Source organism: Neoarius graeffei, chromosome 28, assembly GCF_027579695.1.
Source record: "Neoarius graeffei isolate fNeoGra1 chromosome 28, fNeoGra1.pri, whole genome shotgun sequence".
NCBI lineage: Eukaryota > Metazoa > Chordata > Actinopteri > Siluriformes > Ariidae > Neoarius > Neoarius graeffei.
The window spans coordinates 20891548-20963636 of record NC_083596.1 but is presented as its reverse complement, the minus strand read 5'-3'; the positions used below and the strand labels follow the sequence as shown (position 1 = coordinate 20963636).

Genomic DNA, 72089 nt, shown 5'->3' with positions numbered 1-72089 from the left:
TCAGGTGCTCTTTAGGGCAGCATCAGGATCTGGTTTAGATAGTGTTGAAGCCAAACCTAAGTGCATTGCTATTGATGCGTAACACTATAACACATTTGATGCTACGGCCTCTTTGGTGCGGTCAATAGTGTTTTCCTTTTTACTGCCTCTTGCTCTTCTTTTCCTTTCACCATGAGATGGAATGTGTGGTCAGACCCTATAAGTCGTCATCATCATTATTATTATTAGTCTGAACACTATGATAAAAGGTCATTCACAGAGGTTTGTAGCACATTTTCTGATCTTTTTTTTTTTTTAAAGATTATTTTTCATGCCTTTTGTTTTCACATCATGCTTGCAGCCCTTTCTGTTCTGTTTTCCTGGAGCACCCTGGTGCGTATAAGGTTCTTATGAATCACCACTATAGTCATACTTTCACAAAATACTTACGGAGTTATGACCACTGCATTCCTTCATGTACACATAGGCATGTTTATCTCTCAACGACACAGAGATGTATTTTGAATGAATGAATGAATGAATGAATGAATTTATTATTTTTTATTTCGAACATGTATAAAAAAATGTATGTGACTATTTGTACATACAAAAGAAAGAAAACGAGAAAGTGACAAAAAAATTAATAAAATACATAAAGAGCTAAGACATTACAATACACCGCACATTGTTCGAAAAAGGAGTGGGAAGAAGTACAATACTTTTTTAATTTCCCACCCCTTTTTAACTACCCCGAAATCCAAACTTCATTAATGCACCTATAAAAATATATACCATATATACACTTCATGAATATCTATATAAATATATAATTACAAAAATAAATATATACTACATACCATATATATATATACACACTTCATAAATATCTATATAAATATTTAATTACAAAAATAAATATATACTACATTCCATATATACACTTCACAAATATCTATATAAATATATAATTACAAAAAAATGTATATACTATATACCATATATACACTTCATAAATATCTATATAAATATATAATTACAAAAATAAATATCTACTACATACCTATCCCTGTAAATATTAATATATAAACTATCCCCATAAATAAATATATACCATATACTAAGTTAGTCCTAATATAACAATCAACTCTATTCTATTTATCCCTCATCATCCTCCGTTGACATACTTCCTCTTCTATATACTTGTTTAAAAATATTTTTTGTACCTTTTTTTAAACAGATTTATATTTACACTTTGTTTTCACCTGTCCTATGAAATTACAACAGACTATCATTCTAAGCAGTGGTAGAAAGAGTATTGAATAAAAGTGAATGGAAAGAGTAAAAAAAAGATAAAAAAATACTCATGTAAAAGGAAATATGTGGTGAAAAACTATTTATCCGAAATTGTTCTGTAGCTAAGGATGCATTTTTGAACGTTCAACTAATCAAGTGTGCTATGCTGAAGTGGACACCACCTCAGTTATCAACAGTGTATAAAGATGGATAACATTAACTGACGAGCTAACGTTACCAAATGCTGTTGGGGTTTCAGTCACTTCCTGGGGTTTTTAATTTGTACTTGTTTCTAGCTATACAGTTAGCTAAATCGCAAGATTGTAGTCGTCACTAAACCTCAAGTCCGAGTCTAGTCTTGAGTCCTCAGTGTTCAAGTCTGAGTCGAGTCCGAGTCAAGTCCGAGAACAAGACTCCAACCGCACCATTTTGACGGTGGCTGTTGCTGCCTTCATGTGAAGGCATCTCTGCTACTGTGTTGGACTAACGTTACCGCCCCACTGACTGTCCCATTTTAGTTAATAGGCTACAGATTAAAAGCTTGTTCATCGCTCAGCAAGCCCCACCCACTATCAACAGGGCAAATAACATGAGAGAGGGTTAACACTAGCTAGTTCATCGCTCAGCAAGCCCCGCTATCAACAGGGCAATGAACATAGTGTGTCACTTCCTTCTCTGGGTGTCGTCTTGCCAAATGACGATTGAAGTTCGAGGTCGTCCCCGTCGTCTCCTCGATAGTTCTTCTACATATGGAACACACAGCAGTGCATTTTTTCCAACTGCACGAGAAGTCTGTATAAGCGAAGCGGACAATCCTAGGGGCTTCTCTCCAGGCATTTTAGTGCCATTAACGTTAGTTTGTTCCTGAACGTGACATATGAACAGGTGAATGTGCATTCTCTTGCACGAAATTAGTATAAAATTCATGTAGATATAAATATCTTATGCCAAATTATTATGCCGTGTTACAAAAAAAAAACAACAAAGAAAAAATCCAAGTCCTCGTCTACAATTTACGAGTCTGAATGCAGTTAATGCACGAGTCTGAGTCAAAGTTATCAGTGCTCAAGTCCAAGTCAAGTCATGAGTCCTTAAAATTAGGGCACGAGTCGGACTTGAGTACTACAAGCCTGCTATCTAGTGGATGCCGCTTACACATATCCTTTGCATTACACATACTGACTAAATATTTGCCACCTGAAGTGTAGACTTTAGGCAAAAAACTGCTTTATTTTGTTTGGGTCTCGAATTGAAATAAAAAAAGATATTTTTTTTTATATTATCTCCTGATTGGCTTACAGTTTTCCAGGATTAAATGCAAATTTTTTTTTTACTCTCTAATGATCAAAAATACATCTAGTGAAACTGAATATTGTATATTTAAAAAACAAGTAAAAATAGAAGTAGTACGATTTAATTGTACTCAAGAAGTACCTTTATAGGGAGCCATGTACTCAAATACGATAATGTAAGTAGTTTGTTACTTTTTCCTTATTCTAAGGCTGTAGCAGATCATTCTATAGATTTCAATGAAGACTGATTTAATTTGGAGTGTATTTGTGCATTTGTATTCTCTTGAAAACAATTAGCTCAATTTACTTATTTTATTTAGTGCTGTCGCCTCACAGCAAGAAGGTCCGGGTTCGAGCCCTGTGGCCGGCAAGGGCCTTTCTGTGTGGAGTTTGCATGTTCTCCCCGTGTCCGCGTGGGTTTCCTCCGGGTGCTCCGGTTTCCCCCACAGTCCAAAGACATGCAGGTTAGGTTAATTGGCGACTCTAAATTGAGCGTAGGTGTGAATGTGAGTGTGAATGGTTGTCTGTGTCTATGTGTCAGCCCTGTGATGACCTGGCGACTTGTCCAGGGTGTACCCCGCCTTTCGCCCGTAGTCAGCTGGGATAGGCTCCAGCTTGCCTGCGACCCTGTAGGACAGGATAAAGTGGCTACAGATATTGAGATGAGATGAGAGATGAGACTTATTTTATTCAGAGAATACCTTCATTAGTTCTATATACTGTACAGATATGTGGATCAAATGTATTCCAGTCTGGATCACTGGCTGTCATAAAGGAGTTATGTCTGGGGATTTGTTTTAGTTTGTTGGCATTATTTGCTATTTTTAACGCCATGATTAGTCTGTAGTGAACTGAAGTTGCCCATCTTCTTGTTCAGACGTTGCTTTCTTTTGAAAGCTTTCATCTAAAAACTTTTTGTCAGGCCATAATAATATCTCAGCATCTGTTAAACCAATTATCTTTATTCAAGTAGTTATTATTTTATTTTTATATTGGTTTTCATAGTGTTGTAGTGAGAGGTCCCAGTTAGCACTTCCATTCCATTCAAGACAGGATAAAAAGCAACACACACACACACACACAAATATATTGGTAGGGATTTAAAAAAAAAATCTATGACATATTGGATTGAGTATCAAAATATATAAAGGTTCTGACTGTAAAGTTGAATTCTGGGCAATATGTTCTATGTCTATTGCTGTTGGAGTTTTGGGATGTTTCGCTGCTGCACACACCGTGTATCCTATGTGTGAATGTTTTGCCAACATAAAAAGCGTCCCACATTTTATGATTCCAGAGATCTCCGAAGCAAGTGAGCAGAATATCATGTGACCACCATGGAGCGTGTTTGACCTACTTTTAACCAAAACAATCGGAGTGGGCAAAGATGGCGAACTCGACTCTCCTGTTAGCTAAAAGCCAGTGGAAAAGAAAAGAAAAGCCTGCCTAGTGAGTGCAACTGCAAGATAAAGCAAGGTTAGATGGCATGTCATTTTTCTAGACAGATAACTAAATCATTCTAGCTAGCGCTTAGCTACGGTATCTTAGCCTTAGAACGCATGGGCTCGATTCCACAGTAGTGAGTATGGAGTTATACACCGAATGTTTTGATCCTACAAAGACACGATAACACAAAAGCAGTAACAGAGAAAACATATACTCATCTTTTGTTTCACGGATCTATTCGCAAATGTCAACCTCAAATTACATCCCTGTGACTCAAAACTCTCTGAGGTCGATGCAAAGTCACGATGTTTCCTGCGCATTGCCAACTTGGTGTGACACAGTTCCATAATTATGCTAATTAGTTAAAGCTCCTCACATTCGGCTGTTTCCATAAGGCCATACTGTTCACCTCAAGAGGTAGGAAAACGGTCCCAAAATGGAGACACGCAACCCTCAAGACATCAAAATAATCACATCTTGTCCGCATGATATTGTTCTTGCAAGACAAGAAAAAATGCCATGCACAATAAAAAAAAAATTAGAACATTTCAGATAACTTTGCAGTCAGCACCTTTAAGTAAGTCTACTATTTCGTTACTATATTTAAGTATTGCTTTGCCGTATTCGTACTTTATTTGAGTATTATTGAAGTTGAATATTTATACTCTCATTTAATTACACTTCCAAGGAAAATGATTTGCTCCTTTTAAAAAAAAAGTGCAGTCATTTTAGTTTAGATGGATAAGCTATAAGACTGCAGTGTGGAATGTGAGGATGAGCAACCCTGGCATGTTCAGGTCGGGCCCTGTGATAGATTGGCGACCGGTCCAGGGTGTACCCCACCCTTCGCCCAAAGTCAGTTGGGATTGGCTCCAGTTTCCCCTGCAACCCTGATGTATAATAGCATAGATAATGGATGGATTGATTTTGATTTAGCTTTCACTGTTTTGCTGTCCATAACTGGCTACATTTAACTAAGTTGGCCTGTTTTCTTTGCCAATGCCAAATTAGATTAGCATTGATTCCAGAAGCAAACTTACTGTAAATTGTCTAGACTGCAAGTCATATTCTAGCTAAAGGTAAATATTTGATATTTACATGATATGTTACTTATTGGGTGGTTCAGTGGTGCAGTGGTTAGCACGCTTGCCTCACAGCAAGGAGGTTCTGGGTTTGATCCTCGTGGCTGATTGGGACCTCTGTGTGTGGAGTTTGTATGTTGTGCCTGTGTGAGTTTCTTCCAGGTTCTCTGGTTTCCTCCCACAGTCCAAAGACATTTGGATTAGGTCAACTGGCAACTCTTAATTGCCCATAGGTGTGAATGGCTGTTCGTCTCTGTGTTAGCTCTGCAATAGATTGGTGACCTGCCCAGGGTGTACCACACCTCTCAGTGGGATTGGCTCTAGCTTCCCCATGACACTGATGGAAAAGCAGTACAATGGATGTTACTTACTATTAATTAATTAGCAAACTATATCGTAGACATGGGAGGCGGCACGGTGGTGTAGTGGTTAGCGCTGCCGCCTCACAGCAAGAAGGTCCGGGTTCGAGCCCCGTGGCCGGCGAGGGCCTTTCTGTGTGGAGTTTGCATGTTCTCCCCGTGTCTGCGTGGGTTTCCTCCGGGTGCTCCGGTTTCCCCCACAGTCCAAAGACATGCAGGTTAGGTTAACTGGTGACTCTAAATTGACCGTAGGTGTGAATGTGAGTGTGAATGGTTGTCTGTGTCTATGTGTCAGCCCTGTGATGACCTGGCGACTTGTCCAGGGTGTACCCCGCCTTTCGCCCGTAGTCAGCTGGGATAGGCTCCAGCTTGCCTGCGACCCTGTAGAACAGGATAAAGCGGCTAGAGATAATGAGATGAGATGAGATCGTAGACATGCATATGACCAGCAAACCTAATAATGTTTTTTGGTAAAATGGCATAGTCGTCTTAATATCGTAACAGTTTTAGATACGTTACACTTAAATGTTACATAAAAGTTACACATGGAATGACATGATGTTAAATTAACTTCATCGGTTAAAACATTTATTCTTTAATACTTTGGGTACATTTAAAAGTAGCACCTTTTTTATTTCCGCTTGAGTATAATTTTGATGAGATATATCCTTTTTTAATTGAGTTAGATTTTGACACTATGGGCCTGATTCATCAAGCTGGATAAGAACATATTTATTTGTAAATTGTTTGAATAAGCCTTTAAACAAGAAATTTGGTCTTTATTAAAATCCTGTAATTTTGGAAAAATGTTCATATCATGGGGTAGCACAGTGGTGTAGTGGTTAGCGCTGTCGCCTCACAGCAAGAAGGTACTGGGTTCGAGCCCAGCGGCTGACGGGGGCCTTTCTGTGTGGAGTTTGCATGTTCTCCCCGTGTCCACGTGGGTTTCCTCTGGGTGCTCCGGTTTCCCCCACAGTCCAAAGACATGCAGGTTAGGTTAACTGGTGACTCTAAATTGACCGTAGGTGTGAATGTGAGTGTGAATGGTTGTCTGTGTCTATGTGTCAGCCCTGTGATGACCTGGCGACTTGTCCAGGGTGTACCCCGCCTTTTGCCCGTAGTCAGCTGGGATAGGCTCCAGCTTGCCTGTGACCCTGCACAGGATAAGCGGTTACGGATAATGGATGGATGTTCATATCCTACTTGTCCTCCTGAGTGTGCAAATTTATGCATAAAAACCCTAACTAATGTAAATCTGCACTTGTATATAGTTTATCCTGTCAAATTTAACTGCATAATTTTATTACATTTAGAGAATTTAGCAGATGCTCTTATCCAGAGAAGTACATTGTTGGCTCTATTAAAAACACATCCTCATATTAGTTCACTAGGCCAGGGACTAAAAACACCATTGAGAAAGGTTTTATATTATTGCCATTTATTAAAGAATATAAAAAAATAAAGAAAGTGAGCCAAGACAAACCCATAATTTAAAACAAATAAAACTAGTCATTTCATTAAGACAAAATAAATGCTGCTGTATATGTGGAAGATGGGCCTGTCTGTCTGTGCATACAGTGGTGCTTGAAAGTTTGTGAACCCTTTAGAATTTTCTATATTTCTGCATAAATATGACCTAAAACATCATTAGATTTTCATACAAGTCTTAAAAGTAGATAAAGAGGACCCAGTTAAACAAATGAGACAAAAATATTATACTTGGTCATTTATTTATTGAGGAAAATGATCCAATATTACATATCTGTGAGTGGCAAAAGTATGTGAACCTTGGCTTTCAGTATCTGGTGTGACCCCCTTGTGCAGCAATAACTGCAACTAAACATTTCTGGTAACTGTTGATCAGTCCTGCACACCGGCTTGGAGGAATTTTAGCCCATTCCTCCATACAGAACACCTCACATGGGTTTCCTCACATGAACTGCTCACTTCAGGTCCTTCCACAACATTTTGATTGAATTAAGGTCAGGACTTTGACTTGGCCATTCCAGAACATTAACTTTATTCTTCTTTAACCATTCTTTGGTAGAATGACTTGTGTGCTTAGGGTCGTTGTCTTGCTGCATGACTCATCTTCTCTTGAGATTTAGTTCATGGACAGATGTCCTGACATTTTCCTTTAGAATTCGCTGGTATAATTCAGAATCCATTGTTCCATCAATGATGGAAAGCCGTGCTGGCCCAAATGAAGCAAAACAGGCCCAAACAATGATACTACCACCACCATGTTTCACAGATGGGATAAGGTTCTTATGCTGGAATGCAGTGTTTTCCTTTCTCCAAACATAACGCTTCCCATTTGAAACAAAAAGTTCTATTTTGGTCTCATCCGTCCACAAAACATTTTTCCAATAGCCTTCTGGATTGTCCACGTGATGTTTAGCAAACTGCAGACGAGCAGCAATGTTCTTTTTGGAGAGCAGTGACTTTCTCCTTGCAACCCTGCCATGCACACCATTGTTGTTCAGTGTTCTCCTGATGGTGGACTCATAAACAACATTAGCCAATTTGAGCAAGGCCTTCAGTTGCTTAGAAGTTACCCTGGGGTCCTTTGTGGCCTTTCTGACTATTATATGCCTTGCTCTTGGAGTGATCTTTGTTGGTCAATCACTCCTGGGGAGGGTAACAGTGGTATTGAATTTCCTCCATTTGTACACAATCTGTCTGACTGTGGATTGGTGGAGTCCAAACTCTTTAGAGATGGTTTTGTAACCTTTTCCAGCCTGATGAGCATCAACAACGCTTTTTCTGAGGTCTTCAGAAATCTCCTTTGTTCGTGCCATGATACACTTCCACAAACATGTGTTGTGAAGATCAGACTTTGATAGATCCCTGTTCTTTAAATAAAACAGGTTGCCCACTCACACCTGATTGTCATCCCATTGATTGAAAACACCTGACTCTAATTTCACCTTCAAATTAACTGCTAATCCTAGAGGTTCACATACTTTTGCCATTCACAGATATGTAATATTGGATCATTTTCCTCAATAAATAAATAACCAAGTATAATATTTTTGTCTCATTTGTTTAACTGTGTTTTCTTTATCTACTTTTAGGACTTGTGTGAAAATCTGATGATGTTTTAGGTCATATTTATGCAGAAATATAGAAAATTCTAAAGGGTTCACAAACTTTCAAGCACCACTGTAGCTGTAAGCTGTAAACAAATGCTTCCGCTAATGGAAGATGCAGCGCATGTCACTTTTATAATGGAAGAGATGTTTAGTTTCCAGTTTTGCCTTTTTACTTTTTCTTCAACCATTAGTAGTCAGTTCATTTTTCCAGCCTTCTTTATGCTTGAACTTTTATGGTGTTTTGTGGGCGTCAGAAAATACAAATGAGCTGTGTTGAGGAGGAAAATACTAATTGAGTTTTGACTGATGCAAACATTTACAGTTTACCAAAAGATTTATAAATGAGGCCAATTATTTGTACTTTCCACGTATATATCTACAGTGTTTTACAAAAGTATTCATCCCCCTTGGTGTTTGTCCTGTTTTGTCGCATTACAAGCTGGAATTAAAGTAGATTTTTGGGGGGTTAGCACCATTTGATTCACACATAGCTACCACTTTAAAGGTGCAAATAGTTTTTTTTATTGTGACACAAACAATAATTAAGATGAAAAAACAGAAATCTGGAGTGTGCCTAGATATTCACCCACCCAAGTCAATACTTTGTAGAGCCACCTTTTGCTGCAATTACAGTTGCAAGTCTCTTGGGGTATGTCTGTATTAGCTTAGCACATCTAGCCACTGGGATTTTTGCCCATTCCTCAAGGCAAAACTGCTCCAACTCCTTCAAGTTAGATGGGTTGCGTTGGTGTACAGCAATCCACAGATTCTCAATTGGATTGAGGTCTGGGCTTTGACTAGGCTATTCCAAGACATTTAAATGTTTCCCTTTAAACCACTCCAGTGTAGCTTTAGCAGTATGTTGAGGGTCATTTTCCTGCTGGAACGTGAACCTTCGTCCCAGTCTCAAACCTCTGGCTGACTCAAACAGGTTTTCCTCCAGAACTGCCCTGTATTTAGTGCCGTCCAGCTTTCCATCAGTTTTGACCAGCTTTCCTGTCCCTGCAGATGAAAAATATCCTCACAGCATGATGCTGCCACCATTTACCTTGATGGTGCTTTGCAAACTATTGCCATTATCTTAACCAGCTTCATGAGGTACCCTGTGTCCGAAATCACTCACTCGTTCACTGCTCCCTACTCCCTACATAGGGAATTACTATATAGAGGACGATATAGTGATATAGATATAGCTTATTGGTAAAATGAAAAAACATTTTCGAACACTAGTCCGTCATGCTGGTATTTACGTCATTGCTGTCGCACAATTAAAACGTGCCAGATCAGTCGGCTGGTGGGTTTTCAAAATAATAAATACTTGCATGTATTTTTGTGATAAATCCATATGATACAGAGCTTATTTCCAACATTAATCAATACAAAGTACCTGCATCTTTCAGTTCTTTTAAATCAAGGCTGAATACTTTCTTCTTTGCCGCTGCCTTTTATTAAAATCAAATTTGAGACTTTTAATTAGATTTCTTTCAGCGTGACCACAATGCATGATGGGATATATTGCTTTGGTTAGTGACCATTGGTTGTACACTACTTTTCGTGATGCATTGTGGGATACTTTGAGTGCACTATATAGGGTGTAATAATCCTCAGTATCATTTCGGACAGCACTACAAAATGGCGTCCTCACTATATAGTGCCCTATATAGTGAGTAGGGAGCGATTTCGGACACAGGGCACATTACCTGGAATGCTTTTCAATTAACAGGTGTGCCTCATCAAAAGTTAATTAGTGGACTTGTTTTTTGCCTTCTTAATGAGTTTAAGACCAAACAGTAAATAGTAAATAATAAAAAATACAGTAAATAGGCCTTTTATGACCTGGCGACTTGTCCAGGGTGTACCCCGCCTCTTGCCCATAGTCAGCTGGGATAGGCTCCAGCTTGCCTGTGACCCTGTAGGACAGGATTAGCAGCTACAGATAATGGATGGATGGATGGATGGATGGATAGCCCTATTGAACACCATAACTGTAGTAATTCATATTATGTCAAGAACCGCTCAACTAAGTAAAGAGAAATGAAATCCATCATTACTTTAATATATGGAGTGTCTTTTAATTCATCTCATCTCATTATCTGTAGCCGCTTTATCCTGTTCTACAGGGTCGCAGGCAAGCTGGAGCCTATCCCAGCTGACTACGGGCGAAAGGCGGGGTACACCCTGGACAAGTCGCCAGATCATCATAGGGCTGACACATAGACACAGACAACCATTCACACTCACATTCACACCTACGGTCAATTTAGAGTCACCAGTTAACTTAACCTGCATGTCTTTGGACTGTGGGGGAAACCGGAGCACCCGGAGGAAACCCACGCGGACACGGGGAGAGCATGCAAACTCCGCACAGAAAGGCCCTCATTGGCCACGGGGCTCGAACCCGGACCTTCTTGCTGTGAGGTGACAGCGCTAACCACTACACCACCGTGCCGCCCTGTCTTTTAATTAATAAACATAAAGAAAAAACATTGAATTAGACGGTGTGTCCAAACTTTTCACTGGTACTGTATATAGTATAATCTCTTATCATCTTATTGGTTTGGTGTCATATTGAACTTCCAGCTCAAATTAGACTGTGTTTAGTGGGTTCATACGAATGAACTGAGCCTACCTGGAGTCAGGAATGCAATTCTCAAGACTGAGACCAACCCAGAACTCGACTACATAAGACCAAATGTCAAGGAAAAACAGAATCAAAATAGTGATACGAACACTATGTCATATTGAGATTATGAGTAAGGCTCAGGCAGCTCTCTGCCTCTTGTACTATCTTCCTCTATGATCAGATTACTCGCTTTTCGTCTCACACCAGTTTTGTGTCCCAAACTGCACCAATCTGAACGTCAACAGCCATTATAATTACTGTTTTTTTTATGTTGGATTTATTGAACCACTTAAAATCCAAGACCAACAAGGAAAGACTCTCTTTCAGGTATATAAGATTTGTATTCGGGTGTTCCACTCCAACACATCAGACAGTGATCTATAACAGATAATGAAAAATCCCAGCTCTCATTAGATTCCTCTTTAATCCTTTTATAATCTTTGATTCTTCATGACTTCACAGCTGTGGAACTGTAAGTACAGAAGAATACATTATTCATCAAAACACCTCTTCGTCTTTTCGTTTCTACATCAGTGCAATATACTCAGTGTCATCACACCATCACCAAGTCATCTTATTCAGATATTATCCTTTACAGTTTATATCTTTATATACAGTTGATATAAAAATACTACACACTTGTTAAAATGGCAGTTAATTTTGGTGAATGTTTTCCACTCTCGATGTGAAACTGCAATGTATAAAAATGAAAGGAAAAACAATCAGGGGAAAAATAGGAAAAGTTACAATAATCTGGTTGCATCAGTATGCATGCCCTTTTATAACTAGGAATGTGGCTGTGTTCAGAATGAACCAATCTCATGTCCAAAAGTAATTATCATACAGCTGTCATCAGTGAAGTTATTCTGATTAAGCCCAAATAGAGATCAGCTGTTTCTGTATGATTTTATTGACATCTTCTTGATTTCATCTGACTACTAAAGCTATGGAGTTTACAAAGCATGCATGGTATCTCACTTTTTGAAAGATATCAACCAGGAGAAAGGTTTAAAAGAATTTCCAAAACGTTAGATGTCCCATCGAACACCATAAAGGCCATCATCAGCAAGTGGAAAACAAATGAAGAACCACAGTGACATTAGTAAGAACAGGACGTCTCTCCAAAATTTACAAAAGGACGAGACAAAAACTTGCCAGGGAGGGCGCTAAGAGACCTACAACAGCATTAAAGGAGGTGCAGGAATATCTGACGAGTACTCATTACTGTCTGCATGTGACAACAATCTTTTGTATTCTTTACATGTCTGGGTTATGGGGTAGGGTGGCAAGAAAGAAGCCCTTTTTCATTAAAAAAACAAAAAACATCCAAGCCCAACTATATATATATATATATATATATATATATATATATATATATATATATATATATATATACAGTGGGGCAAAAAAGTATTTAGTCAGTCACCAATTGTGCAAGTTCTCCCACTTAAAAAGATGAGAGAAGCCTGTAATTTTCATCATAGGTACACTTCAACTATGAGAGACAAAATGAGAAAAAAATCCAGAAAATCACATTGTCTGATTTTTAAAGAATTTATTTGCAAATTATGGTGGAAAATAAGTATTTGGTCAATAACAAAAGTTCATCTCAATACTTTGTTATATACCCTTTGTTGGCAATGACAGAGGTCAAATGTTTTCTGTAAGTCTTCACAAGGTTTTCACACACTGTTGCTGGTATTTTGGCCCATTCCTCCATGCAGATCTCCTCTAGAGCGGTGATGTTTTGGGGCTGTCGCTGGGCAACACGAACTTTCAACTCCCTCCAAAGATTTTCTATTGGGTTGAGATCTGGAGACTGGCTAGGCCACTCCAGGACCTTGAAATGCTTCTTACGAAGCCACTCCTTCATTGCCCGGGCGGTGTGTTTGGGATCATTGTCATGCTGAAAGACCCAGCCACGTTTCATCTTCAATGCCCTTGCTGATGGAAGGAGGTTTTCACTCAAAATCTCACGATACATGGCCCCATTCATTCTTTCCTTTAGTTGTCCTGGTCCCTTTGCAGAAAAACAGCCCCAAAGCATGATGTTTCCACCCCCATGCTTCACAGTAGGTATGGTGTTCTTTGGATGCAACTCAGCATTCTTTCTCCTCCAAACACGGCAAGTTGAGTTTTTACCAAAAACTTCTATTTTGGTTTCATCTGACCATATGACATTCTCCCAATCCTCTTCTGGATCATCCAAATGCTCTCTAGCAAACTTCAGACGGGCCTGGACATGTACTGGTTTCAGGGGGACACGTCTGGCACTGCAGGATTTGAGTCCCTGGCGGTGTAGTGTGTTACTGATGGTAGCCTTTGTTACTTTGGTCCCAGATCTCTGCAGGTCATTCACTAGGTCCCCCCGTGTGGTTCTGGGATTTTTGCTCACCGTTCTTGTGATCATTTTGACCCCATGGGGTGAGATCTTGCGTGGAGCCCCAGATCGAGGGAGATTATCAGTGGTCTTGTACTCGTATGTCTTCCATTTTCTAATAATTGCTCCCACAGTTGATTTCTTCACACCAAGCTGCTTACCTATTGCAGATTCAGTCTTCCCAGCCTGGTGCAGGTCTACAATTTTGTTTCTGGTGTCCTTTGACAGCTCTTTGGTCTTGGCCATAGTGGAGTTTGGAGTGTGACTGTTTGAGGTTGTGGACAGGTGTCTTTTATACTGATAACGAGTTCAAACAGGTTCCACTAATATAGGTAATGAGTGGAGGACAGAGGAGCCTCTTTAAGAAGAAGTTACAGGTCTGTGAGAGCCAGAAATCTTGCTTGTTTGTAGGTGACCAAATACTTATTTTACAGAGGAATTTACCAATTAATTCATTAAAAATCCTACAATGTGATTTCCTGGATTCTTTCGCCCCATTCTGTCTCTCATAGTTGAAGTGTACCTATGATGAAAATTACAGGCCTCTCTCATCTTTTTAAGTGGGAGAACTTGCACAATTGGTGGCTGACTAAATACTTTTTTGCCCCACTGTGTATATATATATATATATATATATATATATATATATATATATATATATATATATATATATATATATATATATATATGTATATGTGTGTGTGGCAAAATGTGTAATAGTCTGATAAGACCAAATCCAGAACATATAATAATTCAGTAATTCCAAAAGAACATGATATCCAAAGTGAAACATGGTTGTGGCAGCATCATCCTTTTCACCTGCTTTTCTTCAACCAAAACTGGTGTGTTTATCAAGGTGGATGGAGTCATGAATAGCTACAGTCAGTTTTAGTACAAAACATTCAAGTGACTGCTAGTAAGCTGGAGATGAAAAAGAATTTCACCTTTCAGCACAACAGTGATCAAATGCATACACCCAGGTCAACGAAGGAATGGCTTAACTAAAAAAAGATGAATGTTTTTGAATGGCCTAGCTGGTGCCCAGACCTGAATCCAAGCAAAAATCTATGGGGTGACCTGAGGCGAGCTGCTCACAGAAGATGCCCTCACAATTTGATGGATTTAGAACAAAGAGTGGGAGATATTGCTAAGCTGAAATGTGCCACGATGACAGGCTGTTACTTAAAATCAAATCATAAAATCAAAAATCAAACGGTGCTTCAACAAAGTATTAGTTTAGGGGTGTGCATACTTATGCAACTAGTTTAGTGTAAGTTTTTAAATTTTCATAGGTGCTAAAGAAGGCAGCTGGACTTGCCTGAAATTCTTGAAGACGTTTCACCTCTCATCCGAAAGGCTTCTTTAGTTCTGTTGGACTAGTGGGGAGTTCCAGGTATTTATCCTCTTGTGGACCAAAAGCAAACCTAAGGGGAGTTTTTGAGGTCACATGGGTCGTTGACCCTCTCAGCCATCCTGTAGGTTGTTAGGGTCACTGGAGACCGGGTATGAATGGCAGCCTAGAGGGTTGCTTTTGGTCCACTAGAGGATAAATACCTGGAACTCCCCACTAGTCAGACAGAACTAAAGAAGCCTTTCGGATGAGAGGTGAAACGTCTGTAGGAATTTCAAGCAAGTCCAGTTGCCTTCTTTAGCATGTACAGTTTACTATGACCCGGATGACTGAGAACCTTCACAGACATATTTTTTGATTTTCTTTTTTTCCCTAAAATTTTTCTGATAGCTTTTTGCTTTATTTGTATATTCGCACATTCACGTTTAAGGTCGTAAAAGATCTGATCTAAAAAAGATTTATCTTAGTTTCTTTTATTACTAGATAAAAACCTGCCAGTTTAACAGGCATGTGTAGATGATTTTTATCCAATGTATAATCAAAAAAAATTGACCCAGGGGAGATCGGGTGTAATCATCTGATCTCTGTTCCATAAATTCTAGGTGAAATGAGGAACTACAAGCAAAATGCTGGGAACTAGATAAAATGAACTTGGTAAAAGGGAACTATGAATATATAATCAGGGAATCTGGGAACACAGATACCACTAATCAAATTAATTGCTGATTATAATATGAGAAGACTTGCAAAGCAAAGGACGTAGACAAAGATTTAAAGTGCCTTGCATAAATTTTCACACCTCTTATTTGTAACAAAGGGAAAAAAAGTAAAAGTTCTGATTGCACAAGTATTCACCCTCTAAATTAGTTCTGGTGCAATCAGTTGTGTTTGTCGGTCGCATAATTATTTCTTGTAATTTTGCAAACTATGTGAATCTTCCCTACTTCAATATTATGAGGTATTTTGTGTAGATTAATGACATATAAAATTTAGTTCAGGTACAAAAATGTGTAAAAGGACAGGAAGTGAATACTTATGAAAACCACTGTATGTACTATATATATATATATATATATATATATATATATATATATATATATATATATATATATACACACACACACACACACACACACACACACACACACACACACACAGGGTACCTGGACACTAATGAAACCAGACAAAAATAAACAAAAAAAATTCAGGAAGAAAATCAGGAAGTTGGAAACCGTATAAATACAGGAGTCCCATGTGACAGTACGATCTTGTCCACGCATTCTCACAGTGTCTCTATTTTACAGATTGCTGGTATGGCTGAAAAGTCCTTAGAGCAAGGGTCAGTCTCCATTCCCATGGAAGAGACCAAGCGGGCGGGAGGAGCCCCTCCGGAGGCAGCCATGTTGACCCACCTGAAGAAAGTGGAGAACCATATCACAGAGGCGCAGAGGTTCTCACATCTGCCCCGGCGCTCGGCTGTAGACCTGGAGTTCACCGAACTTTCCTACACTATTCATGAGGGCCCCTGCTGGAAGCGGAGAGGTACTGAGGCTATAGTTCAGAACACAGTTAGGCATTTGAGCAAGTGTGTAATTAAAATCCTGGTCAGGGATCGTTAACATAGCCACACCATGTTGTATATAATTCACAAGGTGATGTTTTACGTAGTCCTGTTTTGTTTTTGAGGCAAAGTTCCTTGATTGGATAGTTAGTGTTTGGATTCAGCTGAATTCTATGAAACACTAAAGATCTGGTGAGATTATGTGACTGAATGATTTAAGTTTTTTGTCAACGACAAAGACTTTCATACATACCATATACTGATTATAAAGGTGATGCATAATGGTGCGGTGATGTGCATACTTGAAACAGCTATGCTGTTAATGTTACACATTCCAGGATAAATGCAATAGGATCAGGAATAATAGCGCAAACGTTTATTTTTTTTAAAGGAGCATTATATACTGGTCAAAAATCTAAACGCTGTCAATCTAAAAACATGATTTTGCCAGTTTGATAAAAATACTGAAATACTTCCTTTAAAAATACTGTATTAGTTTCCTGAACCAGTAATTGCTGGGACATTTGGTAGTGTGGAATTCAGTAGCATGACATTCATTTTCATACCATTAAACAGTTAATATCCAGTGATTAAATTATAAAACTTTAATGAGGAATTGAATTCAAATATACAGTATGGAAGCATATTTCTATTATGCCAGAAAAAGAGAAACGGATCAGTATCATGTTATAACATGGAAAGTTTTGGTTATAACAAAATATTTTTCGTGTTTTAACAAGATATTTTCACATTATTATGACACGCAAACTTATCATGTTAATAACAAGAAAGTTTTCTCGTTAAAACAATGTACTATTTATCTCGTTATAATGTGATAAATAATTGCTATAATATAAAATGTTTCATTTTATAATGTGAAAACTTACACCGATCAGCCATACCCTGTAACGTTAAAACCACTGACAGGTGACATGAATAACACTGATTATCTCATTACAATGGCATCTGTCAATGGGTGGGATACATTAGGCAGAAAGAGAACAGTCAGTCCTTGAAGCTGAAATGTTGGAAGTAGGAAAAGTGGGCAAGCGTCAGGATCTGAGCGACTTTGACAAGGGACAAATTATGGTGGCTAGATGACTGGGTCTGGGCATCTCTAAAATGGCACATCTTGTGGGGTGTTCCTGGTATGCAGTGGTTAGTACCTACCAAAAGTGGTCCAAGGAAGGACGACCGGTGAACCAGTGACAGGATCATGGGTGTCGAAGGCTCACTGATTCGCATGGGGCACGAAGCCTAGCCCACATGGTCCAATCCCACAGAAGAGCTACTGTAGAAAAAACTGCTGAGAAAGTTAATGCTGGCTAAAACAGAAAGGTGTCAGCATTAACTTTTTCAGCAGTTTGTGCTACAGTAGCTCTTCTGTGAGATTGGACCACACAGGCTGCCCTTCGTGCCCCATGTGAATCAATGAGCCTTCGACACCCATGACCCTGTCACCAGTTCACCAGTTGTTCTTCCTTGGACCACTTTTAGTAGGTACTAACCACTGCATACTGGGAACACCCCACAAGACCTGCTTAGCTGAATGGAATATTTCTGATATACCATGGAAAAAAGCCAACAATTATTATACATACACATTCCTTTCGGGTGTTCAACACGTCTTTTTCTTTCAAAATTCTCTCGAAATCTTCCTTATTTAATGAAGCAAACCTGGTGGCCATGTTTGTTTACAAATTGTCACAGTCGTCACTAGTGTGGAAGTTTTACATCTTGAACGTAACGTGATGTTGTCTTGACACGTAGGATAAGCGATATGCTAATAATATCGCATGTTATCAAACTAAATGAATGAAACCCGCTAGAAGAGAATAGAATACATTTTTATTCCATCAGAAAAGTGTCCTCAAGTCTGAGTCCAGTCTCGAGTCCCCAGTGTTCAAGTCTGAGTCAAGTCCAAGTCATTAAAGAAAATTTCGAGTCGAGTCCGAGAACAAGACTCCAACCGCACCATTTTGACGGTGGCTGTTGCTGCCTTTATGTGAAAGCGTCTCTGCTATTGTGTTGGACTAAGGTTACCGCCCTACTGACTGCCCCATTTTAGTTCATAGGGTGCAGATAAAAAGCTTGTTCATCGCTCAGCAAGCCCCGCCCACTATCAACAGGGCAAATAACATGAGAGAGGTTTAACACTAGCTAGTTCATTGGTCAGCAAGCCCCACTATCAACAGGGCAATGAACATAGCATGTCACTTCCTTCTCTGGGTGGAGTCTTACCAAATGACGATTGAAGTTCGAGGTTGTCCCCGTCGTCTCCTCGATAGTTCTTCTACATATGGAACACACAGCAGTGCATTTTTTCCCACTGCATGAGAAGTCTGTATAAGCAAAGCGGACAATCCCAGGGGCTTCTCTCCAGGCATTTTAGCGCCATTAATGTTAGTTTGTTCCTGAACATGATGTATGAACAGGTGAATGTGCATTCTGTTGCGTGAAATTAGTATAAAAATGAATGTAGATCTCATCTCATCTCATTATCTCTAGCCGCTTTATCTTGTTCTACAGGGTCGCAGGCAAGCTGGAGCCTATAAATATGCCAAATTATTATGACGTTACAAAAAATAAAGAAAAAATTTGCGTCCTCATCTACAATTTACGAGTCCGAATGCAGTTAATGCACGAGTCTGAGTCCAAGTCCGAGTCATCGGTGCTCAAGTCCAAGTGTCCTTAAAATTAGGGCACAAGTCGGACTCGAGTACTACAAGCCTGCCTGTCAATGGTCATAATGTCATGGTTGATCAGTGTATCTTCTTATAATGTGAAACATTTCATGTTATAACAAGATAATTAATATTGTCAGTCTATGAAGTGAAACTCATGTTTGAATGAGGAAATGATGTGTAGAGAAAGGATAAACCGAGGAATGTGGCTCATTTATACATAGTTTTCACATGACATCACAGAGTCGGGGATTCCCTAGTGGTGGCCATCTTGGGGGTCCAGCTTACCGTACGGGTCACTGAGCACACATTGTAACGCGCGAGTACAAAGTCTTCAAAAGAACCCAAGCAGGCTATTTAAAGCTAGCAATGGTGCACACCTGTTGTATTCACGGCTGTCGTAATAGGTCAGATGATGACGTCAAGCGGAGCTTTTATGGAATTCCCACTGTACGGGAACATGAAGGTGAGCAAACAAAGAAACTCGGCATACAAAGGAGAAATCTATGGCTTGCGAGAATCAACCGCAAGGATTATCAGCCTTCCAAACACAGCAAAGTCTGCTCCGATCATTTTATAAGTGGTAAGTTGTTTAAATAAACAATCAATTGTGTTTAAGTTTGTTTTTGGAAACCAAAACATCGTGTAAACAATCTCTGGAGAATGCCTAACTGGAACCACTGAGTGTACGTTTACATTGTAATGTACACTTAATATCGCTCATTTGTCACGTTTTCTATTTCTATTTCCAATGTTTACATACCTTGGCTGTAATTAGGACACGACTGTCACTTGTTTTTATATGGTGGACTTCACGAACCCAGCCACAGACAAAATAATTGTATGACTCCAGCGACTTGAATGCTTTGAGGTCGTCAAGTGTGTAGGCACTTTTACTATTCACGAAATAGTTCACAATATCAGGGTACGATATGGATGGCAGCCCTGCATAGTCACTTGAAAATGCATCTTTGTCCACTTCGCAGGGGTCAATTCCCCCAATCAAGGCCAGTTTGGCTGCATACTGTTGTCGTGAGATGTCGTCCAATGTATCTATATACTTCCGTTTGCTTGATTTTGCCAACATTGATCTTTATTTTAGAAAACTGACTATATAACTTCATAAATTCGTCCGAGATAACGTAGCCGGTACTGGCGATGGTCCGTTTTGTTTGCCCCACAAGATGGCGGCTGGAGGGCGTTCCCCGGAATGCCATGACGTCAGTGAAAACTATGTATACCATTTGATAACGTTCTGCTTCATTCTTGGGTTGGGACGCGGCTGGATTCTGCTCTTATTGAGCATGACTGATGATATTATAATAACATATCATGAAACGTTTCATGTTATAACAAGATGAATGGTATATTGTTATAACTAGAAAAGATTATTGTGATTATGTGATAAGTTTGTATGTTATAATATTAAAAACATGGAGATATATCGTTATCATAATAAACGTTTCATGCTATAATGTGATAAGTGATGATGATCTGTTTTTTTTTTCCCTGTCGTGGCAGCAATATGCTTCCGTACAAATGATAGTAGCTAGCTTCCTAAAGTAATAATCCAATTAATGCTGTGCAGTATAAATTAAATTATTACCTTTACTCCAGACATCTTGCTGTAGTTAACTCTGGTTTGTTTTTCTTCAAAAAAAATCTGCAGCTAATTTTTAAAGCAGAACAAGCTATGTGATTTCTTACAATCCTTCACATCCCTGTTAAATTTATACATTTTATAGGTGATGTTTCTTCTTTGCTTGGCGTTTTGGTTCAGCATTCCTCAGGCTTTATTACTCCTCATCAATGACTTATCAGTGCATGATAGGCACTTAAAATTTTTTTTTTTTTACAAACATACTGTCTGCTTCAACTGCCAATACATGACTTGCAATTCAATGCTGCCAAGCTTACATGTGCTGTGGGATTCTGTGCCAGAGAAGTAGGTGGCTGAAATGTATTTCCTCAAAGTGACACATAGCAGAGGCAATGTTTTCATTTTCTCCTCTACTATTTTGATCAATACTGATGATTCATCGTGATCGCCCTGCTCATTATTCTTTATCACGTCCACATTTTCTCTTACTTTTTTCCTCAACAGCTCAAACCCATATACAGTGGTGCTTGAAAGTTTGTGAACCCTTTAGAATTTTCGATATTTCTGCATAAATATGACCTAAACCATCATCAGATTTTCACAGAAGTCCTAAAAGTAGATAAAGAGAATCCAATTAAACAAATGAGACAAAAATATTATACTTGGTCATTTATTTATTGAGGAAAATGATCCAATATTACGGGCGACATGGTGGTGGAGTGGTTAGCGCTGTTGCCTCACAGCAAGAAGGTCCTGGGTTTGAGCCCAGCGGCCGACAGGGGCCTTTCTGTGTGGAGTTTGCATGTTGTCCGTGCGGGTTTCCTCTGGGTGCTCCAGTTTCCCCCAAAGGCATGCGGGTTAGGCTAATTGGCTCTAAATTGACCGTAGGTGTGAGTGTGAATGGTTGTCTGTGTCTATGTGTCAGCCCTGCGATGACCTGGCGACTTGTCCAGGGTGTACCCCGCCTTTCGCCCGTAGTCAGCTGCGATAGGCTCCAGTTTGCCTGTGACCCTGTAAGACAGGATAAAGCGGCTAGAGATGATGGATGGATGGATGGATCCAATATTAAATATCTGTGAGTGGCAAAAGTATGTGAACCTCTAGGATTAGCAGTTAATTTGAAGGTGAAATTAGAGTCAGGTGTTTTCAATCAATGGGATGACAAGCAGGTGTGAGTGGGCACCCTGTTTTATTTAAAGAACAGGGATCTATCAAAGTCTGATCTTCACAACACATGTTTGTGGAAGTGTATCATGGCACGAACAAAGGAGATTTCTGAGGACCTCAGAAAAAGCGTTGTTGATGCTCATCAGGCTGGAAAAGGTTACAAAACCATCTCTAAAGAGTTTGGACTCCACCGATCCACAGTCAGACAGATTGTGTACAAATGGAGGAAATTTGAGACCATTGTTACCCTCCCCAGGAGTGGTCGACCAACAAAGATCACTCCAAGAGCAAGGTGTGTAATAGTCAGCAAGGTCACAAAGGACCCCAGGGTAACTTCTAAGCAACTGAAGGCCTCTCTCACACTGGCTAATGTTAATGTTCATGAGTCCACCATCAGGAGAACACTGAAGAACAATAGTGTGCATAGCAGGGTTGCAAGGAGAAAGCCACTGCTCTCCAAAAAGAATATTGCTGCTCATCTGCAGTTTGCTAAAGATCACATGGACGAGCCAGAAGGCTATTGGAAAAATGTTTTGTGGACGGATGAGACCAAAATAGAACTTTTTGGTTTAAATGAGAAGCGTTATGTTTGGAGAAAGGAAAACACTGCATTCCAGCATAAGAACCTTATCCCAGCTTGCCATCATTGACGGAACAATGAATTCTGAATTATACCAGCGAATTCTAAAGGAAAATGTCAGGACATCTGTCCATGAACTGAATCTCAAGATAAGGTGGGTCATGCAGCAAGACAACGACCCTAAGCACACAAGTCGTTCTATCAAAGAATGGTTAAAGAAGAATAAAGTTAATGTTTTGGAATGGCCAGGTCAAAGTCCTGACCTTAATCCAATGGAAATGTTGTGGAAGGACCTGAAGCGAGCAGTTCATGTGAGGAAACCCACCAACATCCCAGAGTTGAAGCTGTTCTGTACGAAGGAATGTGCTAAAATTCCTCCAAGCCAGTGTGCAGGACTGATCAACAGTTACCGGAAATGTTTAGTTGCAGTTATTGCTGCACAAGTGGGTCACACCAGATACTGAAAGCAAGGGTTCACATACTTTTGCCACTCATAGATATGTAATATCGGATCATTTTCCTCAATAAATAAATGACCAAGTATAATATTTTTTTCTCATTTGTTTAATTGGGTTCTCTTTATCTACTTTTAGGACTTGTGTGAAAATCTGATGATGTTTTAGGTCATATTTATGCAGAAATATAGAAAATTCTAAAGGGTTCACAAACTTTCAAGCACCACTGTAAGCGGCTGAATTTAAACACTTCCACCTACCCTACTGCGTTTTGTTCTCACTCACTCTCCACCCTGTGTTCTTGTTACCTAAGGGTTTGTTTAATGCTATATTCAGCAAAGTTTAGTCAATAATTCACTTCTTTACACCAACACACTGCTGAGCTGTCTGCTGTCTGCTGTGCTTAACTAACCTTCTGGATTAAAACTGGTCCATTAGCCATTTACTTGTTGACATGCATACAGTGGATTAACGCACTAAAGTGCTGTGCTTATGCAGCGGCACTCTTATTTTTTCCTGTCAGGAACACATGACCTCATTAGTGCTCTAATTCAATCATACAGGGAAACTAACACCAGTAACACACTCTTGTAACATTCTTGTCTTTGACCTGCTTGCAATATGCAGAGGCTGGTAACACACATAATGCTGACACATTCCCTGTGGGTGGGGGGTGAAATCATATCCATGGATCTATGCACTTATATACAGAACAGGACAGAACAGTGTGAATAACAATATGATGCACACTCCTACTAGGGCTGATGGTCTTTAGAAACCTTTTGATTTGATTTTAATTCAGGGTGGAACAAGATGATTTTTAATCCGTTCTGTTGAAAATCTTCTAACAGTAGTGCCAGCTGTGCTTCAGATCACAGGTTTGTACTCATGCGCTTGCTCTTAAATGCTATCGTTTTTGTATTAGCAATTCATTCATATGGACTTGTACGGCTGATGCTCCATTTAATCTACAGTGGTGCTTGAAGGTTTAGGAACCCTTTAGAATTTTTGATATTTTGGCATAAATATGACCTAAAACATCATCAGATTTTCACACAAGTCCTAAAAGTAAATAAAGAGAACCCAGTTAAACAAATGAGACAAAAATATTATATTTGGTCATTTATTTATTGAGGAAAATGATCCAATATTATATATCTGTGAGTGGCAAAAGTATGTGAACCTTTGCTTTCAGTATCTGGTGTGACCCCCTTGTGCAGCAATAACTGCAACTAAACGTCTGCGGTAACTGTTGATCAGTCCTGCACACCGGCTTGGAGGAATTTTAGCCCGTTCCTCCGTACAGAACAGCTTCAACTCTGGGATGTTGGTGGGTTTTCTCACATGAACTGCTCGATTCAGGTCCTTCCACAACATTTCGATTGGATTAATGTCAGGACTTTGACTTGGCCATTCCAAAACAATTCTCTTGAGATTCAGATCATGGACAGATGTCCTGAGATTTTCCTTTAGAATTCGCTGGTATAATTCAGAATTCATTGTTCCATCAATGATGACAAGCCATCCTTGCCCAGATGCAGCAAAATAGGCCCAAACCATGATAGTACCACCACCATGTTTCACAGATGGGATAAGGTTCTTATGCTGGAATGCAGTGTTTTCCTTTCTCCAAACATAACGCTTCACATTTAAAACAGAAAGTTCTATTTTGGTCTCATCTGTCCATGAAACATTTTTTCAATAGCCTTCTGGCTTGTCCACATGATCTTTAGCAAACTGCAGATGAGGAGCAATGTTCTTTTTGGAGAGCAGTGGCTTTCTCCTTGCAACCCTGCCATGCACACCACTGTTGTTCAGTGTTCTCCTGATTGTGGACTCATGAACAATAACATTAGCCAATGTGAGAGAGGCCTTCAGTTGCTCAGAAGTTACCCTGGGGTCCTTTGTGACCTCGTTGACTTTTACACGCCTTGCTCTTGGAGTGATCTTTGCTGGTCGACCATTCCTGGGGAGGGTAACAATGGTCTCAAATTTCCTCCATTTGTACACAATCTGTCTGACTGTGGATTGGTGGAGTCCAAACTCTCTAGAGATGGTTTTGTAACCTTTTCCAGCCTGATGAGCATCAACAATACTTTTCCTGAGGTCCTCAGAAATCTCCTTTGTTCGTGCCATGATACACTTCCACAAACATGTGTTGTGAAGATCAGACTTTGATAGATCCCTGTTCTTTAAATAAAACAGGGTGCCCACTCACACCTGATTGTCATCCCATTGATTGAAAACACCTGACTCGAATTTACCTTCAAATTAACTGCTAATCCTAGAGGTTCACATACTTTTGCCAGTCACAGATACGTAATATTGGATCATTTCCCTCAATAAATAAATGACGAAGTATAATATTTTTGTCTCATTTGTTTAACTGGGTTCTCTTTATCTACTTTTAGGACTTGTGTGAAAATCTGATGATGTTTTAGGTCATATTTAAAATTCTAAAGGGTTCACAAAATTTAAAGCACCACTGTAAGATCCATCATAAATGAATTTAAAATGTATTGTTATTTAAAGAAGAAAAACATATCATGGGGAAGCCATGGCCTAAAGGTTAGTGAAGCAGCTTTGAGACCAAAAGGTTGCTGGTTTGATTCCCTGAACCAGCGGAAATGGCTGAAGTGCCCTTGAGCAAGGCACCTAACCCCCAACTGCTCCTTGGACTGTCCACTGCTGTGGGTATGTCAGGGTCTTGTTGTACATCGCTCTGGATAAGAGCGTCTGCTTACTGCTTGTAATGTAATATTAATTATTGATATGGTGATTTATAGAAGGAGATTCCAGTGTCAGCACTTTTTAAGAGTCAGTATGTTTTCTGGCACAGGAAGGTTTTTAGGACAGAGGAGTTTGTGCATACTGTTTTATTTGTAATTTAAAAAAAAGGCTGCTGAGGGAATGACTTTTGACAGCTGTTATAATGTAAGTAACAAGAGCTGAATTGTTTCACAGATATTACAGTTAAATGTACAGTGTCTTACAAAAGTATTTATCCCCCTTGGTGTTTGTCCTGTTTTGTCGCATTACAAGCTGGAATTAAAGTAGATGTTTGGGGGGTTAGCACCATTTGATTCACACATAGCTACCACTTTAAAGGTGCAAATTGTTGTTTTATTGTGGCACAAACAATAATTAAGATGAAAAAACAGAAATCCAGAGTGTGCACAGGTATTCATCCCCCCAAAGTCAATACTTTGTAGAGCCACCTTTTGCTGCAATTACAGCTCCAAGTCTCTTGGGGTATGTCTCTATTAGCTTAGCACATCTAGCCACTGGGATTTTTGCCCATTCCTCAAGGCAAAACTGCTCCAACTCCTTCAAGTTCGATGGGTTGCGTTGGTGAACAGCAATCTTCAAGTTATACCACAGATTCTCAATTTGATTGAGCTCTGGGCTTTGACTAGGCCATTCCAAGACATTTAAATGTTTCCCTTTAAACCACTCCAGTGTAGCTTTAGCAGTATGTTTAGGATCATTGTCCTGCTGGAATGTGAACCTTCGTCCCAGTCTCAAACCTCTGGCTGACTCCAACAGGTTTTCCTCCAGAATTGCCCTGTATTTAGTGCCATCCATCTTTCATTCAGTCCTGACCAGCTTTACTGTCCCTGCAGATGAAAAATATCCCCACAGCATGATGCTGCCATCACCATGCTTCACTGTAGGAATGGTGTTCTCAGGGTGTTGGGTTTGCACCACACATGGTGCATTTCCCATGATGGCCAAAAAGATCAATTTGAGTCTCATCTGATCAGAGAATCTTCTTCCATGTGTTTGGGGAGTCTGCCACATGCTGTTGGGCAAACTTCAAACATGTTTTCTTAAGCAATGACTTTTTTTTGGCCACTCTTCCATAAAGCCCCGCTCTGTGGAGTGTACAGCTTAAAGTGGTCCTATGGACAGATACTCCCATCTCTGCCGTGGATCTTTGCAGCTCCTTCAGTGTTATCTTTGGTGTCTTTTTTTGCATCTCTGATTAATGCCCTCCTTGCCCAGTCTGGGAGTTTTGGTGGGCGGCCTTCTCTTGTCAGGTTTGTAGTGGTGCCATATTCTTTCCATTTTGCTAGAATGCATTTAATGGTGCTCCCTGGGACATTCAAAGTTTGGGATATTTTTTATAACCCAACCCTGATCCATACTTCTCCACAACTTTGTCTCTGACCTGTTTGGAGTGCTGCTTGGTTTTCATGTTGCTTGCTTAGTAGTGTTGCAGAATCAGGGTCCTTCCAGAACAGGCTGAATGAACCCTTTATTGTCACTAATCACAAGTACCAGAAAAATTGACCATCAACCTGTCCATACACACATACACACAATTGACAAAGGGGGAGTAGACAGTACAGGAAGACAGGGATAAAAAGAAAAAAATAAAGAATAACATGAGGAGAGGTGAGGAGAAAAAAAGCAATCCACACACTATGCTCCTGTGAGGAGTACAGTGTGGGAACATTAAAAAAACACCTCAGCACATAAGCACAAAATAACACAAGTACACTTTACAACATGAAAACTCGGGACTTGGGGGGGCGATCAGGGGTGGGGGGTACGGGGGGAGGGGGAAGGGTGGAGGTAGAGGTAACCCAGCGCAAGCAAGCAGCTGTCCATTCCTGCAGCCATGATGCCGCTGATCGCTGACAAGCGCACCCGCCTGTCACACTGGGGGTAAAAGCAGTGACCACGGGAAGTGGGGGAAGGAATATGAGAGAGTTTAAACAGCAGTGTTCTCCAGGGGAATTGTTTTCCCAGCAACGGCCTTGGCCAAGGCCAGTGCTGGCTGAGGGAGCCGAAAGCAGATTAGATTGGGATTGTTTGGCCTTGGGGCAAGTAGACGCATTCTTTTACACGACTACTCTGTTTGTCCATTCTGGTCTCTGAATCGATCCATTTTCCTTTGCAAAGTCAAAAGCTTCTCCATGATGTTATCCATGTTGTGGTTCAAGTTCTGAATAGCCACAGTCTGAGTGCCGACAGCTCTGCCCACCGCTTCAATCATGTCGGGCAGCTTTATGGGACTTTGGACAGCTGTCACCGTTTTCTGATTTCCTCGATAAACCAGGGCAATGCCTAATCCAATCAGCAAAAGTCCTGTAATCATGGTTCCAATAGGTAGATGTCTTCAATGCCCTCCACAGAAAGAACCACCAGGCACACGACCCGCCACCTCTCCCACGCATCCATCATATAGCCAGCTGCGAACATTCCGGCAGGACAGGCTGATTCCCCCGAACCCAGGTTTCTCGTCGAGAAGATTGTGTCAATTGCGTGAAGAGACCAGTTTATCAATTCCATGATTTTTAGTTTGGAGAGCAGTGTGGAGAGTCTCTCAAAAGTATAGACAATAGACAGACGAGACAGCAGAAGCAGAAGCAGGAAAGATAAGGGAAGGGAGAGGCAGAGAAATGCGACCGCCTTCCATGAGAGCACGGGGCAAAGAGTGTGACAGATCATGTGACACTGATTGCACACAGGTGGATCTTAATCAACTAATTATGTGACTTATGAAGTGAATTGGTTGGACCAGCTCTTATTTAGGGGTTTCATATGAAAGGGGCTGTTTTTTCATCTTAATTATTGTTTGCGTCACAATAAAGCAACAATTTTCACCTTTAAAGTGGTAGGCGTATTGTGTCAATCAAACGGTGGTAACCCTCCAAAAATCCATTTTAATTCCAACTTGTAATGCGACAAAACAGGACAAACACCAAGAGGGATGAATACTTTTTCAAGACACTGTACAATGTGCCATTCTTTTATTGATAAAAATATGTAATTGCTGTGAGAGTTGTGAAGCATCTAAAAAGAAATAATTTTTCCCATCTCTGACATTTACATATGTAAAGTGTATCATGGTTACGGGTACATGATCATTACTGTTTACAGAAACAGTTCTCCTTTTCTAGTCACGTAATATTTTGTTCCTTTTATTTCACTCCGTATTTGTTGATTTGTTCTGTATTTCTGTTTACTAACAACCTCAGATGGCTCTCTTTGCCTGAGTCATGGAGGCTTTGACTCAAATTGCTGATAAAATATACTGGAGACATGACTTTGATTTATTGGGCTATTAGACGACTATTAAAATGCACCCTTGCTCCGGTATGTTTTCCTGTCAGGCAACTTATTCCCTCTTCAGATAAAGCCTCAGGATTTAGTAGATGCCAGTAAAACAAACACACACACACAACTGTCATTTCTAACAGACTGACACATTTCTTTTTCTTGACCCTTTTTTCCCCAAATCAGTTTTGCACAGAGTTCGAGAGTCTCCTTCTTAGATCATATTGTGTATCTGAGAATGACTGCACTGGTCTTCGAGCTATTTTCCTGAGCTATTTATAACTGAGGAACTCCTTGTAGTATGTAGTATTATAGAAACAAAGTGTACGGCCAATCATGTTCCTTCCTTTAACCCTTTGATGCAAAACATATGCACACCCCTTCTAATGCACAACATGGGTCAAAAATGACCCGCATTCATTTTCCAGGTTATTTCATGCTGACTGAGTTTTTCTTTGCTCTATCTTTTGAAATCAATTTATTTTATGATTGAATATTCCAAGTATTCTTTAAATATCTTGTTTTTAATTACCACAAATCATTAATTAAATTTTTTCTTTCCTACTTTATGAACAAAAATACTTTTTATATTACTACACATGGGTCATCCAAGTGTGATTTAAAATTAAATGTCTTAATACTATAATAATAATTTGTTTCAAGTAATTACTTTAGCAGTGAATGGGACCAGTTATTTATTTATTAACTATGTAGTTAGCTAAGCCAACTACAATAAAATTAGCTCACTAAAGTAGAATATGTCAACAGCGAGGTAGCTAATAGTAATTAGTACTTGTAATTTTCTGACAAGTAATCTACTCACTCTCAAGGTAACCTAAACATAATCAATTTTTTTCTAAGGTAATGTTAGAACAATTGAAAAACATTACTTGCATGTATTAGATGGGCAAAGGGCGCTGTGCTGAGCTGTGAAATGTCTGACACAAGCACAATTCACAGTTCCCACCAAACGCTGGAGTAAATGCATGCGGGTCGTTTCTGACCCATGTGTGTAAACTTGATGTAGAATTACAAAAGCTGTGCTTGTTCATAACTTAAGAAAGGAAAAATAAAAATGATGATTTGTGCTAAACAAAAACAAGATATTTACTGCATATTTGGAAAAGTAAATGACAAAATGAATTTATTTCAAAAGTATATCATAGAAACACTCAGCCATACATGAAATAACCTGGAAAATGAATGCAGGTTGTTTTTGACCCATGTTGTGCATTAGAAGGGTAGTGACACAAAAAGGGTTTTTATTCAAAAAGTAAGAAAGTAAAAAATAAAATAAGGATGTATGATGATCAAAAACAAGTTAATTGAGGAATACCTTGAATACTGAATGATGGAATTAATTTATTGCAAAGATATAGAAGATAAAAACTCAGCCGGGTCACTTTTGACCCATGTTTTGCATCAAAGGGTTAACATCCCATTATAAATGTCATACTGCGTCATTATCTTTGTTGTTGTTACTGTTGTTTTTTCCACTTTACCTCCCTTCCTGATTGATTGATCTCCCCGTGTATCTCATGTATTTTATTTGCTTTCTGTTTTCTCTCTGTTCCTCTTTGACGTTGCCTTTCTCTTGCTTGCTAGAGCTACCACGTACCATTTTTCTCAATATTGAAATCATTATAATTTTTTTTAAAAATCATTATTATTCTGCCAGTTTAGGAACAAAAGTGTTTCATTAGCATTTTATTATTTTGCATGAACAACCAAAAAAAAAAAAGAACAAACAAGACAATCAGGTTTGTCTTTCCTGTTGTACATCATGTAAAAATATGTAAATATTCTACTACCAGGACACTCTCAGAAAACAAAGTACTTTATTGTACCTTCAGGGGTACAATGGCTTGTCACTGGGGCAGTACCCTCTAAGATACTTATTTGCACCCTTTATAGTATACTGCTTGGGAACATATACACTCACTGGCCACTTTATCAGGTACACCCATCCACCTGCTGTTTTATACAGTTATCTAATCAGCCAATCCCTTGACAGCAGCACAATGCATAAAATCATGCAGATCCAAATCAAGAGCTTCAGTTAAAGCTAGACGGCCTTTCGATTTCATAAAATCCGTGAAATTTAGTTCCCTCTGAAATTTGGTCACAGTGATATATGTTTATTTCTGCAATATCTCAAAAAATATCAGGTGATTCTGTGACTGGGAAGTTATTTAATTTGAGGGGATTCCCGAGCAAATAATGTGCATGAAAAGGCTCGCTTCGTGCAATCAAGCAGACAGAGGAAGTCCGTGTGCGCATGCGCAGGTTTACCTGCTTCTTTGTCTTTTCATTCTTCTTTTGGGTTTTACGGCAGCTGGCATCCAATGTTGCATTACTGCCATCTACAGGTTTACCTTTGACCGTGCACTGACTGTTCCATCATTCTGTCACTAAACGAACAGCTGATCACACCAAGGTGCTTGCTGAGCGCCGATATTTATTAGTTTGGTCCTGCGTTTCCTTTCCTTCGCAACACAACATCTTTTCTTCTTGCTTTCCATTACTGTAGTCACGCTTTTACATTTCATTCGCACACTCACATCCTCTATTTTTCTCTCCTCTTTCAAATTTGTATCCCACAATGCCTTGCATGAACAGGGAAAGCCCACCACATGGTGCATGATGTAGTATCTTGAATTGGGTCATGGTGAAGCAGGAAAAAATAGCGGAGACTTTAGGGCCTTGTGGCCCTAAATTCATTAATTGTTCTATTTAAAAAAACCCAATAATAATAATAATAAAATTGGAAGTCTGTGATTTGAATTCAGTAGCTTTCAGTCCACTCAACAAAAATAATTGGGTGTCTGGAAAATTCTTTTTATGACCTACACTTGAAAAATTGGAAAGGAGTCTACCTTTAATATTCACTTCAAACATCAGAATGGGAAAGATTGTGATCTCTGTGACTTTCACTGTGACATGGGTGTTGGTTTGAGCCAGATGGGCTGGTTTGAGTATTTCAGAAACTGCTGATCTCCTGGGGTTTTCATACACAACAGTCTCTGGAGTTTACACAGACTGGTGCGAAAAACAAAAAACATTGACTGAGCGACGGTTCTGTGGGTGGAAACAAATGCCTTGTTGATAAGAGAGGTCAGAGGAAAACAGCCAGATTGGTTTGATCTGCCAGGAAGGATACAGCAACTCATATCATCACACTTTACAACCATGGTGAGCAGAAAAGCATCTCAGCATGCAACAGCAGAAGACCACATTGGGTTCCAATCCTGCCAGCCAAGAACAGGAATCTTAGAATCAACAAGAATTTCCTATTAAAGTGGTGAGTGTATGTACCTTTTTGGCCCTAACAAAGTACACATAGTTCCCTTTAGGTATAATCAGCCCTGGGGGGTACATTAGTGTAGACTGTACCTTTGGGGACAGAAATGGACTCCTACCGTACCCGTTTATGACAGCGTATGCATGCAACTGAAAAGATAGTTAAAACATGCACTAGAGTGAATCAACCATTATCACAGTCCATTAGGTTGAGGAAATTAGTTTGAAATAACCAAAAATCATCATCGTGGTGAAATTATGGCTAATGGTGCAACCCCAAATTGTTATGAAATCATGCATCATTAACATTTCTGGAGCTACAGAATATCTCACACTCACACACAGTGGCTGTAAAAAAAAAAAAACCCAAAAAAACAAAACATGGACATGTGGCTCCATGCACTTCTATTCGATAGAAATGAAGCCAAAATTCCTCTGCTGTGTTGTCAAATTTGCAGTCAGAGTCTGCGCCATAGAGACGAGAGTCGAAGTCAGGTACACCTACTCATTTGGTAGGCCCCGCCCCCTTCTCCAAATACCAAAGTCCATTGCATCACAGAGGTTGTCAGTCACTTCATTCACAAGTGTATCCATGCATTCTTATGCTATAGTAGAATAACGTTTCAAAAACTAATTTCTAAATAAAAAAGGTGCTGATGTCAGCATAAGGAAAACGAAGTGTACAAATTAGACACTGTAGATGGAAAGACAGTTTAGATGAGAAAAGGGACATGGAAAATGGGCTGTTTTGTCACTGAAAGACATGTGGATGGGCGGGGCTATGCGTTAATATAATCTCATCTCATTATCTCTAGCCGCTTTATCCTGTTCTATAGGGTTGCAGGCAAGCTGGAGCCTATCCCAGCTGACTACGGGCGAAAGGCGGGGTACACCCTGGACAAGTCGCCAGGTCATCACAGGGCTGACACATAGACACAGACAACCATTCACACTCACATTCACACCTACAGTCAATTTAGAGTCACCAGTTAACCTAACCTGCATGTCTTTGGACTGTGGGGGAAACTGGAGCACCCGGAGGAAACCCACGCGGACACGGGGAGAACATGCAAACTCCACACAGAAAGGCCCTCGCCGGCCACGGGGCTCGAACCCGGACCTTCTTGCTGTGAGGCGACAGCGCTAACCACTACACCACCGTGCCGCCTGCGTTAATATAATATAAAGATTATATTAAAGGTAGATTTAATATGGATGCATAATACATATATTATGCTATCCATGTCATTGCTCGCACACACACACACACACACACACACACACACACAACTGCTACTGATGTGTAACACATACACACATGCAATCATGGAACTGACAAATTATTCCGCAGCTGCTTGTACTCAAGTATTCAAATCAATTCAGTGACATCAGTTCCCACATTTAAAAAAATGTATTCAGATTGTTACACTTAAGAGCTGGATCCAATTCTTCACTTTAAATGATCACTTATTAGGCTGAATGAAAAAATGATTCTAAGATCTTCTTGTGAGAAGATTAAATCTCTGATATATATATATATATATATATATATATATATATATATATATATATATATATATATATATATTCCTTTAGCTTTTAATCAAAGGTTGATTCATTTGATAGCTTCATTAACTCATGGTTGAAGGATGAGACAGTGAATTTATCCATTTAGGGTTGAGGCACTTCTATTAAAGATATGGTCAGATTAAATCTGCATCGATATTTTGTATATGCATTTTCCTGTCGTCAAGCGTTATCTGTCATTTTAAAATGAAACCGGTGGCTTTCTTTTTTATCACCACAAAGGCGTATTTCCTTGATTTCCCACCTGGATCTACCTGATCCTAGATGAGTAATACCGAGCAGTTGATATGTGCTGTTGTTCTGGACTAGGAAATCTGTTTTCCAGATGGCACATTTGCCTCTTCGATCCTCTTCTGGCCTGACTTTAGATTTTCTAATGAAGCATATACTGTAGGAGAAAAAAAAATTAAAATAGAGAGCGAGAAAGAACGAAAAGGAAAGACATAACAATACATCAAGGAAAACATCAGAGAGGATGTTTTTGTTAATGATATCAGTGGGATGTCAGACGGACGGTGCATAGTGACATCAGCATGAGCCAGAGCCCAAATTAGACTCTAATTTTCATTTATCAGCTGCATCACAACACAGGGCATTGAATGCATTTGTTGGGTGATCAATATGCAACACACATCGCACGGCTGATTCATTGGCATGCAGCTAATAGCATTTATAGTTTAAGGCTGTGTGATAGATCTGCCCAGATCCCTCTTTCATTCACTCTGTCTTACCCTCGCCTACCTGTCTGGCTCGAATGTATTCCAGCGATTGTAGAGCTGAGAGCAGAGTACACACACAAACAGTCTAATTAAAGGAGATGGTGCTTCTGTCAGTGTCATGTCATACACTATGTATATTGTCATTAAATATTACACTTCCTTTGACAGTTGAATACAGAAATATTGTCACCCTTCAGAAGAGTAGACAAAAGAAACATTATACACAGTACTTCCAAATTTCCTCCAAAAGAAATCACTTGTCAGATATTCTTTATTATTCTATCTACATTCACTGGATATGAGCAATCGAACACTCTGATTGGCTACTCTACTACTAGGCTATCAGCTCATATACCGTGAGTAAAGAAAAACAAAATGGCAGTGCATGTTGCTGAACCAACCGAAGACGAAATAAAAACTCTACTTGAAAACAAAACCCCAAAAATTGTTATCTCATCTCATTATCTCTAGCCGCTTTATCCTTCTACAGGGTCGCAGGCAAGCTGGAGCCTATCCCAGCTGACTATGGGCGAAAGGCGGGGTACACCCTGGACAAGTCGCCAGGTCATCACAGGGCTGACACATAGACACAGACAACCATTCACACTCACATTCACACCTACGGTCAATTTAGAGTCACCAGTTAACCTAACCTGCATGTCTTTGGACTGTGGGGGAAACCGGAGCACCCGGAGGAAACCCACGCGGACATGGGGAGAACATGCAAACTCCGCACAGAAAGGCCCTCGCTGGCCCCGGGGCTCGAACCCAGGACCTTCTTGCTGTGAGGCGACAGCGCTAACCACTACACCACCGTGCCGCCAAAATTGTTATCGAGTATTTAAAAGAAACAGAAATAGCTAAAAGAATATAGGGTTTCCTCCCACCCCAATATCTCCTGTTCCACACTCCATCCCATTTGGTGGCAGTAATACACTTTTAAGTTGGTTTGCCAACCACCAAAAACCCCTAATGAAGAAGAAGACCCCCCCCCAAAAAAAATAAAAAAGCAACAAAATATGGAATAAAAGTATTTGATGGTAAGAATGTATCTTTTTTTATTTTTCAAGAATTATTATTGTCGCATTTTTCGCAAATTGCTCCTGTCATTTCGCCGGTTTGTTTACATTCTAAGCAGAAATTATTTTGTCAGACGTTTTGTATAAAGTTTTTATTTATCGTATTTGCAAAAAATAAAAATGCTCTGTTTCTCAAAATCCAGTAAATGTGGTTACCATAAAACAGTTATTCTACTCAATCTCATTGTACATGGCTTATAGCCGACTGAGCGCTGTGCGCCTCGTCAGCTATCAGCTCACGTACGACTCGATTTTGTGGAATAACTGTTAAATATACATTCAGCATCCACTTTAATAAGAACACCATTAATGTAATTTTCCAATCAACCAATCACGTGGCAGGAGTGGAGTGCATAATCATGCAAATATAGCTCAAAAGCTTTAGTTAACTTTCACATCAAATATCAGAATAAAAAAAATGTCATGTGAGTGACTTTGACCTTGGCATTGCTTTTGGTGCCAAACGGGCTAGTTTGAATATTTCAGAATTGTTGAACTCCTGGGGTTTTTATAAATTGGTCAAAAATCATCCAGTGAGCCTGTGGCAACTGTAGCCTCAGATTCCTGGTCTTGTCTGACAGACGTGGAACCCGATATAGTCTTCTGCTGTAGTTAGCCATGTGCCTCAAGCTTTGATGTGCATTCTTTTTCACCAAAAAGAGAGTAAAGAGTGGTTATTTGAGTTATCTTGGGCTTCCTGGCAGCTGGAAGTCTGGCCATTCTCCTCTGAGTATTCATGGATGTTGGCACCAACAACCGTGCCATGGTCAAAGTCGCTGAGAGCAAGGGCACAGATGTATGTTATACATTCCAGGAAGAAACTGTTGTTGTTCTCTCCACAAATTACTTCTCTAAATCCAAATATTCATTGTCAGAGTGGCAATAATTTTGAAACCAATATTTTGCATAAAATAGTGTTAGAAAACACTATATTCTGGAAAAAAATATCTCATCTCATTATCTCTAGCCGCTTTATCCTGTTCTACAGGGTCGCAGGCAAGCTGGAGCCTATCCCAGCTGACTACAGGTGAAAGGCGGAGTACACCCTGGACAAGTCGCCAGGTCATCACAGGGCTGACACATAGACACAGACAACCATTCACACTCACATTCACACCTACGGTCAATTTAGAGTCACCAGTTAACCTAACCTGCATGTCTTTGGACTGTGGGGGAAACTGGAGCACCCTGAGGAAACCCACGCGGACACGTGGAGAACATGCAAACTCCGCACAAAAAGGCCCTCGTCGGCCACGGGGCTCGAACCCAGACCTTCCTGCTGTGAGGCGACAGCGCTAACCACTACACCACCGTGCCACCCTTCCAGAGCAATATGTGTAGTACTAGTATTATTAAAAAAGAATGCAGTACTTCTTTCCAGAGTAAGCAACGTGTTGTTTTCAGGCATCGTCAGGTCACTGGATTTGCACAATCAAAACATTTCTCATATAAAGCAACTTGCATCTATGAAATGTTTTATCACACACACACACACACACACTGTACATTAAAATGGTATTCTGGTTGGATGTTTATATAGAACTCATGGTGGAAAGGGAGAGTTTCCATCCATCCATTATCTATCCCACTTATCTATTGCGGCTCGTGGGAGAAGCTGGAGCCAACCCAAATTGACTTTGGGTGAAATGCAGCTCGCCAGTCTATCACAGGGCTAACACGAAGAACAACAATCAGTTGACCAAATTCTCATGTCTTGGGACTGTGGGAGAAAACCCAAGCACCCAGAGGAAACCCACACAGCCACAGGGAGAACACACAGAAAGGCCCTAGTCGACCAACAGGTTTGAACCCAGAACCTTCTTTTTATGAGGTGTCACTGTTAACTACAACACCAACGTCCTGCCTAAAGGAGGATATCAGGGAAGAAATACTTATTTCACAAACTGGAGTGTTTTACTCCATCATGCTGTGCTACAGTCTATGCATTATTATGAACACACACATGTCTGCACGTTGCATTTCATGATTCATTGTATATTACCGGTGTTTAAAAGACTGACACACAAGCAGATGTGTGATGTGGGATGACTGAAGATCCAACAAATGATTAAAGAGGCATACAGTATAGGTTAGCAGAACTAATTATATGAAGCTTTATAAAGGGCGGCATGGTGGTGTAGTGGTTAGCGCTGTCGCCTCACAGCAAGAAGGTTCTGGGTTCGAGCCCAGCGGGTGACGGGAACCTTTCTGTGGGGACTTTGCATGTTCTCCCCGTGTCTGCGTGGGTTTCCTCTGGGTGCTCAGGTTTCCCACACAGTCCAAAGACATGCAGGTTAGGCTAAGTGGTGGCTCTAAATTGACCGTAGGTGTGAATGTGAGTGTGAATGTCTATGTGTTAGCCCTGTGATGACCTGGCGACTTGTCCAGGGTGTACCCCGCGTCTCGCTTATAGTCAGTTGGGATAGGCTCCAGCTTGCCTGCAACCCTGCACAGGATAAGCGGCTACGGATAATGGATGGATGGATGGATGGAAGCTTTATTAAAAAAGAAAGATGAGAAAGGAAAACTACTCAGTGCATGAAATTACATTCTGTCTACGGTGTTATATTATACATAACACTTCATAAAGCAACACCAATATGAGGATAGCCATGATGAGGATGTAGTGGTGATAAGAGCAGGGCTCCAGTTGCAGAAAGATGCCTGTGTATTCTGGCTTAAAGGAGATAACAAAAAAAAATTTCTAGTTTTAAAAATACCATTGTCTCTTCTTATTCCTTAAGAATTCATGCTGTTTGGTCAGATCACTTCAGTTGTTTTGACATCTTGAATGTTTTGGAAGATCTTTATGTTAAAACAACATGTTACGATCAGAGAAATGAACATAGCTATCCATTAATAATCGGACGGGTGGCTCAACTTCTGTCAGAGTCTTTCATCCTTTAAAGGTGCTGACTGCAAAGCCATCTGAAATTTAAATTTTTTTTTCATTGTGCATGGTATTTTCCTGTCTCGTAAGAACAATATCATGCGGACTAGATGCGATCATTTTGATGTCCTGAGGGTCGCTTTTCTCCATTTTGGGACTGTTTTCTGAACTCTTGAGGTGAACAGTATGGCCTTATGGAAATAGCCGAACGCGAGGAGCTTGAATTAATTAGCATAATTATAGAACTGCGTCACACCAAGATGGCGATGTGCGGAAAACATCGTGACTCTGCATCGATCTTGGAAAGTTTTGAGTCTCAGGGATGTAATTTGTGGTTGACGTTCACGAATAGATCCGTGAAACAAAAGACAAATATATATTTTCTCTGTTACCGCGTTTGTGTTATCGTTTCTTTCTCTGTAAGACCAAAACATTAGGTGTATAACTCCATACTCGCTACTGTGGAGTCGAGCTCATACATTCTAAGGCTGAGATAGCTAAGCGCTAGCTAGAATGATTTAGCTATCTGTCCAGAAAAATGACGTCATCTAACCTTGCTCTATTTTGCAGTTACACTCAAGGCAGGCTTTCCTTTTCTTTTCCGCTGGCTTTTAGCTGGTGGGAGAGCGGAGTCCGCTATGTTTGTCCACGCCGACTTGTTTTGGTTAAAGGTAGGTCAAATATGCCCCACGGTGGTCATGTGATATTGTTGCTCACTTGCTTCGGCAATCTCCGGAATCGTAAAATGTGGGACGTGTTTTATCTCGGCAAAACATTTACACACAGGATACGCAGTGTGTGCAGCAGCGAAACATCTCGAAACTCCAACAGCAATTGAAACAGAACATTTTACCCAGCATTCAACTTTGCAGTCAGAACCTTTATATAAGCTGTTAAATAGAAGAAATAACGGTTGTGTGCAAACACTCTTCCTATTACACATTTTATTCTATTCAGGAATAATAAATGTGAAATTGAACGAGTGGTGGAATGAGTATGGATATTTCTTTACTCTGGTTTTTACACCATAGTGTTGTTGCGTTCTCAGATCGGATTGATCAGAAGGTCTCAGACTGTAGTTCCAGTTATAAGAGAAATTGCAGGTTTATATTCAGAAATCCATGTTATAATTGTCTGGACTTTTACCATTTAAAATTTGAGACCTTGGAGAATATACAGAACGGAGGGCTTTGTGGTTTCTTGGTAACATGTCGTATTGACTGAGAGAGAGAGAGAGAGGCTAGTGAAGGATTGTGTTGCTGCGATAATATAAGCGATAACAAGACGATCCATGTTCAGTCTGCCTAAAAATGTCTAAACCTTGTTGAGTGATTTTCTCACACAGTGAGCGTAAATGGTTTTCACAGGATTTATAGTCAGATTTTTATAATGTAAATGAATAAGCACATTATCTATTCGTGTTTAGGACAATTTTTCATTCTTACAGAATATTAGGAATGCCACGCTGTAAGACGATAAAGACCGGGTGAGCACAATGACCTAAACTGATATGTATCTGATTTGTCCAGGTTGCAAGGCGCTCCTGAAATGTTTGTCAGGGAAGTTTTGTAGCCGAGAGCTCATCGGGATTATGGGGCCTTCTGGGGCCGGCAAGTCCACTCTCATGAATATTCTTGCTGGGTACAGGTGAGTGTGAGTGAGAGAGTGTTGAAGAGAGGAGATGAATGTTCTTCTTTTTTTTTTCTGCCAGAACCAATTTTCTGGCTTTTTATTCACTTGAATAGTACATCATTCATTTTAATGAAAAATGTAATACATTTTATAATACATCTATTCAATATTATTGTTCTAGTGGTCCTTACACCTGTACATATTATTCCAGTTGCCCTCATAGCTGCATAATTATCATTATCAGTCCAACACAGCTGGTCTTTCAGTGTGTCACCTGTTTGCCTTTCCTTTTTTCCTCAGTGTACAACTTTTCTCATCCCATTCTCATTATCTCTAGCCGCTTTATCCTGTTCTACAGGGTCGCAGGCAAGCTGGAGCCTATCCCAGCTGACTACGGGCGAAAGGTGGGGTACACCCTGGACAAGTCGCCAGGTCATCACAGGGCTGACACATAGACACAGACAACCATTCACACTCACATTCACACCTACGCTCAATTTAGAGTCACCAGTTAACCTAACCTGCATGTCTTTGGACTGTGGGGGAAACCGGAGCACCCGGAGGAAACCCACGCGGACACAGGGAGAACATGCAAACTCCGCACAGAAAGGCCCTCGCCGGCCACGGGGCTCGAACCCGGACCTTCTTGCTGTGAGGCGACAGCGCTAACCACTACACCACCGTGCCGCCCCTGTACAACTTTTGTTTTTCCTTTTTTTAAAAACCTTTTTCTTCTCCATCTTTCTTGAGATACATTTATATCATGGCACAAAATAAAATACAAGTCGTATAGTTAGGTGTATACTTAACAATTAATCCATGAAATCGAGTCGTACATGAGCTGATAGCCGACGAGGAGCGTAGCGCCGAGTTGGCTATAAGCCATGTACGATGAGATTGAACGGAATAACTGTTTTATTTTATCCACATTCACGGGATTTTGAGAAAACAGAGCATTTTAATTTTTTTATTTTTCACAAATTCGATAAATAAAAGCTTTATACAAAACGTCCGCGAAAATCATTTCCGCTTGGAATGTAAACAAACCGGCGAAATGACAGGAGCAATTTGTGAAAAATAAAAAAAGATATTACCATCAAATACTTTTATTCCATATTTTGTTGCTTTTTTTTTTGTATTTTAGGGGATTTTGTTTTCGAGTAGAGTTTTTATTTCGTCCTTGGTTGGTTCAGCAAAAAACTCTGCCATTTTGTTTTTCTCTACTCACGGTGTATGAGCTGATATCCTAGTAGTAGAGTAGCCAATCAGAGCATGCGATTGCTCATATCCAGTGAATGTGGATAAAATAATTGTAGTGATTGTCGGTGTATACTAGAAGTCTACGCTCTCTCTCTCTCTCTCTCTCTCTCACTCAGAGAGACTGGCATGGAGGGACAGATCTTAGTAAACGGGCGACTGCGTGACCTCCGCACCTTCAGGAAGATGTCCTGTTACATTATGCAGGATGACATGCTGTTGCCGCACCTCACCACACGGGAGGCCATGATGGTAAGACTTTCGGAATAGTAACAACATTTCACACCCCCTGCTCCTCTGTTCCACTAATCACATCCCTCCCAATGATGTGCACTTTCTTTTGCAGGTTTCAGCCAACCTGAAACTAAACGAGAACATGGAAGTGAAGAAGGAACTCGTGAGTGAAACAGCCGTGGTTTTAGCTTACACCATCTGATCTCACTACTGTGAAGTTGCCAGTACACTGAAATGACATTGAAATAACATTGAAATATAGCTGTTATAATAACGTACAATAACAAACTAGTACAAACAGATCATATGATCATATTTTCTTATTAACTAAACATTGACTTTACTGAAACATTTCATTCGACCTTGTGCACATTTGTGGCAGGTGAATGAGATCCTCACTGCTCTAGGCCTGCAGGAGACTGCGCACACTCGTACACACTCTCTCTCCGGAGGTCAACGTAAACGACTGGCTATTGCATTGGAGCTGGTCAACAACCCGCCTGTCATGTTCTTCGATGAGCCAACCAGGTGCATTACCACTTACTGTATATATGTTCATATACACTCACTGACTACTTTATTAGGAACACCTGCACTGCTGCTTCATGCAATTCTCCAATCAGCCAGTCATGTGGCAGTGCAATGCATAATATCATGAAAATACAGGTCAAACATTTTTATGTTAGGGAGGCACGGTGGTGTAGTGGTTAGCACCGTCGCCTCACAGCAAGAAGGTCCTGGGTTCGAGCCCTGTGGCCGACGAGGGCCTTTCTGTGCGGAGTTTGTATGTTCTCCCCGTGTCCGCGTGGGTTTCCTCCGGGTGCTCCGGTTTCCCCCACAGTCCAAAGACATGCAGGTTAGGTTAACTGGTGGCTCTAAATTGACCGTAGGTGTGAATGTGAGTGTGAATGGTTGTCTGTGTCTATGTGTCAGCCCTGTGATGACCTGGTGACTTGTCCAGGGTGTACCCCGCCTCTCACCCATAGTCAGCTGGGATAGGCTCTAGCTTGCCTGCAACCCTGTAGAACAGGATAAGCGGCTAGAGATAATAGATGGATGGATGGATGGATGGATGGACGGACATGTTTATGTTCACATCAAGCATCAGAATGGGGGGTAAAAATGTCATCTCAGTGACTTTGACCATGGCTTGGTTGCTTGGGCCAGAGACTGCATGAATGAGCAGATGTACAGGTGTTTCTAATAAAGTGGCCAGTCAGTGTACTATTTTCCATTCAATATAAAATAGTATTGAATCGAATGAAAACATTATGTTCTGAAACCAGCTGTATATTTTAAAACGCTTTAGGCATTGTTTTATGATTTCAGTGATTTTAACCTCATCATTGTTAGTATTTAGAGTACTGTACCTACAGTACAACTCTCTCTGTGTGTGTGTGTGTGTGTGTGCGTGCGCCAGTGGTCTAGACAGTGCATCCTGCTACCAGGTGGTTTCTCTAATGAAGTCTCTTGCTCTGGGTGGAAGAACCATCATCTGTACCATCCACCAGCCCAGTGCTAAACTCTTTGAAATGTTTGACAAGGTACCAGACAGAATTTAAAATGTAAAAACGAACAAAATGTTAAACTTAATAGTCTTAATAACTTAATAACCAGCAGGTAATGATAAAATAAACAAAAGGCAAGGAATTAAAAATGCTTTATGTTCATAGCAGGTTAAACTTAAAATAAAATTATAATATTGCAAACCCTAGCTAGTTAACACACCTCAGTTCACACCTCACAGAGATTGGCTAGCAGTTCTTACTCACATGTACTATAGCACTACTTATTAGTTCAGTTATAATTAAAAAGGCAGATATGTATCACAGAATACTACAAAGAATGACGAATAAACTATTATTCACTAGTTTTATGTAAGTGTATGTAATTGTTATCTAATAGCTGGGCAGTAGTGTTTAATCTACAACCTACTCCGTCTGTGCTCTGTGTTACAGCTGTATATTCTGAGTCAGGGGCAGTGCATATATAAGGGCACTGTCCCATACCTCATCCCCTATCTGAAGAACCTCGGTCTCCACTGCCCTACTTACCACAATCCTGCAGACTTTAGTATGTATACTCTGTGTGTGTGTGTGTGTGTGTGTGTGTGAGAGAGAGAGAGAGAGAGAGAGAGAGAGAGAGAGAGAGAGAGAGATTACTGATGTATTCTTTCTTACTAGGAAAATAAATACCTTTATGCATTTTATGTTTGTAGCACTGTACAACCCCAGTTCCAAAAAAGTTGGAATGCTGTGTAAACTAAATAAAAACAGAATGTGATAATTTGCAAATCATGGAAACCCTATATTTCATTGAAAATAGTACAAAGACAACATATCCAATGTTGAAACTGAGAAATTTTATTGTTGTTTTTGAAAAATATATGCTCATTTTGAATTTGATGTCAGCAACACTTTCAGAAAAGTTGAGCCGGGCAACAAAAGACTGCCAACCAGATAAAATCTTTTTCAGGGAAGGCCTTCCTTCTTTCAGCAAGACAATGCCAAACCGCTTTCTGCAAATATTAAAACTGCATGGCTCCGTAGCAAAAGAGTCTGGGTGCTAAACTGGCCTGCCTCCCATTTAAAACCTTTGGCGCATTATGAAGCACAAAATACAACAAAGGAGACCCCGAACTGTTGAGCAACTGAAATTGTATATCAGGCAAGAATGGGACAACGTTTCACTTTCAAAACTAAAACTGAGGGTCTCCTCAGTTCCCAAACGTTTACAGAGTGTTGTTAAAAGTAGAGGTGATGCAACACAGTGGTAAACATGCCCCTGTCCCACCTTTTTTGAAATGTGTTGCTGACATCAAATTCAAAATGAGCATATATTTTTCAAAAAACATTACAATTTCTCAGTTTCAACATTTGATATGTTGTCTTTGTACTATTTTCAATGAAATATAGGGTTTCCATGATTTGCAAATCTTCACATTTTGTTTTTATATATGTTTTACACAGTGTCCCAACTTTTTTGGAATTGGGGTTGTAGTATACAATAGGGCGGCATGATGGTGTAGTGGTTAGCACTGTTGCCTCATAGCAAGAAGGTTCTGGGTTCGAGCCCAGTGGCCAACGGGGCCTTTCTGTGTGGAGTTTGCATGTTCTCCCCGTGTCTGCATGGGTTTCCTCCGGGTGCTCTGGTTTCCCCCACAGTCCAAAGACATGGAGTTAGGTTAACTGGCTACTCCAAATTGCCCATAGATGTGAATGTGTGTCTTTGAGTCTGCAGAAAGGAATTGGCCACCCTACTGCTACAATTCTAGCCAAGTCAACCAAACATGGTTTGCCTCAAGTACAGATCAGGTTTGGCAGTGATCACGACAAGTATACAATAGCAATAGTCCCTGTCATTGAAAGAGTAGCAACTTCAGGTTCCTTGGTGTCCATGTCATTGATGACCTCATCTGGTCCCTCCACACCAAAACTGTCCAGAGACTCTAATTCATGAAGAAGTTCAAGAACTTTGGACCGGACCCTAACATTCTCACCAACTTTCCAGAAAGCTCCTGCTGTACCATAGAGATCATCCTGACTGGTTGTGTCTCTGTGGTAAAGCAATTACTCAGTCAACAACTGTAAGTCTTTCCAGAGAGTGGTTAGAACAGCAGAACACATTGCAAGCAACACACTCCCAGCCATACAGGACATATGTTTTCAGTTGCCAATTGATTCCCAGTTGCAATTGCCAATTTTGCCTATTTTTATTGTCTATTGCCAATTTCTCTCTCTCTCTCTCTCTCTCTCTCTCCACTTTTCCCTCCATTTACATATAGCGTATATTATATATTTGATCACATGTTTAATCGTTTGTATGTGTGTGCTGGTTATATATAAGCAATTTCCCTGAGCATTGCCAAAAACATTTCAATGTACAATGTGTCTCTACATACTGTGCAAATGAGGAATAAATTTGACTTGACTTGGTAGGGATTTTACTACTTTTTACAATGTATGCAAGTTTATTATTTGTAAGTTTTTCTTTGCAATAATACACAATATGGTCAAAAGTTTTGGGCCACCTGAACATCACAACCATATGTGGGCCTTGCACAAACTGTTGAAATAATTACCTTTTCCTTCATTGGAATACGCCCTTACCTCAACCCCACTGAAAAGCTTTGGGGCAGTCAGCTTTTCAATTCATGCCAAAGCTTTTCAGTGGGGTTCAGAGGCTCCAAAATCCAGTAGAAAGCCAAGATGAGGTCATCAGTGACATGTACACCAAGGAACCTGAAGTTGCTACTCTTTCGATGACAGGGACTATTGCTATTGTATACTTGTTGTCATCACTGCCGAACCTGATCCGTAGTTGAGGCAAACCAAGTTTGGTTGACTTGGCCAGAATTGTAGCAGTAGGGTGGCCAGTTCCTTTCTGCGCACTCACAGACACACATTCACACCTATGGGCAATTTAGAGTAGCCAGTTAATCTAACCTGCATGTCTTTGGACTGTGGGGGACACCAGAGCACCTGGAGGAAACCCACACAGACACGGGGAGAACATGCAAACTCCACACAGAAAGGCCCCCATCAGCCACTGGGCTCGAACCCTTCTTACTATGAGGCAACAGCGCTAACCACTGCACCATCATGCCGCCCTATTGTATACTACAACCCCAATTCCAAAAAAGTTGGGACATTGTGTAAAATATAAATAAAAACAAAATGTGAAGATTTACAAATTATGGAAGCCCTATATTTATACTGATACTTACAGTAATGCTTTTATGGCAGAGGACTACAGTTGACTTGCTAACTTTAGGACTGCAGTTGTCATGAACAGTTTTGCACTCAAGTTTCCATCAATGAAGAGTTACAACATCAACGAAACTGACTTCATGTTAAAACTGTTAAAAATGTTATAATCATGTTGTCTGTCACCCAAATGAGGATGTGTTCCCTTTTGAGTCTGGTCCCTCTGGAGGTTTCTTCCTCATGTCGTCTGAGGGAGTTTTTCCTTGCCACCGTCACCACAGGCTTGCTCATTGGGGATAGATTAGGGATAAAATTAGCTCATGTTTAAAGTCATTTAAATTCTGTAAAGCTGCTTTGCGACAATGTCTATCTGTGAGTGGCAAAAGTATGTGAACCTTTGCTTTCAGTATCTGGTGTGAGCCCCTTGTGCAGCAATAACTGCACCTAAACGTTTCCAGTAACTGTTGATCAGTCCTGCACACTGGCTTGGAGGAATTTTAGCCCATTCCTCCATACAGAACAGCTTCAGCTCTGGGATGTTGGTGGGTTTCCTCACATGAACTGCTCGCTTCAGGTCCTTCCACATTTTGATTGGATTAAGGTCAGGACTTTGACTTGGCCATTCCAAAACATTAACTTTATTCTTCTTTAACCATTCTTTGGTAGAATGACTTGTGTGCTTAGGGTCGTTGTCTTGCTGCATGACCCACCTTCTCTTGAGATTCAGTTCGTGGACAGATGTCCTGACATTTTGCTTGAGAATTCGCTGGTAAAATTCAGAATTCATTGTTCCATCAATGATGGCAATTCGTCCTGGCCCAGATGCAGCAAAACAGGCCCAAACCATGATACTACCACCACCATGTTTCGCAGATGGGATAAGGTTTTTATGCTGGAATGCAGTGTTTTCCTTTCTCCAAACATAACACTTCTCATTTAAACCAAACAGTTCTATTTTGGTCTCATCCGTCCACAAAACATTTTTCCAATAGCCTTCTGGCTTGTTCACGTGATCTTTAGCAAACTGCAGACGAGTAGCAATGTTCTTTTTGGAGAGCAGTGGCTTTCTCCTTGCAACCCTGCCATGCACACCATTGTTGTTCAGTGTTCTCCTGATGGTGGACTCATGAACATTAACATTAGCCAATGTGAGAGAGACCTTCAGTTGCTTAGAAGTTACCCTGGGGTCCTTTGTGACCTCGCCAACTATTACACGCCTTGCTCTTGGAGTGATCTTTGTTGGTCGACCATTCCTGGGGAGGGTAACAACAGTCTTGAATTTCCTCCCTTTGTACACAATCTGTCTGACTGTGGATTGGTGGAGTCCAAACACTTTAGAGATGGTTTTGTAACCTTTTCCGGCCTGATGAGCATCAACAATGCTTTTTCTGAGGTCCTCAGTTCATGTGAGGAAACCCACCAACATCTCAGAGTTGAAGCTGTTCTGTACGGAGGAATGGGCTAAAATTCCTCCAAGCCAGTGTGCAGGACTGATCAATAGTTACTGGAAATGTTTAGTTGCAGTTATTGCTGCACAAGGGGCTCACACCAGATACTGAAAGCAAAGGTTCACATACTTTTGCCACTCACAGATATGTAATATTGGATCATTTTCCTCAATAAATAAATGACCAAGTATAATATTTTTGTCTCAATTGTTTAACTGGGTTCTCTTTATCTACTTTTAGGACTTGTGTGAAAATCTGATGATGTTTTAGGTCATATTTATGCAGAAATATAGAAAATTCTAAAGGGTTCACAAACTTTCAAGCACCACTGTATGGATGTGATGATCAGGTGTCAAAAAACTTTTGGCCATATAGAGTATGTGTGCAGTAATATCATAACTCGCATGTTCTGTTTTTTTCCCTACTGTCTCATGGTTTGTAGACACAGTAGAAATCCTTTAAATGTCTAAATCTCTAAAGCTTTCAATCTGTTTTTTTTTTCTACAGTAATTGAAGTGGCATCAGGAGAGTATGGTGATTTGAATCCTGTGCTGTTCGAGGCAGTGCAGGGTGGCATGTGTTCAGAGGGTGGCAAGAAGAACTCTAGTGACAAGAATGATCCTACATCATCCTGTCCAACTCAGTGTAACAACGTGAGTGGCGCATACACTCAGTGGTGGCAAACAACACCAACCTGTCCATTGCACCGTATCTGCCTCACATGAGTTCTCTTCTGTTTGCACAGGATTCAGGACACATTGAAAAACATACCTTTGCCACCAGCACGCTCACACAGTTCTGCATTCTTTTCAAAAGGACCTTTATCACTATATGCAGAGACACAGTAAGATTTATTTGGACAAAATTCTCTCATCTCATCTCATTATCTCTAGCCGCTTTATCCTGTCCTACAGGGTCGCAGTTGGACAAAATTATTTGGACAAAATTATTAATATTATAGTGACTTATTTGAGGATTTGCAATCGTGTGTGCAGGTATTGACCCACCTGAGGGTGATGTCACACTTGAGTATCGGAGTTCTGATTGGTCTGCTTTACCTGAACATTGGCAATGATGCAAACAAAGTGTTCAACAACACTGGGTTTCTCTTCTTCTCCATGCTCTTCCTCATGTTTGCTGCATTAATGCCCACTGTTCTCACATGTAAGGACTTTCTTTCATTTTGCTTCCGTTTTTACAGTTTTACATGCAATTAATAAAAAAAATTTGAGTATATACTGTGTGTTTATGTTTACCATTGATGAAGGGTAATAATGTTAGAACATGTGATTTATGATTACTGAATTTCTTTGAATTTTCAGGAAGACTGTAGTGGTTATAAATAAGATTATAGTAGTTACAGTGTGAAAATTCTGATCAACTGGGTAACTCTGTGCTACTTTCCCAGTTCCTCTGGAGTTGGCAGTGTTTATAAGGGAGCATCTGAACTACTGGTACAGTTTAAAGGCGTACTATCTAGCCAAGACCATGGCTGACATTCCATTCCAGGTATGGTGTTAATTATTCTAGAAATGCTATATATTATATCAGCATATGAAAAATGGAGTGTATAATGTATAAAACATGTTTCTAGGCCTATAATAATCACATAATTTCCAAGACACTTTTGATTCCTCAAGTTATGTATGTAACTGTGGTTCTATGAATATGGATTTAAACACCTGGATGCCTTCTTGTGCATGAGCACACACAGGCTAAAACCTTACCACAAAGTCACCTGGTGACCATATGATAAAGTATTTCCAATGAAATATCATCATCAATGGCTGTCTGTCCCTGGAGCCTTCTTGCTGAGCTCCTGGTTAGTCAGTGGAGCCCTGGCAGTTGTTCAGTGTTCATAGGACCACAGTTAAATACAAAACTATCCATCCTTCCATACATCCATCCATTTTCTACCGCTTATCCGGGTCCGGGTTGTGGGGGTAGCAGCCTAAGCAGAGTTGCCCAGACTTCCCTCTCCCCGGCCACCTCCACCAGCTCTTCTGGGGGAATACTGAGGCGTTCCCAGGCCAGCCGAGAGATGTAATCTCTCCAGCGTGTCCTGGGTCTGCCTCAGGGTCTCCTCCCGGTGGGGCATACCCAGAGAGCATCCCCTGGGAGGTGTCCAGGGGGCATCCTAACAAGGTGCCCAAACCACCTCAACTGACTCCTTAAATACAAAACTAGTGTTTAGTTTCACTTCTCCTAACTGCCAGGGGCAGTGTTTAAACACCTGGATAACAATACCAAAACGTCATGAGGAATTGACTCACCCTGGGACTGACTGTAAAAGTGCTCATATATGATCACGAAACTCGAGTCACACAACTGGAAGTTTTGATGTTGGCCTTATAGAATCGTGAAAAGGTGCCTGGTGAGGCCCAGGTAACTAGTGCTCCATGCACAATGGCATGTTACAGTAGGTTTTGGCTTCTAGCCTGTTCGTAGGTCATGGTGATGACCTGTCATCCAATAGGCCAAACTCTGTTTAGACAGGGGAGCACTCTGTGTTTTGGCAACATGATAGATAGATAATTGATTTGATGAATGAATAGCCACCATGCAGCTCAAATAGTACCCTAAAGCTTGTAATATACATATGCTGCAGGTTGACTTGGGCCCCTGGCATTTATGAAGGACAAAACAGAATGCTAGTTACATACAGTATGTAACTGTCAAATACTAATGTAATGCATGTACTCAACATGTTCCTTAGATTGACATTCATAGAGCACTACAAGTCAATCAGCTGGTTAAAAAATCCGAGACCCATAACCTTAGGCAGGAACTTTGGGTTCAGTTGTAAGGTCATTCTACAACCATCAGGTTCCCAACACATGCAGGCAAGCTTACCTAACCCTTTTGTTGCAGTGATAGCCAACAGAAAGAACTGTCTATATTGGTGCCAATTCTACACCAGTGTCCTGTAGGGATTCATACGAAGAGATCTTAAGGGGCTCTGACACAAGGTGGAGGTCCTACACCTGACACTTGAGGAGAGTGGCACATGGAGGGTGTCTAACTCTTTTCAGGATCTCTGCAATAAGTATAAGAGCTCCTAGCTTACAAGGCCCTTGTGCTAGGTTTCTAACATTCAGGATAATTTCCTAAGCTACTCATGACATAATCATTAATCAGCCTAACATTCCAAAATGGCCTGGTCAGATGTGTCACACCTCCCCATTCATCCTGAATCCATGAGTGGAGGATTACCCAGGGTGTCCCAAATCCTAGTGAGAGCAGCATTGTGACCCAGGATATTGCTGGCTCTTTCAGGGACCTTGAGTATAGGTTTGATTGCTGTATTAAGGATTGATGGAGGATGTGAGAATGTATACAGTAGGCCATGAAGTCATTTGTGAGCTACTGCATCTTGCCCTAGAGGGTTGTTCAGTTCCATTAGGAAGATCCACATCCGACAGTGAATTGACTTGTTGGCTGTCTGTGCTTTCTGAATTTCCCAGATCTGTTGCACCATCCCTGTTTGCAAATGTCACTCTCTTGGGTGTATGTGCTGCCTTGACAGCATGGTTTCTCTAACCTTGCACTGACCTGGTTGGTAAGGCTAAGTGGTGGTGAGCCCATTTTTATAGCTTTGTGTAAGACAGAGTGTTCTTTTAACCTTGTACCACTCTGGGGATTTATGTACTTGACTGTCATTATATTGATGGAATGGATCCGGATGTGTCTTAACACAATTAGGAAGAATCTGAGGGCCAGCCAGGTCACCTTCATTTCAAGCTGGTTGATGTGTTCGTATTTTCTTTATTAATTATTTTGAGAAAAACCTTGTGGGCAGCATGGTTGTGTAGTGGTTAGCACTGTCGCCTCACAGCAAGAAGGTTCTGGGTTTGAGCTCAGTGGCCGACTGGGACCTTTCTGTGTGGAGTTTGCATGTTCTCCCCGTGTCTGCGTGGGTTTCCTCTGGGTGCACTTCGGTTTCCCCCACAGTCCAAAGACATGCAGGTTAGGCTAATTGGTGGCTCTAAATTGACCGTAGGTGTGAATGATTGTGAAGCTGCAACAGGCCTAGCAAGCTGGCAGTAGATTAAGTGTGTGTTTGTGTGCTCTTGATAGACGCAGACAGCCTCATAAGGGGCTGGCAACTGACAGGCCAATTGGCCTATAGGGTGTCAGGATGAAAAAAAAAATAAAAAGACAAAACAAAACCTTGTGCCACCAGGGAGTTTGAGCTCTTGTCCCTCTCTTGACTAGTACTGGTTCTAAGGATCTTTCCAAGTGTATTGTGCAACTAAGTTCCTTAATATGTGCAAGGATGGTGGATTTGTCCTCCATGGTCTACTTTCTACTGGATAGCCTGCTGGAACCCGTCATGCAAACATAGCAGTACTCATATGTCTCTGGCCAACAGGAGTGACAGGGATGTTTGCAATGATTTTATGAACACCCTCAGCTCTAATTAGAGGCTGAAGTGTAGGACATCAAATTGGAATGCCTGTTCTTGGAAAGCAAATCCCCCCAAAACCCTGTTCCAGAACAATTATGGCATGAAAGGTGCACACACGTAGCCATATTAACAGTCAGACATGATTGATTTGGTAGCCTTACATACATAAGTCATAAAGGATTGGACTAGGAGCAGTCCTTCTGGACTAAGAAGTATCTGGAGTAGAAAGTAATGTTCTAACTATGAGGTTTACCTATTTGATGATGCCTCTGTCCAAGAACAATCCATTTCTTGGACCAGAGTGGCCACTTGATGGGGTTAGAAATTGTAAAGCATCCTGTCAGCAGCCCTTATTCTTCATTGAAGGGCTGGTTAGGACTCTAAAGTAGTGGGAGTGTCTTTGGGCTTTTGGACAACTGTTACAAGCCTGGCAGTGGGTGGCACAGTGGTGCAGTGGTTAGCACTGTTGCCTCACAGCAAGAAGGTTCCAGGATCAAACCTCATGACTGACAGGGGCTGTGTGGTGTTTGCCTGTTCTCCCAGTGTCTGTGTGGGTTTCATCTGAGTGCTCTGGTTTCCCCCATAGCTCAAAGACATGCAGATTAGGCAAACTACCCAGTCACTGGAGTTTCACAAGCCAGTGCATACTTAGTGCCAGTCCCAAGCCCAGACAGATTGGGGAGGGCTGCATCAGGAAGTGCATCTGGTGTAAAACCTATGCCAAATCAAATATGCAGACCAGATCTGCTGTGGCGACCCCTAATGGGAGCAGCCGGAAGAAGAAGTAGTTAAAAGAATAGCAGCGTAAGTCTATCAGATTAAGACACATACAAGTCAACCCCTCATGGCTCTCACCTGTACTCCCTGGTAAAGAAATCCATAATTTCCATACCAAATCCATAGTAATATTTCATGCATAATAAAAATGTATCAGATCTTACCTAATACCTAATGTCAGATACAACCTTTGTTGGCTTTTGCGTGAAGAAATGAATTGACGGCTGTCTCTTTTTCTGGTTTGCATTCTTCACATGCATTTGAGATTTCATGTGTTCCCTCACATCGTAAATTCCAGAGGCAAACACTTTCATGTCTCTACAACAAATTGTGCAGTTGACATACTCAGCACCCATTTTGGAAGCGATAATTATTCCATTGAATGTTTCTGTCCATTCGGGAAGAAAGCGACCTCCAGTTTTAGATGTTTTGAGTTTTTTCTTCGGTGGTGCCGACATCTTGACCTCTTGACCTGTCTATTGTTACGCTACATGTGCTGTTATTTCCTGCTTGGTGTGCAGGAAAATCACAACTGTGCATGCTCAGACATTCGGAATGGCTTGTTGGTACTAGCGGAAGTACCGGTTGAGTAATTCTAAATGTAGAAAATGGCGGATCCCATGCATTTTCGTATTTCATGATGAATTTTTTGATGGTAATAAATCAAAATAATTTTAAGGTGAAAATGTAGAAAAATCCGTAGTTGAATACCACTACGCCCGTACCATTTTTAAAATGCCAAAATCCGTACGGAAATCCGTAGGGGTTGACATGTATGAAGACACTTGTCTGTTTAAGTTTTATTATAAAGGTTTATGTGTGTCTAGCCAATTAGCTGGGTTGTGGTAATTTACAGGTGCTGCTTGCCGATCTATTCGGCTGTTCTGGTTACAGATTTTGAAACCTGTGCTCTTCTCTCCAGGGCTTCTTTGGCAGCCCTAAAGAGCTACCCTGGCACATAACATATTGCAGGGTTAATTGCATGTGTCTGGCAGTGCTGACTGTGGTAACATGCCTGGCACTACAGGCCTGCACCTCAAAGTTTGGGTCTGGTGTATTAGACGGTTTAAAAATCTCCTTCATTGTGCTCCATATAGTCCTGACATTGAAATTTTTTACAGTGAAATTGCCTCTGGCAGCATATTTGCTGCTATGAGCTGTTCATCAGTGTTCAGTCCAATCTGGCCCTGCTCCTGGTGGAGGGTGAAGTAGAACAATGATTTGCATTATTTCCATGCAGTAGATCTAGGTAGTTTCTTTGTTTCTGATTTCTTTATGTATTTTTCCAGCCCAGAAATGAGCTCTTTAATCTTTGCACATTACCTAAAAGACTCACAAGACTTTTGTCATAGTTTCAACAGAAGGAGCAGGGACAGATGAAGGAAAGCGAAAGGCTTGTCAATGTTTTTATTGCAGTTGCCCTTGCAGGCAGCAGGAGGCTCTAAGAACAGCTCGATGTCAAAATAACAACGTAATCGCTTCCTCAAACCAGCTCTCTCTCTCTCTCTCTCTTCCCTCCACACACATGCACAGATCATATGTCCCATAATATACTGTACTATAGTTTACTGGATGACAACGCAACCTCCAGAAGCGGGCAGATATCTGCTTTTCATGGCTCTGTCCACCTCCACTGCCCTGGTGGCTCAGTCTCTGGGCCTCCTCATAGGAGCTGCTTCCACCTCCCTGCAGGTGTGTAAATACATCATGGATACGCATACAAAAATACAGCCATACTTTACCAGTTTCACTACTTATCACAAACAAGCTAGATTCTTCAACAGTATTTTCTAAGCTGACTGTTTTTCATTTTTCATTGTAGGTGGCCACATTTGTAGGGCCAGTGACAGCCATTCCAGTCTTGCTTTTCTCTGGGTTCTTTGTCAACTTTGACACCATCCCAAAATACCTACAGTGGACCTCCTATGTTTCTTATGTCAGGTCAGTGGCAGCCTTCATAATTATAATCCAAATATCTCATGCTGTAGCAAGACGAATTTGTATAATCCACACAGCTCCATTCAAGATCTTTAGAGCTGGTGACCTGGTGAGCTACTCTGAGTCCATTAAAAAAATAATAATAAATTAGTGATTTAAAATAGGCCTCGGGATTAGTTAATAGCAATGTCATTGCAGCTACAGATCCAAAAGTTCTGCTTCATTTAATAACTTGATATGGAAAAATGTCATGCTTGCAGCAAAAGGTGCCAAGTGTTAAAAGTTTAATATACTTTCCTTGCTGACTTTATTTGAACATTTGAGGCCATTCTGGTACATTTAGATAGCGACTCATGCCAAATAATAGATTTCAGTTTCAGTGTAAATATTACAACCCCAAATCAGGAAAAGTTGGGATGGTATATTAAAATTGAAATTAAAACCAAAACCAATGATTTGTAAATAATCTTTGACCTCTATTGCACTCAAAATAATTTAAAAGCAATCCAATATTGTTTTTTTTTCTTCAAATAAACGCTTATTTCAATTTTGATTCTTGCAACAGATTTCAAATAAGTTGGGATGGTAAAGCATTTACCACTTTATAATACTGCCATTTTTTCACACATCATTTAAAAGATGTTCTTCTTCCACAGCCATGCCTTTGTAATGTGTGTAGAATGTGGTTTTGTATTGTCTTGTTGAAATATCTCTGGAAAGATGTCGTCTTAAAGGCAGCACATGTTGCTCCAAAATCTCAATGTACTTTTCTGCATTAAAGGAAAACTGAAGGCAAAATTTTTATTATCAAAAGTCTATTTCTCATTTTATTAAATATAGGAATGCATTTTTGATAGCTATTTTGTCACTGCTATAGCAAGTTATGAGTGTTTGAAATATGCTATGTAATATATCAGTCGGCGGCACGGTGGTGTAGTGGTTAGCGCTGTCGCCTCACAGCAAGAAGGTCCGGGTTCGAGCCCCGTGGCCGGCGAGGGCCTTTCTGTGTGGAGTTTGCATGTTCTCCCCATGTCCGCGTGGGTTTCCTCCGGGTGCTCCGGTTTCCCCCACAGTCCAAAGACATGCAGGTTAGGTTAACTGGTGACTCTAAATTGACCGTGGGTGTGAATGGTTGTCTGTGTCTATGTGTCAGCCCTGTGATGACCTGGCGACTTGTCCAGGGTGTACCCCGCCTTTCACCCGTAGTCAGCTGGGATAGGCTCCAGCTTGCCTGCGACCCTGTAGGACAGGATAAAGCGGCTAGAGATAATGAGATGAGATGAATATATCAGTCCATATGTCAAAGCAATGGCCATAAATGAGATTTGTTGAGACCTGTGCGAGACATCGTAGGACGGAAGTAAAATATACAGCAGAAATCGAAGTGACCAACATCTGCCAACGTTGTCAAAAGATGCACGCGCCCTCTTTCAAATGCTGACGTAATCAAGCCTGAAGTTTTGTTTGTTTTGATAGCAATCAGGAAAGTTTGAAAAAAGTAGGCAGTAATCGTCATTTAAACTCGTTTTTGTGCAATATTTTGTTTGGAAAACAATTTTTAAAATGGCGGCACTGACACCTGGCTGACACTTGATGTTTCAAGTCTCGCACAAGTCTCGTGAAGACCGCACAGATAAGTGACGCCTGCCGTGGACCAAATGAACTAAATTCAACATGGCTAAAAACCGAATAAGTATAATATTTAATTGCAATTAGTTGCCAATACCAGTCATGATATAAGGTTACTAAAATTGAAAACGTAATTGAATAACACGTTAATTAAGAAATAAAGCAAGTTTAAAAATGACTTCAGTTCCCCTTTAATGCTGCCATCACAGAAGTGTAAGTTACCTTTGCCAAGAGCACTGACACAACCCCATATCATGACAGACCCTGGCTTTTGCATTTGTTGCTGGTAACAGTTTGGATGGTTCTTTTCGTTTTTGGTCTGGAGCACACGGCATCCATTTCTTCAAAAAATAGGCCTGGAATACTGATTCATCTGATCACAATACACGCTTCCACTGTGTGATGGTCCATCCCAGATGCCTCAGAGCCCAGAGAAGTCGATGGCGCTTCTGGACACAGTTAACATAAGGCTTCCTTTTTGCACAGTAAAGTTTTAACTGCCATTTGTGGATGTAACTCCATATCATCATGCTTGACAAAGGTTTCCCAAAGTAATCCCGAGCCCATGTGGTTATATCAACTATAGATGAATGACATTTCTTGATGCAGTGCTGTCTGAGGGATCTGAGCTCATGGGTGTTCAGCTTAGGCTTGTGCCCTTGCCCTTTATGCACTGAAATACCTCCAGATTCCTTGAACTGTTTAATTTTATTTTCCCTCTGTTTTTTAATTTAATTTTCTATTTGTTAAATTTTTTTGTGTTTGTGTAGTTTGATGTTTGTTCTTGTTTAAGTGTTTTTGTCTGCCGGTTGTGGTGTAGCTCTGGATCCAGTTTTGGGTGTCAGTTCCCGCCAGGCCTTGGTTCGCCATGGGTGATGCCTGTGCTCCTAGCTATGGACTGCAGTGAGCTCGTTGTTCATTTTAACATCGTGGTTGTCCAGCGCTCTGTGCTTTAATGCTTGGCATGGTGTTCCGAGCGATATTGCTCGGTGGCATCACGGTGGCTGTGCAGGCGGTTTGGGACGTACCGGCGCTCTGCATGGCGGTGCTTCTGTGCTCGCTTTGTGGCTCCATGGCGTGGTGTTCTGAGTGATGTTGCCGGCGGTGTCCCGGCGGCTGTGCTGGCGGTGTGGGACTTGTTTTCATGCGTCTTTTGGTGGGACTGTGGCTGCTACACCATTGGAATGACATCCTGGCCTCTATTTGGTGGACTTACTTGCTTACTTACTTACTTACTTAATTTATTTATTTATTTATAACTGTAAAGCGATCTTGGGTTTTGTGAAAGGCGCTACATAAATTGAACTTATTATTATTATTGGGCGGCATGGTGGTGTAGTAGTTAGTGCTGTCGCCTCACAGCAAGAAGGTCCGGGTTTGAGCCCCGTGGCCGGCGAGGGCCTTTCTGTGTGGAGTTTGCATGTTCTCCCCGTGTCCGCGTGGGTTTCCTCCGGGTGCTCCGGTTTCCCCCACAGTCCAAAGACATGCAGGTTAGGTTAACTGGTGACTCTAAATTGACCGTAGGTGTGAATGTGAGTGTGAATGGTTGTCTGTGTCTATGTGTCAGCCCTGTGATGACCTGGCGACTTGTCCAGGGTGTACCCCGCCTTTCGCCCGTAGTCAGCTGGGATAGGCTCCAGCTTGCCTGCGACCCTGTAGAACAGGATAAAGCGGCTAGAGATAATGAGATGAGATTATTATTATTATTATTATTATTAATGATATTATGCACCATAGCGGGTGAAATATCCAAATCTCTTCCTATCTTTCTTTGAGGAACATTGTTTTTAAACAGTTCAATAATTTTGTCATGCATTTGGTGACAAACTGGAGATCCTCAGCCCATCTTTGCTCCTCAAAGACCAGGCCTTTCCTGGATACTGATTTTGTACCAAATCATGATTACAATCACATGTTGACATCACCTGTTTCAAATCACATCATTATTTAATTGTTTTAACTCACTACTAGCCCTAACTTTCTCCTGTGTTGCATGCCTGAAACGCAGGAATGGATGAATATTAACAAATGAAATGAAGTTGACCAGACAAAACATGAAATATCTTGGGTTCATACCGCCTGCAATGAATTTATTTGCGTTTTCTATATTGTCCCAACTTTTTCTGATTCGGGGTTTTAAGTGTAAATGTTAGATATAAATATAAATGTTAAACAGAAATGTAAATTTCAAATATAAATCCGTCCATTTTCTGTACTGTGAGTCATGGGTGAGCTGGAGTCAATCCCAGGTAACCCAGTTGACCTTTTCCATATATGTTTGGACTGTGGGAGAAAGCCAGAGCACCCAGAGGAAGCCCATGCAGGCATGAGGAGAACCTGCAAACTCCATACAGAAAGGCTCCAGTTAACCGGCAGGTTTGAACCCAGAACCTGTTTGTTGTGAGGTGGTAGTGATAATCACTGCAACACAATGCCCCTTAAATGTAAAGATAGCACTAAAGTTATTTGTTCTTTTGTTCTCGCCTTTCTCTGCACACCACCCTCTTGGAGTGTGTATCATGGGCAAACAGAGTGCTGCTAGGGTTGCCAGATTTACACCAAAGTGTTCTAGTTTTGGAATAAAGTTGAAAATATGAAAAGCAAGTCCACTGATGGCATTTTTGGGATGATTTAAAAACAGTCTCTAGCTGCTAAGATCTTGTTTTAACGCACATATTTGGACTTAAAAAGCATGTCCATTTTTACTTTCATTAGTGAATGCTCTAGCTAGCTAGCTGTATGTTTATCGTTGCTATACAATGTCCAAATTAGTGTCCATCTCTTGAGAAAGAGACTCAGAAATCTGAAACTATACTATTGTGGATACTTTAATGATCCTGAATTAGCCCAAAAATACAATCAGTGGACCTATTCTCACATCTTCAACTGTGTTCCAAATGTGGCACAACATGGTATAAACCTGGCAACCCTGCTGGTGCTGTTTTCCTGTGAGAGGTGGGGTCAATTACCGTGTGAATAAAACATTTAAGTTCTCCATTTACATATAAGATTTATATTTAATATATACATTTAATATTTACATTTATATTTAAAATTTAAGGCGGCACGGTGGTGTAGTGGTTAGCACTGTCACCTTATAGCAAGAAGGTTCTGGGTTTGAAACCAGTGGCTGTCGGGGGCCTTTCTATGTGGAGTTTGCATGTTCTTCCCGTGTCTGCGTCGGTTTCCTCCGGGTGCTATGGTTTCCCCCAAAGACATGCAGGTTAGGCTAATTGGTGGCTCTAAATTGACCGTAGGTGTGAATGTGAGTGTGAATGGTTGTCTGTGTCTATGTGTCAGCCCTGCGATGACGTGGCGACTTGTCCAGGGTGTACCCCGCCTCTCGCCCATAGTCAGCTGGGATAGGCTCCAGCTTGCCCGCGACCCTGCACAGAAAAAGCGGTTATGGATAATGGATGGATTTAACATTTCTGTTTATTTTTACAAGTTATATATAACTTTTACATTGTAATATGTGCTCTGAAGCTATTATTTGACACAAGTTGCAATATAAATGTATCAGAATGGCCCAGAATGTTAAAAAAAAAGTAAGAGAGAAAAGAGTATTCAAGGTTTTACTTTTCAACTTTTTTATTCAGTTCAGTTCCACAAATACAGCTAGTGCAAAAATTTAAAAAAACATTCAATCAAAACTCAAATTCTCTTGACTGGACCAATAAATGCCTAATGACCCTAACCCATAACTACGTCATCGCTTGTTTACCGCAATGCATTTTGGGTGATACCCAGGGTCAGCGCTGCTATATTGTTTACTTTCGCCTTTGTTAAACACTGCATTGTTCTGTCTAACCGGTTTTAACTGTGCCTAAAGTGAACTGCTGTGTGCCTTACTGCGTCTCCACAACAAAGAGAACACCTCATTTGAGCTTTTATCAGCTGCCAGTCGAGGAGAAGAGAAGAAAGAAATGGATAAGTTTAATTCACAACAAAAACTTTTGTACTGAATCGAAATGGACACGTGTTTGTAGCTTACATTTCTCTAGTGGGAAAAAGGCGTACTTAAACTGTGACCCAGCAATATTTCCATGGTCTGTGGAACGGCCTTTGATTATAGATAATTATAACAATCAACACTGTTCATTGTCTGAAACTAGTCATATTCCAAAGCTTGTAAAACAAAAGCAGCGTTCTTCGGCCTTTGCCTCTAGACGTACCAAAGCACTCGGCAGCTGAACGAGCCTGTTGGCCCGTTAAAACTCCCAAACCACGAAGAGTTCTCTTTCGGGTGTGTATAATGTTCAGTGTACCTCACTAGCGGCATTTATTGAAGTAAATGCATTTATCCATCTCGATCGGGATCATCCCCTTATTCGTGGTGAGGCGGTTTGCGTGTCCCAATGACCCCTAGGAGTTATGCTGACTGGAGTCCTAGACTCCTGACAGGGTCACCCATGTTGGACAGGTCGAAGGGTAGGGGCCAGACAAAGAATGATCCCCTGGTCCTCCAGGTTGGGGGTTGGGCTGTGGGCTGATAACCCACTCCTGTAAAATACATGTATTACAGAAACCAGAAGTAAAACTGATTCACCAGAAGGGAACACCACCATGACTGTACCTCATAGTAGATGCACAATGATGCACGGGAGCCAAAGCCGAAAGGACGCACCCGGGCTGATAGGGTCATTGGTGCACCCGAAACACACCATAAAGATAGGAAACTGGAATGTGCGCACGTTGTATAGAGCTGGAAATCTTGCCCAAGCGGCAAGGGAAATGAGTAAGAGAGGAATAGCTATCATGGGAATTAGTGAAACACATTGGACTGGACAAGGGAAAGTACAGCTAGCAGATGGAGAGACAATTATCTACTCCGGAAGAGATGACGATATCCACAGAGCTGGGGTAGGTATACTTATGTCCAAAGAGGCAACAGGAGCCCTTATGGAATGGACTCCAATTTGCGAGAGGATGATCCAAGCCAGATTCCAATCAAGGCACATCAAACTGATGATCATACATGTTTACGCACCAACTGAAGACGCAGAGGAAGAAATCAAAGACGAGTTCTACTCAAGATTACAAGATGTGCTGAATAAGAGGAACGCCCATGATATGTTGATTGTCACAGGGGACATGAATGCCAAAGTTGGAGAACAAAATGTGAATTATGAAAGAGTCATGGGTAATCACGGACTAGGAGTGCAGAACGAAAACGGAACAAGACTGCGATATGTGCACCGTGAACGAGCTAGTTATTACTGGAACATTATTCCCACATAAATCCATCCACAAAGCAACATGGATTTCGCCAGATAGAATGACCAAAAACCAAATTGACCATGTTCTAATTAGTAAGCGATTTAGGAACTCAGTAAAAGATAGAAGGGTTTACAGGTCTGCAGACTTGGGAAGTGATCACTATCTTGTATGTACAGCAGTCAAGCTTAGGTTAAGGAGACCTCCGAGGCAAAAGACCATCAGCAGAGTAAAGTACTATACATCCAAACTGAGCAATAAAGACGTACTTAAGGAATTTAACATTACCTTGAAGAACAGGTACCAAGCCTTACAACAAGAAGAGGAGGAGCGAGAAGACCAATGCGAAGTAGAAAGGGATTTTGAAGTTTTGAGAAAAGCATACACAGAAGTTGCAGATGCTGTACTAGGCAGGCCCTGAAGAAAGAAGAAACCGTGGATTAGCGAGTCATCATGGTGGCTAGTTGACCAATGGGAAGCTAGTAATAAGAAGATCTTAAGTACTTGTTCAGAAAGAGTGAAGAGGCAACTAAGGGCAAAATATGTAGAAGAGAACAGAGAGGTGAAAAGGAGCATTAAGGCGGATAAGAGGAGATGGTTGGACAAAATTGCAAGCCAAGCTGAAGAGGCTGCGCGAAGTCAACATACCTGTATGAAGACACTGTGTGGACTCACAAAGTCCTTGTGCAATGAAAGACCTAAGCAAAGTGCAACAGTAATGGATAAAAATAGAAACCTTCTCAGCAAGAGAAAAGACATACAGGAAAGATGGACAGAACACTTTAAAGAAGTACTGAACAGAGAAACACCAGAGAATCCGATAACCATCGATGATGATGAAAGTTTTGATTTAGAGGACGTAATTCAGGATATAGCAGTCAACGAACCAACTTTAGGCGAGGTGGAAGAAGCAGTTAAAAAGCTGAAGAGTGGGAAAGCACCAGGTATTGATGACATAACAGCGGAATTACTGAAGACAAACGTGGAGTTTTTGGCAGGCAAAATACAAGAGCTACTGTCGAAGGTGTGGAAGTTTGAGGTTATCCCAGAGGCTTGGAAAAAAGGATTGATCATAAAGCTGCCGAAAAAGGGTAACCTGAAAGATTGTAAGAACTCAAGAGGCATAACTCTGTTGTCTGTCACTGGGAAGATACTGGGGAGACTTGTCATTGACAGAGTGAGGAATGGAGTTGATGAAAGACTTAGGAAGGAACAGGCGGGCTATAGGCGAGGAAGAGGAACTACAGACCAAGTCTTCATTCTAAGGAACATCATCGAACAGGTGAACGAGTGGCAGGCGACCCTATATGTGAACTTTATAGACTTCGAGAAAGCTTTCGATTCTGTTCACCGCGAGAGTTTATGGATCATAATGCAGAAAAACAGAATTCCCGAGAAGATAGTGAGGATTGTGAAATTGTTTTATGAAGCTTTTCAGTGTGCCATAGAAGACCACGGAGAAAGAGGCGAGTGGTTTGATATCAAGACAGGGGTTAAGCAGGGCTGTAATATGTCAGGATTCCTATTCTTGATCATTACGGACTGGATCATGAGAAAGACTGTTGGTAACGGAGAGTTTGGAATAAGATGGAAGCTAACATCAAAACTAGATGACCTAGATTTTGCAGACGATGTAGCATTACTATCATCTACAAAACAACATATTCAAAACAAAACCACCAGAATGAAAGAGGCAGCCAAACGGGTCGGGCTTAGAATCAACCTGGGAAAGACAAAAGTTCTAAAAATTAATGTGAAGAACCAGACAAGAATTACAGTTGATGGACAGGACATCGAAGAAGTCGAAGAATTCACGTATCTTGGAGCAAAAGTTTGCAAAGAGGGAGACGGAATGGAAGATTTACAGAACAGACTGTCAAAAGCAAGGGGTATGTTTGTCAGGCTTAAGAGAATTTGGAACACAAATAGCATTTCAAGGAAAACCAAGCTGAGACTGTACAATACCCTGGTGTTACCCATCCTGCTCTATGGATGCGAGACCTGGAAAATGAACAAAGGTGATGACAAATTAGTCGATGTTTTTCACAACAAGTGTCTTCGCAAAATCCTCCGTGTCCAATGGAACGATCATGTTAGGACTGAGGACCTGCTTGAAAGAGCTGAAATGAAACCTCTGAGTACGGAAGTAAAGATCAGGAGATGGAAGATGATTGGCCATATCTTACAACAGGATCAAGACAGTGACTGTAATGTGGCATTGACATGGGCACCGGAGGGAAAAAGAAAGAGGGGGAGACCAAAGACAACGTGGAGGAGAACTGTGGAAAAGGAGAGGAGAGATGGTGGCTGGCGCTCATGGAGAGAGGTACGAGTAGAAGCGGCTGACAGAAAGAGGTGGAGAAGTTCTGTGGAGGCCCTATGTACCACGAGGCACTCGGAGGATAGGTGAAGGTGAAGGTGAAATGCATTTATACTGAACATGATACGGAAGCTCAGTGGGTTTCCAAAGATTTTTTGTAACGTTTCCTGATATCAAGTTTTATTTAACTAATCACTCATTTATAAATGTCTTGATGCTGTTCATCTGGGCCCGGGATCACGAAGCAATCTTAGACTTAAGTCAACAGTTGATTTTTCATAATAGTTTCCCTTACTGCATCTGTAGCTTTCATTGTACTGGATCAAAATTAAGTACAAGGTTAAGATTTCATTAGAACAAAGCTTCTTAGAAAATGGTAAGGAATAACTGAAGATTAAAAGAAACAAATTTAGACTTCGTGATCCCGGGGCCTGTAGTCCAGGAGTGTAAAAATAAATAAATAAATAAATAAATAAGAAAAATCATTGTCTTCTATGACAGAGCATGGCAAAATTGCTCCTCTCACATCACTCTCATTTCATCATCTCTAGCCGCTTTATCCTGTTCTACAGGGTCGCAGGCAAGCTGGAGCCTATCCCAGCTGACTACGGGCGAAAGGCGGGGTACACCCTGGACAAGTCGCCAGGTCATCACAGGGCCGACACATAGACACATAACCATTCACACCTACGGTCAATTTAGAGTCACCAGTTAACCTAACCTGCATGTCTTTGGACTGTGGAGGAAACCGGAGCACCCGGAGGAAACCCACGCGGACACGGGGAGAACATGCGAACTCTGCACAGAAAGGTCCTCGCTGGCCACGGGGCTCGAACCCGGACCTTCTGGCTGTGAGGCGACAGTGCTAACCACTACACCACCGTGCCGCCCCACATCACTCTCATGTAAAATTAATCTGACATCCACTATATTGCTCAACTGCTGACCCCGGCTATCCCCCGTAATGCATTGCGGTAAACAAGTGATGACTTAGTTATACTTGGGGTCTATTGCAAAGTCTGTACTTTGTGTTAAATATGGGATAAAACATGACTGGGCGTACTGTCATAGGAAACCCGTCAACGACAGGGTACTGTGTCATGACCCAGTGCAAAGCGGAGTGTCATTACAACCTCAAACAGATTATTTTCCTGAAATGGCAAGGTGTTTTATCCCTCTTATGCCACAGCCATTTGCTATCAATTAATTGCTAACACTTTAGTTCTTAAAAAAATGACGTTTTATCTGTTTATAGTTACATATGAATGTCTACCAAACAAGTGAGTACTGTTATCAGTTACATTATAACAACTAAAACAGTCATTCCCTCACCAGCCTCTCTTTTTATTTCTTCTTTTTAAAAATTAATAAGACAAAAAAAAAATGCAGCGGGTGACAGAGAAACTGCAAAGCCCTTCATCCTGAAGTCTTTCCAGTGTCAGAAAACTGAAAGGAACAGCCTTTACCTCTGACTATTACAGAGTGCTCATACTCCTTACACAACTGATAAATAAACATCTCCTCAGAGGACACTGAGCTGTTCTGTTTCAGAAGGTTTAGATGAATTTTCTGTCATATCAGAATCACGAATTCCACAGAGCTATTTCATAATGCAGTTTAAATCTTGCTTCGACAGGTACGGCTTTGAGGGTGTGATCCTATCGATTTATGGGATGAACCGAACAGACTTGGAGTGCCCAGGCATTGTCTGTAAGTTCCAGAAGCCTGAAGAGGTGCTGCAGCTGCTGGACGTAGAAGACGCAAAGCTCTACGTGGACTTCATAGTGTTAGGGGTTTTCTTCCTCATTCTTCGGTTAGCCACTTATCTTGTGCTGCGATACAAAATCAAGTCCGAACGTTAGGGCTTGACATCAGCTACTACACTTGTTTTAATTTGACACACATTGACGTTATGTTTTGGATCACAGTTAGTCTATGTTGTGGAGGCAAACCTGTGCAATGTTCTCCAAACTCTTTGTTCAAGGATGCAAATGGATTTTTTTTTTCAAATTGACACTCCTTTTAAGATTTCAGTTCCTTTCAATTAGATAATCAGGTGTGACAGCACAGGGTCAATAGTGCCAGTGGAAAGCTTGGTAGTTTTGTTTTTTTTAAATGCTTATTTAAGTTTTCCAATCTTATTTCATGCAGCGTTCTTGTATTAGATACAGTATAAAATGATGACCAAACTTTTATTATAAATAAGAAGCATGAAGGTTGGTGAATGAAGTTGGAGCTACAGAGCAGCAACTGTCCCAACTGACAATCTCTCACTTGCCCTGTATCTGGTATACGCCCTGTATCACTCTCCTAATGTGAACAGGCTTAAATACGTACAAGACTGTATATGAGCAAGTGCCTGCCAAACAGCCAAAAAAAAGAAAAGAAAAAAAGACAAACCCTTCCACCATTCCACTCAATATTTTTCTGTTGGCTCAGTTTCCAAATTGTACTTTTGGAGTAACTGAATAATTGCAAGAACTGATTTCACATGACAAACACAAACAGAGTTGTCTTGCGCTATTACTTTATTGCCCTTGGTCTGGAAAGTCGTATCAGCATACCGATGAGACCGTATTTGTCATTTCAACTAAGTCCTTCTTGGACATATTACGCAGCACTCTCTCACTTTGACCTACTGAAGTACATCTAATAAAACAAGGGACGATGGATCTACATTAGTTAGATCTGCTTTCCATAGATCTAAGGAACGACAGCACGTGCTTTTCATGTGAGCTACCTTCGAATGGGAACAGGGAAATGGGTTACTGGATGAACTCAAATGAAAAACAAGTTCTGTCACATTTTATAACTTCTGTACTTTTAATTCCCTTTCCAAAAGTGAAGGAGATAAGTTGATCTTATACTTTTTAATTTTTTCCCCCCCCTAAATCCATCTTAACGGATTACTGGACACTGCGTGTAATCCTGTTTTACTATGAAAAACATGAGCCGCTGCTACGCTGAACATGATGCTAAAGAAATGATTGTGAATGCAAATTTGGAATAAAGAGCTTGAACTTAATTTTGGAAAAAGGAAGCCAGTCTCACCATCTCAATGGAAACATCTTGACCAATTAAGAAGCTCTACTGTGAGCTTTCCTGTCTGGATGGAAGAAATGGAAGAGGAAGCAGTGCATTCCTACCCTTTCCTTTACCGTACGAGAAAATGCGTGTCCTGCTAGAGTTGGAACCCAACCCTTGGATCTGCTTTGTTTGAAACTGTTCGCTCGACTCTAATAACTGGAGGTCATGTAAACTACTCAGTATCATTTCTGCCATCAGCTCTGCTGTCAGCTGACCATGTGTTATCAAAATGCTGGATGGACAGACTGTGCCACCTTATGGCTTACTGTATACTGCTTGATGGACTTTAATGCCTATTTATGAGCACCTCCCTGTACTTAAATGTGTAACTGCTTACTTTATTCAGTCTCTTCAATACTGCAATGCAATGCAAATGTCTTACTCGATGATGGACATGATGTGGCTCTGGTTCATGCTATGTGTTATGTCTGCTAATATACTGTACGTAATTATAATAACCTGAGTATATATACACACACAACAAATGTAGATGTGCAATGCTGATCTTTTTATTTGAGATTAATTTGTATTTAGTTTTATTTTTATATGACTATAACGTGCAGTGCTAGAGATGGATGTGAAAATGTAACACGCATGGTGACTTCGGAATCAAATACATATAGGAATTTATGTTACTCATGAATTATTTCCACGACATACTTCAGACATTTTTTTTTTTTTACTAACTAGACTGTTCTTTTTTGGGGGGTTGTTTGGGTAATTATTTTAGCCATATTCTAATCAGAGTATGCTGTCATTCCCATGAGTAAATTGGATATATTGAAACAAGTGGTATGGAAATAATCAGAAGGAGACGAACAGGAAGGAGACAGCATTAGACCATTAGTGCTCGCACTGAGTTCTGCTGAACGCACACATATGACTTACTGTAAAGTGATGATTGCTTTTGTCCTAGTACAATCTCTACATGCTGCTGCCTCAACACACAGCTTTAAGGATAGACTCCGAGGGTCATTGTGCAATAAAAGTGTGAGGGAGAAACCGGTAATTCAAGATCATAGTCAGTGGCGTGCACAGACATTTTTGGGGGCAAGTGCTCTGGGGGGGAAAAAGGGCACTTTTTTGCGCATGTGGAACACCTTATTATAAAAGTCTGAGATTTAACCCTCCTCTTGTGTTCGGGTCGCCACTGACCCGTTTTAGTTTTTAAAGGTGTAAAACAACCACTTAATGTTAATTTATTACATCAAGGCTTTTTGACTTTGCCAGGAATCTCTAGTTGAACAAAATAGAAAACGAAATTGGGGGCGGCACGGTGGTGTAGTGGTTAGCGCTGTCGCCTCACAGCAAGAAGGTCCGGATTCGATCCCCATGGCCGGCGAGGGCCTTTCTGTGCGGAGTTTGCATGTTCTCCCCGTGTCCGCGTGGGTTTCCTCCGGGTGCTCCGGTTTCCCCCACAGTCCAAAGACATGCAGGTTAGGTTAACTGGTGACTCTAAATTGAGCGTAGGTGTGAATGTGAGTGTGAATGGTTGTCTGTGTCTATGTGTCAGCCCTGTGATGACCTGGCGACTTGTCCAGGGTGTACCCCGCCTTTCGCCCGTAGTCAGCTGGGATAGGCTGCAGCTTGCCTGTGACCCTGTAGAACAGGATAAAGCGGCTAGAGATAATGAGATGAGATGAGATGAGAAAAAGAAATTTTTGTTTTCCTAAATCCGAAAATGATATAGCAAAAAATATAATACTTATGTGCAGTTGTTTCTGTATGCGACGGGCTACTTCACGACAAAATAATTACAGCTTGGGCTTAGAGGGCAAACAATACATTTTCACTTGATTCACGTGTTACCTGGCTGGTGGGGCAGGGGAAGAGCTGACTGACTGCCCGATGTGTTGTCTGCGCTACGACAAGGCCGTGGCTTCCAGGACGCTATGCTGCTGCAACCTCACATTGAATGCACTGCACGCTTGTTCACGTGACAGAGCAAGAGAGACAGAGGTCCGGTGTGTGTGCGGAGGGGGCACACATCGGGACATTATTTTCACACACGCTTTTAATGCCACGGCTTTTCTAAAAGATCATGTCGACATTGGCCTCAGTAAACTGTAAAAAAAAAAAAAATTCAAAAGGGCACTTTTTTGGACAGAGGGCAGAGGGGCAGGTGCTTGAGCACCACCTCGTGTCTATCTGTGCACGCCACTGATCATAGTGCACATACAAGATTAGGTTTGCCTTTTTTTTTGTCATATAGATTTGACTGAGTATGCCTAGGTCTGAATGAAAATGATGCTTTAGAAATGGGATTGCACCTTCAACAGATATAATAGCAGCCAGGTGTATGTAAAATGAGTACTCGTTATTGTAAGGGTGCCAGTCGACTAACAGATTACTCTCTTCCCTTATCTTTATCGTTAATGAGAAGGGCTGAAGAGCCAGAAGTGGCCCCTCACTGGAAATGTAGTAAGAGATTAAAGAATACAGTGTTTAATGTCTGTAGAATAGAGAGTTGGGTAAAACCTGATTCTAATAGCAATAGTATTGTTCTGTGCCTAGTGCGTGTTATATCTTCTTCTTCAATATATCATGGTATTTCCAGTGATTCCAGAGTCTGCCATTTCTATATGATAACATTGTATTTCAAGATCTGCAATGTCTCTCACACACACACACGTCCAATAACAGGTTCATAACAAAAGATGCCTTCATGGCAAATCATTTCTAATATGTCAATCATATCATATGTCTGGACAGATACATCGTTAATGCATTTATTTCTGTTCTTTGCTGCAGCAACACTACGTCAGTGTATTTTTTTTTTTTGCCGATGCAATGTGCATGCCATGAAAAATACATGAAAATATACAATGTCTTAAAAATTCTCTTCAGTCAGAAAGATATTCAGCTGACCACTGCAATATGGGAATTAAAAAATAATAATAATAATAATAATAATAATTGTATTTTGGTTTTGTAGGTGAGAGCCATTCTGGTTTGGGATGGCTTGCACAGCTGATTGTGAAAACAGCATGCACAGAAAAGAAGATTTCTCACATTTGTTTCCCGACTGTTTTTCTTTGTTTTATTCTGTTCTGTTTGTCTCATCAGAAATGCAAGTTATATATACTGGACTCTGTTCAAATTATTACAATAAATGCATTTATATATTATCTACACTTGTTTGTTGTGGATCATTGGACTGTCACATCCATTATCCGTAACCACTTATCCTGTGCAGGGTCACAGACAAATCGGAGCCTATCCCAGCTGACTATGGGCGAGAGGCGGGGTACACCCTGGACAATTCAATTTGCCAGATCATCGCACAGCTGACACAGAGACAAACAACCATTCACACTCACACCTACGGTCATGGGCGCCGCCGGGGGGGAAAGGTTAGAACAATTCTAGGGGCCCAGCACTGCCATGGGGCCCTTTAAGGGGCTGATAATATGCTTTTAATGATTTTAATAAGACTTTTGAAATAACGACAATGCAATATTCCATCTGGTAAAATGAGCTAATTGAACAAGGTTGTCTATTTCTTGAGTTCTTCAACATATTGTCATTTAACCCTCCCCCTTTTGCGAAATGGTACGGTCCAGTTCTGGTAGAAGCGCGATGCGTTAAATCTGTGTGCTGATCAGTGCAACGCTACTTGCTGCTGTGTCGCGGTGCAGCAGCCAGCCAGCCAGCAGTGGAGTGTGTATAGTCTATGATCGCTAAATATGAAGAGTGGCTGTCAAAAACGTAAAGAAAGGCAGCTGAAAGCTGAGAGGGACCGGAGAGGCAGGCAACTGGTCACTCAGTTTTTCCCAAAGAAAGGTAGCTATCGCTCACGTGTGTTCAAAATATTAGCGAATGGTAAATGAACAGTATGAACGTGGTTGGATTAGCCGATCAAGAGAACACTTTTACAGTTTGTACAGTGACATTTTTTCCATTTTAATAACTGAACTGACTTGTGTGATAAACAAGATGAAATATTACGTTATGCTGGTGCTAATAACTAGTGCTAATAACCAGTTTCATAACTAATGGGGTGCCCTAAATATGCACAGATTCAGCCTCAGGGGGACCTCCGCCCTACCAAACCACTGAACCCCCCTTTGGAGAAGGATGTAAGCAGCAATACAACCCATAAATGCTTTCGGATTGAAGTTTTTAATGAGTGAGCGCTATATACAGTTTGCTAGATTAAAGTGTTGCTAATAATGGACACCAGTCAAGTGTTTGACATGGTTACATGTGTGGAATGTTCACACGTTCTGAACCATTGGTTTCAAATTGAGGAGCTGGAGAAAACTTTTTCTATGATTTATTAGCAGTCACATCACACATTTCACTACCAATTGTCCTAGCACAAGAAGGCATGTGGCAAAATCTTGAATTTTCATTTGTGATTGTAAATGCACCAGAATTAGTCACTGACCAGTTTTCATCTAGTCCCTGGTAGGTTAATACATAAAATGTAATAACAAAGTCACAAACTCAAGGTCCATGGGCTATCAAAAGTCAAATAATGACAATAGTGCAATTGTGACGAGGGTGGGCAAAGTTGGGGGGCCCAAAATTCTAATCTTTCATGGGGCCCAAAATTTCTGGCGGCGCCCCTGCCTACAGTCAATTTAAGAAGAAAAAACCTTTATTCGTCACATGCACACTTCAAGCACAGTGAAATTCATCCTCTGCATTTAACCCATCTGAAGCAGTGAACACACACACACACACACACACAGAGCAGTGGGCAGCCACACTACACCTTCTTGCTGTGAGGCGACAGTGCTAACCACTACACCACTGTGTAGTGGTTAGCACCAATTAGCCACTAATTAGCCTAACCTGCATGTCTTTGGGGGAAACCAGAGCACCTGGAGGAAATCCACGCAG

At 40.8% G+C, this 72089-nt stretch overlaps 1 protein-coding gene across 2 annotated transcripts; it reads left to right on the top strand.

The window, feature by feature from the left end:
* Nucleotides 1-16180: 16180 nt before the first annotated feature.
* Nucleotides 16181-70369, top strand: abcg4a (ATP-binding cassette, sub-family G (WHITE), member 4a). 2 transcript variants are annotated; one of them, XM_060913203.1, is made up of 15 exons: nucleotides 16181-16442; nucleotides 40118-40235; nucleotides 41597-41729; nucleotides 41824-41874; nucleotides 42094-42239; nucleotides 43132-43255; nucleotides 43670-43784; nucleotides 48373-48518; nucleotides 48611-48709; nucleotides 48861-49029; nucleotides 49274-49374; nucleotides 54584-54742; nucleotides 54873-54991; nucleotides 65791-65967; nucleotides 70177-70369. In XM_060913203.1, exons 1-15 carry the CDS (start codon nucleotides 16214-16216, stop codon nucleotides 70178-70180), a joined length of 1890 nt encoding a protein of 629 aa, XP_060769186.1. In that variant the 5' UTR covers nucleotides 16181-16213; the 3' UTR covers nucleotides 70181-70369. The 2 variants fall into 2 exon arrangements, with proteins under 2 accessions (XP_060769186.1, XP_060769185.1); XM_060913202.1 differs by lacking the exon at nucleotides 70177-70369 and having other exon boundaries at nucleotides 65791-68660.
* Nucleotides 70370-72089: the final 1720 nt, after the last annotated feature.

Bases quoted from the DNA above. Each gene is read 5' to 3' on its own strand.
- abcg4a (XM_060913202.1), top strand. From the start codon at position 16,214: ATGGCTGAAAAGTCCTTAGAGCAAGGGTCAGTCTCCATTCCCATGGAA. The intron at 48,710-48,860 runs GTAAGATTTATT...TCGTGTGTGCAG, and splicing joins TCACTATATGCAGAGACACA to GTATTGACCCACCTGAGGGT. The intron at 54,743-54,872 runs GTGTGTAAATAC...TTTTCATTGTAG, and splicing joins CTGCTTCCACCTCCCTGCAG to GTGGCCACATTTGTAGGGCC.